Genomic DNA, 72,089 nt, shown 5'->3' on the forward strand with positions numbered 1-72,089 from the left:
GTTGTTCTTTATTAAAATAATAATAAGTTAGAATAAAACCTTGCAGAAGTGAAAAAATAATAAAAGTGAAAAAAAGTTACAATGTCGTTTAAGGCTGTGTGAAGTGATTATTGACATAAAATTACAGTGTTCTTTGGTAGCCTGTGACCTTGTGTCTCCAAAAGGCTTTAATTTACTATAATGCTTAAATTTAAAAAATGTGTTTATCTTAACAGTGATTATGAAATGTATGTTAATTAATGACCTCTTAAAATAATTTATTGAAAATAGTCATATTTCATACATAGTAAAATTTAACATTCTAATAACTGGCATAATGTGACTTGTAGGGACATAAATATATGAGCAGTACAAATTTTTAAATGAAATTCTTTTTAGGCCTAATTAAAAAATATTGTCTCTGTAATCAATATTAGCTCCTATTATCACACACAAACAAACCTATAGTTTTTGCGGCATGATCAGAATTAAAACCCATTACACATGAATGATTTAGAATGATATCAATGAAAGGTTGTTTTGGTAGGTGTTACGAAGTCATAAATTCCAGGGAGACAAGGAACCTAAATTACAAAGGCTCAAAATGTTCATGCTTTTCAGAAATGTCTTTCTTCTTCCTTATTTCAGGCTTTTATTTATAAAAGATGGTTGAACATGACAGTATTATCTTCAAATTGACAGGCAGAAATGTACAATACTTTGAAAATGCAGAAATAAAAGACTGAATAGCCTTTAAAAATAAAATAATATTGATTGATGCAATGGAAGGATAACATTAATGGAAAAAATGAATTTTTTTAAGGCGTCCAAGACAGTTTAGGGGTCTGTTGTGTTTTTTTTTTTAAATATACAATAAGATTTATAGCAATTGAAAATCATTCTTTTTTTAAATTACCATTTATATTCGATATTATATTGATTTCAGGTATACTTTATAGTGGTTAGATAATCATATATTTTACTAAGTAATTCCCCAATACTTTCAGTAGGAATGCTCTTCTACTCTGGTCAAAGCTAGAGAATCTATGGATTGCATCTTTATTTACTACTGCAGTTGGTGTACATCCTTGAACCAGAGGATAATCCTATACCGTATGTTCAATTATGACCAGGAATACAACTCTGCTCAGTAGTAATTCACAACTTAAGATAGCTTTCCATAGGTTCCAAAAGGGGAAACTCTTTCAAAACAATTCTTAAGACAAAAAAAAAAAAATCTCTGGGGTTCTTCTTAATAAAAATTATATGCTGGTTTCCACAAAATAGTTTTCTCTGTTGAGGTAAGCCAATCAGTTGAAAAATTAAATTAGCCATAATAGTTTTGGGGCTTAAGATTTTCTTGCAATGGCTCCTGTCATATGTATCTCTCTGCAATGAGAATTCTTGCACTCAAAAGCAAAATAACAACAAACACACAAACAGATATTTTTGTGGCTTGCGCAGTTATATTTTTAAATAATCTGGCTCAGAGGTGGAGTTGAAGTGGAATATTCCTTCAGCCAGTGGCACAGACGGACAATTCTGGATGAGATTCTGCCCCCTTGTAGTGGAATGTGATGTACATTTGATTCCCTGGCATGCCTACACTAATACCCATCTGCTAAGATGGCATTGTTCCTTTAAAAGCATTTTTTTTAAGTGGTCAGATTCCAGAAGTCCTAGGTGTCTGGCAGGTGTATACATTTATAAAGGTATTTTCCAGAGTTAAAAAAAAAAATCAAGGGAGCTTAGCTTACAGTGTTTTCTCCTGGAGAATAGTTTCACTTGTGGGGCTGTGACAGGCAGTTCTGTCACTAATATATAATTTTAGGCATAAATATCCTTTTTTTTATGTTTGACATTGAGAAATTTGTGTGTGGAAACAACTCCTTAAGGTTTAGAACTAATATTAACTCACCTGATATGTAAATAATCTCTCTTCAGTGCATCTGTTCTCTTTCATGGGTAATTATTTTTGTTATTCATATTATTTGTATGAGTTTTAACGAGTATTCCACAGGACAGTTTGTTAAAGTAGGACATCCAATAGGACTGTTATGATCAATTCTGAGATGGACATCCCTATCTCATAAGTTTGACAGGCTAGCATTGATTGAGGTGGAAAAGCCCAGAAATGGCTTAAGTTAGAGTGAAATGATGGAAATCCTGCAGAGCTCTGGAGCCAACGGGGTGATTGGATAATGTGGTTACTGAAAAGAAGACATCCAGTTGCTTAGCTACATGATTCTGGGTGGCAGCTCTGTTCCCTCTCACATTTCCTGGTGGTTTGTTTTTGTAAATGCAGTTTCTTGCAAATGGGAGTGTCTGCATGCAGATGTCCACATTGCATTGTTTTGATTTGTAAAATGAAACAACATTAGAGGAAAGAAGAGAAAACCTGGGAGATGTAAAATTTGGATAGGAAACTTTTTTTTAAATTTTTTAATTTTTTATTTTGCTGCTTATGTAGATTAAATAAAGTAATATAAAACATTGTAGACACTTATGGTTTGGGTGCACCTTTTGTAATAAGCAGCGTTTTCAGTTATAGCACTACAATAATATTTTTTATCTCTAATACAATAATAATAGCTACATATTGAAAACACAAACACCTGTTGTGTATACATGTATAGAAACACATTGGTATCCCATCTACTTGATAGAAGGTTTAAAATAATCAATTTCAAAATTACATATATGTAATTATGTACATATTTATATATTTAATCTTTGACTATGTTTGAGTTAAATTCTTCATTAAAAAAAGTATGCTAGTTCCTAGATTAAATTCTTTAGAACTAAAGTGAAAGAGTTTCAAATAATATTCTATAATGAATATATCATATTTTGTAAATATCATTATGTCATTAAATGTTATTTATTTTGTAGAAGTAAAAAGTTATTGAGTTGGGGTTAAAATAAGAGATATTTATGGAAAGGTATTTAGTTATTCTTAGAAACTCATTGTTAAGAAAGTTGTGAAGTCAATTCAAAAGTTTGAGACTTATAATAACACTAGAAACCCAATGGATGAAATTCATATTTGTGGATGTTGTCCCTCAGCCTGGCCTGTGCTCTTTCACAGTCCAGGAGCCCTTGGGGGATGTCTGACTGATGGCTTAGGCCTGCTCCCTGGAGGTAGTGGGCCTAAGCCATCAGTCGAACATCCTTAGCACTGCCAAGAAGGTGGGAGAGGTTCCCACCACTACTGCTGTGCTTGCAAGCTATGAGCCTGACTCAGAGCTTCTGGCTGAATGGCGCTCCCCCTGTGGGAGCTCAGTGACTACCCGGGCAGCGCATGCATTGAGCATCTGCCCCCTAGTGGTTAGTGTGCATCATAGCGACTGGTCGTTCTACCATTCGGTCATTTTGCATATTAGCCTTTTATTATATAGGAAAAGGTTAGTAAGGAAGGATCAAAAAATTGATTATTGTATCTTTTAGAATTTTATTTTGGGACATTATAACGCCCTAATGTCTTTGAAAATTTGGGTTTGGTTTTTTTGTTGTTGTTGTTGTTTTTTTAAACTATTGAGTATGTATAGCACTGAATAAAGAGCCATAAGGTAGTAGGGAAAGAAAGTCAAGGAGGCTTTGCATAATAGATCTAAGCTATGAAATGAAATGTAGTTATTTCTCTGTAAAACCACATAATGTGAACTTCATAATTGCTTGGCTATAAAAACAACAAAATTTTAAATTTTGTAAACAAACCAAAATACATAACACAAACTTAAATTATGAGTAGTAGTCATTCCATGGGCAAATAGACCTTAGTGTGAAAATGATAAAGGATGAAATGAATTGGGGAATAATAAAGAAAGCTGAAATTGGTATCTTGACATCACCAATGCCCCTACTTGATACAAAATGCTAGTTTTACTTACCTTTGTCACAAGCATCTTTTCAACCAAAGAAAGTAAGACAACTTTGCAAATAAAGAAAAGTAATTTTGAGTGAAATTAATCGTGGAAAAACAGGACAATAGACAATAAATTAATTTGACATTTCTGGCCAGTAGCCTAAGTCTCATATGCTAAAACCCCCCTGTGAAAATAAAATAATAAGTAAATTTGTTAATGAAATACACACACACACACACACACACACACACACACACTGAGTAGCCAGATTATTGTGATCTCTGAACGCATAATAATCTGGCTACTCAGTGTGTGTGTGTCTGTGTGTGTGTGTGTGTATGTGTATTAGAGGCCTGGTACATGAACTTGTACATGGGTGGGGTCCAACCAGCCTGGCCAGGGGGAGGGGACATGGGCAGTTGGCTGGCTGCCCTGCTGGTCGAACATCTGGTTGACAATTTGCATATTAGCCTTTTATTATATAGGATATACACTGAGTGGCCAGATTATTATGCATTCAAAGATCATAATAATCTGGCCACTCAGTGTGTGTGTGTGTATGTATATGTATATGTATATGTATATACACACATATACACATATATGTATATATAATATATACATATATGTGCATATATATTGTATATATATATACATTCAGGGTGGGGCAAAAATAGGCTTACAGTTTTTCATATAGAAAATAATACAAGAAGAAACTGTTTTGTGTACACACAGCTGTAAAACTACTTTTGCACCACCCTGTATGTGTGTTTGTAGGTATGTATGTATATTATAGGTATATAAATAAATACATGTGTAAATATGTAGTAGGCAATTTGGGCAATATATAAAACTAAAAAGGATAATACATTTAATGTTGACTCTTCATTAATAAATAAACACTACTAAGATTTTAGTCTATATTCTTTTCCATAGTGGCTACATCAATCTGCATTCCCACCATGACTGCACAAGGATTTCCCTGTCTCCTCATCCTCTCCAACACTTGTTGTTTGTGGATTTATTGATGATAGCCATTCTGCCAGGTTTGAGGTGAAATCTCAGTGTGCTCTTAACTTGCATTTCTCTGATGATTAGTGGCATTAAGGTGTGGGCTTTTTTGGTGTTTTTTGTTTGTTTGTTTTTTGCTTTTTTTGTATGTACATTGTCTACCTCTATGTCCTCTTTAGAGAAGTGTCTATTCAAGTTCTCTGCCCATTTTTAAATTGGATTTTTTTGGGGGGCGGGGGGTGTTGAATTGTAGGAGTTCTTTATACATTTTGCATATTAGCCCCTAAACAGATGTATCATTGGTGAATATATCTCCCATTTAGTAGATTGTATCTTCATTTTATTGCTAGTTTCCTTTGATGTGCATTTTTTTTTAGTTTGATATAGTCCCATTTGTTTATTGTTTACTTTGTTTCCCTTACCCAAGGAGATATACCAGAAAAAAATACTGCTAAGGAAAATGTCAGAGATTTAACTACCTATTTTCTTCTAGGACTTTTATAGTTTCAAGTCTTATATTTAATTATTTAATATTTTTTAGTTTATTCTTGTGTATGCTGTAAGAAGGTGGTCTGGTTTCATTTTTTTTTTTTTTGCATGTGTCTTTCCAATGTTCCCAACACCATTTACTGAATAGACTGTTTTTACCCCACTGAATATCCTTGCTTCCTTTGTGATTGATTATTGTCCAAATAAATGTGGAGCTCTCTAATCTGTTCTATTGATCTATATAAATGCTTTTATGCCAGGGCCATGCTGTTTTGATTACTATGGCCTTTTAGTATAGTTTGATATCAGGTAGCATGAAACCTCTTTTTCGCCGAAACTGGTTTGACTCAAGTGAATAGAGTGTCAGCCTGTAGACTGAAAAAGGTCCTAGGATCTATTCCAGTCAAGGGCATGTACCTTGATTGCAGGCACATCCCCAATAGGGGTTGTGCAGGAGGCAGCTGATCAATGTTTCTCTCTCATCAATGTTTCTGGCTCTCTATCCCTCTTCCTTCCTCTCTGTAAAAACAAACAAACAAAACAAAACAAAAAACACAATAAAATATATTTTAAAAAAAGAATTAAAATTTGTCCTGAAAAACAAAAACAAAAAAGCTCTTTTTCTTTCTCAAGATTGCTGTGGCTATTGAGGACCCTTTGTGGTTCCATTTAAATTTTGGATTATGTCTTCTAGTTCTGTGAAATACAACATTGCTATTTTAAAAGGAACTGTGCTCAATCTACTAGTATAGATTGCTTTGGGAAGTATGGACATTTTAATGATGTTATTTCTTCGTATCTATGAGCATGGTACATGCTTCCATTTATTTGTATCTTCTTCAGTGTCTTAACCATTTTCTAAGTACAAATCTTTTACCTCCTTGGTTAAATTTATTCCTAGGTTATTTATATATTTATTTATTTATTTACTTATTTATTTATATTTTTATTGACTTTTTACAGAGAGAAAGGGAGAAGAATAGAGAGCTAGAAACATCAATGAGAGAGAATCATGGACCAGCTGCCTCCTGCACACCCCTCACAGGGATGTTCCTGCAACCAATGTACATGCCCTTGACCGGAATCAAACCCAGAACCTTTTAGTCTACAGGCCGACGCTCTATCCACTGAGCCAAACTGGTTTCGGCTCATTTATTTTTTGATGCAATTGTGAATAGTATTATTTTCTTAGTTTGCCTTCTGGAGTTTATTAGTGTTTAAATATGCAACCAATTTTTGAATATTTACTTTGTATTCTGCTTTAAAATCAGGTCTTTCTTTTATTGTATATTCTTTTAAAAATTACAGTATAGTATTTTTGCTTTTCGCTTAATACACTTTAAGTACCGTATTTTTCGGACCATAAGACGCACTTTTCTTCCCCCAGAAGTGGGGGGAAAAAGTCCCTGCGTCTTATGGTCCAAATATAGCCTACACATATACTTTTAAAAAAAACGTTTTTTTACTTGCCCAGCTCTGTGTGGTCTCTGTGTGCTTGCCCGGCTCTAAAATGGTTCTAAATGCTGCTGTTTACTTTACAGGGTTGATTACATGTGTTTATGACTGTGATGTTGGGTTTTAATGCACATAAAATATTTTAGGACACTATTTGTTTCAGAATCTTTTTTTCTTCATTTCCCTTCTCTAAAAACTGGTGCGTCTTATGGTCCGGAGCGTCTTATGGTCCGAAAAATACGGTATATCCCTTGCAATTTAACATTTTAATATATTAATAAGTCTAAATCCTCTTAACAATGACAATTATTTCTATTTAATTAAATCAAATGGTAATAGTAATCTAAATGTTGTCAGTGTCTTATACCTTTTTTAACTTTTTGCCTTTAATGTTATGTGTATTTGGTATCTGAAGGCAGCAACATCAGCATCTATAATTTTATTACAAAATAGCTGTGTTGCAATTTGTTACATGTGGTTAAGAAATAAAGAAGCCTAAAAACATACTATATCAAAGCTTCGGTTTTATTTTTAAATGGTATAAATATTTCTACTTAATGTAGGCTTTTTTTATATATATATATAACTTGACTTGATAAATTTGCATTACTAATGAAAGACAAACAGCCTACAACACAACTCCCAATACTCTAGGTAATTCTACAAATATCTTTGGGTCTATTTATGTTGAATATTACTTACAAATTATGAATGCTATATTCTTTTTTTCTCTTTCTAGCCCACAATTACACTGTAGGCACTGTTGCAATTGCCTGTATACCCAATAAATGGCATTTGTACATCTTACTGGAAAAGAACCCACCCTGGTGGGTTGTTGACAGATTTTTTTTTTTCCCCAGTGACTTCCACCAAACAGGAATATTAGGTGCAATATTTCTTCTGGGATGTCTCTGTGAAAAAAAAAATCAAAGTTTTTATTTTATCATTGAGTCATATTAATACCATCAAAAAAGTTGCAAAACTAAAAATTGACAATAATCACTACAGTGTGAATTATAATATTGTTTTCATCAAAAGGTTAAATAATTCTACTTTTTTATGTTTTAAAAATGTATGAAACAAGTATTTGAAAAATCACATGTATCATGAGTAATAATTTCATAGGAATTTGGTGTCAGAAGAGGTCATTGCTTACACAAGAGATTTTATTTAGAGATCATCCATTATATGAATATTTTTTAAGAAACCATACAAAAGGTCAACTTATGGTATCACATATATAAATTAGAATCTCTTAATCTAATTATCCTATTTGTAGGCTATAATTAATATGAATGAAAACATTGTAAAAATGTAAAAAAAAAAAAATCAAGATGAGATTTAAAAAGAGTAAGGGCCAAGTAGCCTTTCCATGGAGAGGAGAATACTTTTTAAAATTTACTGATTCCCATCATAGAAGGCCTTTCACAGGTTATGGAGAGGAACAATGAACAAACACTGTCCCGCCTCTGTCTCAGTCTTTGTTTCTTTCTGTTTTCTCATGGGATTTAAAAGTTATTATAGGTCTACATATTGTGGTCCCTGGGACTTTCCCACCCTTTTAAAACATCAAACACAAACTTTCGTAACACCCTGGATCTCTTTAAAGTAAAAATGTTCATCCTTATGAAGAGCTGTTTTTCTCACATTTTAAAGATATATATTGAGTTGACCATATCTATTCAGGGTGGACCAGATAATATCAGTAGACAATAGCACTCTGGTCCCAGCTTATTTATACCCAGCTCTTTCACAGAGGCACACAAAAACTAAGCTGTTTTAACCAACATGGGAAAGTCCTTTCCAAATCCAGACAGCTGTTCAGAATAATTATTCACTTTTTTACTTAAGCAACCTGTTCTCATTTTTTCTTTATGTGTTACTTCTATACTAAAAACTACAATGCCCCATTTCCAGGTTATGAAATACGAATCTGAATTCCCTAGCAGAGGGAAGTGTAACATGAAATAAATGTGTTTATATGCTTCAAATGGGAGGGAGTGACATGTTATTAAACTAAAGAGTAAAGTTAGCCGAAACCGGTTTGGCTCAGTGGATAGAGCGTCGGTCTGCAGACTGAAGGGTCCCAGGTTTGATTCCAGTCAAGGGCATGTACATTGGTTGTGAGCACATCCTCAGTGGGGGGTGTGCAGGAGGCAGCTGGTGGATGATTCTTTCTCATCGACGTTTCTAACTATCCCTTTCCCTTCCTCTCTGTAAAAAATCAATAAAATATATTACAAAAAGAAGAGTAAAGTTAAATGGTATAGAGAGTCCCAGCCCCACCTTACTACTCAGTACTCACACACAGTGAATGGACTCCTGATTCAGCTCAAGGCTGGATATTTTTACTTTTATTTTTTATTTTGTAAGAGGAAAGGTGACAAGCACCAAGAAAAAGATGCAGTGATATGACGGTATATGGTTTGTTGCGAGTTTGTTCAGAGCATGGCTATATCCGGGACAAGCTGGGAAGGGCCTTGAGTAACATGTTGAGTATAGTTCCCCTGAGCGTCTGTTGGTTGTAAGTCCCTGTTTGAGTGGAGAAAGTCTAGTGTCATCACAGACTACCTACTCAAGCGAATGGTTCTGCCTCCCTCACTATTACTTCAAGTGGATAATTCATTCTTCACTTTCCGTCTGAAAACATCGATGTAGAGTTGGACAGGCAAAGGATAGCATCGAGGCTGCTTTGTAATGAACTCAGGGATCCTTCTATGTCTTCTAGCACAATGTGGGCAAGGCACAGTGAGATCTGTTCCTTTAAGGTTATAACTCACCTGAGAGTCACTTACTTGCCTTTCCAGAGTATCATCCTTGCAGGAAAAAGTGTTTAGTCATCCACAGTGAGGATTTTGAAGATTGTCTCTCATGTGGATGAGGATTTTCTGATAGGCACTTTTTTTCTACCCCACCCTCACCCCCCAGCACTGACTGCCCCAACATTTATCTTCTCACACCTGAAACACATCAGGGTATGCAGTCTTAACTAAGAGATAATGTAGGATGGTGGTGGGAGAGAGCACAGATTTTAATCAAACCACCTGGATTTGAATCTTTGAACTAGCACTTAATAGCTGTGGGGTCTTAGGTAAGTTAATTAGCCTCTCTGAGCCTTAATTTTGTCTTCAATAAAATGGGATAATAGTGCTCAACACACCGAATCAAATGGAACCAAACCTATGCATTTCTTGACCTTGTACCTGGCATAGAGTAAGCACTTAAATTTTATTTTACTAAGTTATTTTCTGGAGAAATGAAACCTCAACTCCCATATATAACTCTATAAGTAGCTTTCCCCCAGTTTAAAATTAAAATTTAGATTGCTCTAGATGGCATATTCTCTTTTTCTTTTTGTCTGTCTCTCTGTATTTATATGCTTACATGTATATATATATATATATATATATATATATATATATATATACAAATAACTATAGCCTATGTATTGATTTACTTATCCTTAATATATCTACTTTTTTTCTTGTGCTTGCTGGAGAAAATTACATGACTTCACAAAACTTGGATTTATAAGATTGTTAAAAGAACACCACAATAATAATATTGGGATAAGAGGAGAAAAAAGGAGATTGGTAGAAAATCAACATATTGTATAAGCCCAACAATGGAGTGTAGTAATGAAATTTGTATATGAAGCATTAATCTGTCTTCTTCCTGGAAAGCTTTACCTTTTTTGCAAGAACTTAATATCATCCCGGAAAATATTCTTGCTCACTCTCCCTTGTTAACATTAACGTGGTCCCTTGTTGCACATATAATAGAGGTACCATAGCTGAATAAAACAAAGAGCGACTTGACGTTGCCAGCGCTTGCTCAGTTGTTTGTGTTCACCTGTGACATTTACAAGTGAAGACACACAGAGCCTCCTTTTGTTTCCTGGATAATCGTTCAGGTGTTAGAGGAGAAGTGGGTTCAGTTTTAAATGGCATGGTTTTCTCAAGCCTTGGAAAAGTAATGATGGATTTTCTTCTTTTTTTCCAGAGCTCAAATGTACACACTGCAAAGTCGTGTCTAACTGTTTAATTTCACAAGCCTGGAAACATTGGATTTAAAGCTTAGGCTTTCGTGTAGGTTTATTCTTGCTATTCAAGCCTGTCTAAACTTTCACAGGCAAATCGGAAATGAAACACAATTGAAACTGAACGAAGTTCTTTTTTTTTTCTGCCTGCAAGGGGGACCTGAATATTTCATTTAGTGTTTTCAGACGGAACCTAATGAAATGGGATTTTATACAGGTTCCTGGTGTCGGTTACTCCCTGTATTCCCTCTAAACGGATCAGTGCATTCACCACGAAGCCTCATTAAGGATCAAGCCAGTAGTCTTTAAAAAGTACAGGGTTTTGGTGATAGACAGATGGTGGCTTTCATGATGTCAGGAAGTGTCAGATATTATGGTTGGCTGTGGAGTGGTGGCTACTATCCAAACAGATTGGGAAACAGACAGAAAGAGCAAGAACACCATTTGTTTTATTTAGATACATTGTGAACAGAAGGAAGCAAGACAGAGCATACTTTTACACATCTTTTTTCCACTCCTTGTGAAAACAGTTTAGGATTTGTTATGTTATATTAGCCCTTTCATTATGCAAAAACATGTGAAAGCCATCTCGGCGAGGCTGGTAAGAGAATTTGTCTCATTGTGATTTCCTATGAAGCTTATTTTATTTTAGGGAATGAGATTTAAAAAAAAAAAAAAAGCACCCAACTTTCTCTCATTGGAAACACTGAATACTCAAAACAGGGATAACTAATGAGGCCTTCAGCAGTGCTATACTGTTAAGAGAGTTTGAGGGAGTCCTTCATGCCTCAAATGAAGGACTGACTCTCAGAATTTCATCAAAGAGAATTTTAGTTCCTAAGTGCTTCACCAACAGTAGACCTGCTTCTGTAAGGATTAAATTCAAATTGGCAGCCAGAGATCAGTCATAGCTCCAGGCAAATGCACTGTCCTTCCAGGTACAGGATTAGAGCTAAGTCTTCATCTAGCGAGGTAGCAGGCCCTATGACAGATACATCAGTGGTGGTGTGTGTGTCTTCATCTTATTCTAAAAGAACGTGGAAGTTGGCTAGTATATTCAACAGGTAAATGCCTTTAAATGTCCTTTCCTGCAATTTACCTATATTTATCTATTACCATAATCTTTTATTACCCCATCCCTAGGGAGGTAAAATCGTTTTGGCATTTTTGATGGATGAGCAATCTAGTATCATCCTAATGTAACACCTCATATAATTGAATATGAGGGACCATGCTAAAATCCCAAATAACTGAGGAAGGGCATGTGTTACCCAGTGGAACCACCAATCTTGGGTTATTCAGAATGCAAGGGTTTAGGACATAGAAGAACTCCGGAAGCCCATTCTGGACCCCTAGTTTTCACACTGTGCTTCACAAAGTCCTGAAGTCTCACAGAGGTGCTCTAGGGTCTGCTGTGTGCGTGCGCGCACGCGTGTGTGTGTGTGTGTGTGTGTGTGTGTGTGTGTGTGTGAGAGAGAGAGAGAGAGAGAGAGAGAGAGAGAGAGAGAGAGAGAGAGAGAGAGAGAGAGAGAATATGCGCAGGATGGAAGGTGGGTAGAGGTCAGGACTCCATTCTGTTATCTCTGCTTCATCCAAACAATTGGGTAAATGAAGAGCCTGTCCAGCCTAGGGACAAACAGTAGCTGGAACGTGGCTTAAGAGACAAACATTGCTGTCATAGACAATATAAAGCGTTGTGCTTGGGCTGAGAGTTGGAGCAGGATTGCAACTTAATTGCTCTAAGTTCAAATAGGAGTCAAATTCCATAGAAAAGTATGAGATAACTATGATAAAATAGGTGGAGCTCACTCATACCCACCCACCCCCAATCTCCCACTATAATTTGAGTCCTGATGTGACCAAAATATTCAGAGGCTTTAAAGAGGTAGGAAGTTCTGAAAATAAGAAATATCAGTTACCTTCCCAGTATTACTCCTAAAAACACCAGTTAACCAACTAACCAACTAACCAACAATACTGTACAGGGAATACTTTAGCAAATGATATCAAAAAAGTAGAGGCACCTCTTTAAAAACGAGCTAACCAACAGCAGCAAAAGACATACATAAATTCTTTTTCCAAAAAATTAAATGTATTGGGGTGACATTGGTGAATAAGATCATATGGATTTGAAGTGTACATTTATATAATGCATCATCTGTATATTGCATTGTCTGCCCACCCCTCAAAGTCCAATCTTCTTCCGTCACCCTATAATTGACCCTCTTCACCCTTGCCTCCCATCCACCCCCCTTCCCTCTGGTAACCACCATACTCATGTCAGTGTCTATGAGTTCTTGTTTGTTCATTTGTTCCTTTCAGTTTTGTATCCCACATATGAGTGAAATCATATGATTCTTTATTGGGTAGTATTGAAATCACAACATACTTGCTGACTAATGGTTCATATTTTTTATCTGTTCACTAAAATAAAAAACAAACTCTCAAATGCTTTCCTTTGTTTGTTGAGACAAGCACCATAGGAGTGGAAAAACTGAGGCACCTACTAAATGGGAAGGCCATCCAGGGATTGTGGGTAGGGATTGGAGCAGACAGAACAGAAAAGGATAATGCAGACCCTTTAGGCTGAAGGCATCCTGACTCAAGACTTACAGTGAATATCATATAATTTCTGCAAAGTTTTGGTTTTTGCAGTAAATTTTATTGCCTTAAATAAAATTCTTGTTTTATCTTAAGAATCTGAACCACTGGACAGTTTAAAATTATGTTTCTCCAGAGCATGATTTTAATATCAGCTCTGGTTAGGATAAATCAACTGTTGAAAAATGCCTATAAAAAATGTAACATAGAATATATGCTAAAGCCATTAATTTATATCATGGCATTAAAGTATCTGGGAGTCACCTTAAATCTCACTTGGACTTTCGAAGGTAGTATAAGGTTTGTGGCATCCAAGAGAGGCATTTGATATATTATTTATTGCTCAAATGTTATTTTATTAAGTTCCAAACCAAACGGAGTGTATTATGTCAAGAAAGATACCACTGATTAGCAGGTCAAGTTATTATTCAGAAAAAAAAGTTGGGGCTTTTAAAATATATAATTTACTATGAAGTTTTTGAAAAATAGAATGTGATTTGTAAAAAATTAAATTCGGAGACACTAAATGCTTGAGACAGAAGAGTTAGTTAATTTTAAGCTTTGAAAAAATAGTGGGTTTTTGGTGTTTTTTTTTTTTTGTGTGTGTGTGTGTGTGTGTGTGTGTGTGTGTGTGCTTTTTCCTGATTTTGATGACAGGAAAAAAAATTCCTTGGTTTTAAAAAAGTGGACAAAATTACTTAAGTTGTTTGGTATTAGATTTATGAATTTAAACTCAGTGCTGAAAATTCCTGACCCAGATAATTTTGTCAAGATCACATGGGTAATTATGTTACCATCCCAACTTCAATAAATTTATACAGACTCATTGGTTTAAAACAACATTTAAAATCTATGTAACTTATTTTTTCACACACCTAATAGTGGTATGAAACTGTTTAGTTGATTATATATATATATTGAAATTCATGCACTGGAGGGAGGATCTCTACACCTTCTCGGGGAGTGGGCCTAAGCCATCAGGCAGACATCCCCCTTGCAGACTAGGACCCCTTCTTACCACCTGCCTGCTCGCTACTCCTTACTTCTTGGCTTGCTGCTCCTTAGCACTTCCAAGGTGGTGAGAGAGGCTTCCACCATTGCCACTATGCTCGCTAGCCATGATCCCAGCTTCTGGATGAGAGGCACTCTCTCTGTGGAGTGCACTGACCATCAGGTGGCAGCTCCTGATCCCTGGTGATCTGTGTGCCTCATAGCAACCAGTCATTTAACTGTTTGGTCAATTTGCATATTAGCCTTTTATTATATAGGATAATATACTTGTTTTATTTTGATGACACCAGAGTCTTCTTGAAGTCCTATGACTTCAACCACAGAATTTGTTCCTTCTCTGGGAGAAAGGGAGACATATATGCTGACTGTCTCATTTTTTTGAGAACTGAATCATGGTAAATTGGTTAGAAAAAAACCCTGAAATTTCTTCACGTTAAGGTAATATGCAGAGATGACATGTGTATACTACCAAAGAGAAAACAAACAAACAAACTACATTCTTGCCTAAATTGACATATTTACTTAATTTCCTTATAGTCTAGTTCTGTTTGACAGAAGAATTTTGTTTAATTTAGTTATGTCATATATAATGTACAATGCCATTTTATATTGGAATTTTAACAGTATATTTGAGTAGAGACATTAATGCTGATCTTTATGCTCTTCACTGTAACTTCTCCAATATTCACATTTTTGTTATAGTTATTACACTCAGTTTTGACAACTCTATGCTTTGTTAAAGTAATGCAACCACATAAATAACAACTGGGATACAGCACCTTGAGGAGAAAAAAATCAGCATGAAAATTAACAAGTTTAAAATAGATTAAAAAAAGGAAATATGTAACATGAAGAAAACGCCATAATATTCTAGGACAGTGCTTCTCAAACAGTCTGTGGTTGAGGACTAATTTCTTCTTTCCCCGCAATCTGTCATAGACTGACACTTTCATGAATTGCAATACAGATGAATTACTTAGAAAATAAACTTAAAAAAAAATATATATATATATTGATATATATATATGCAACATGAGCCTCAATATTTGTATTATTAGATTCAAAAGACATAAAATTACATTTCCATAAATATAATCAGAGCAAGCATAATGTAGGGAGAGAGGAAAGAGTCACAGAAGCCTGTGCACATTGCTCATTGCAAAGGTGGTGTGGGTGATGGAAATTTCTGTACTTATCTCTTTGCAGACCAATAATAAAAATGTAGGTTACGAACAGATTTTGAGAGAGTTTTGCATTGAGTTTAAGTTTACATACTAATAATGGTATAAAAATATGTTCTTTACATTTATTTAGGGTACAAAACATGGAACAAAATTAAGTTCAGCAAGAGGCATTGAGATAACATGTAGAGAGGCATGAAACTAAAAAAAAATTCTAAATGTTTTCCTTGTATAGCTTTATTTTTATCAAGGAACATTAAATTTTTATTTTTATGTCTGGATTCAAAATGACTTCAGTGTAATTTTTCCTGTCACACAATGTACCCAAACCCAGAATATTACTTTAACATATTTTTGAAGGCAGTTACAGCCAATGAGTTTTACTTATATTATTTTCTAGAACATTGTGTTAGAGTGGCCATGTTGAAAGTAGTATTACTTAGAAATACAGCATGGGAAATTGGTGGTTGTACTGTTCAGTTAATACTTGCTATTATATGTTAGAACATAGCAGGAAAGTGGTTTTCAAATGAGCAGCTAACTGGATATATGGATGCCAATGGAAGTTAAAACAATTAAATATAGACCAATAAAATTTATCATTTTGAAAACGTTTATTTTTTCCTTGGGCAATCATTAATTTACTTGTTGATTCATACTAGTATTTTTATTGATCATCAATTATAAGTCTGTAACTGTGCTGAGAACTAGGATTATGGAATATATAACCCTGAGTGTGAAATTGCTCATTATCTAGGGAAATGGACAAAAACTAAAGTCTGCTGAATAGGAACCATTGAAGAAGTAGTATTTATAATGAAAGTTCTGTTTTAGGAAGTCAAAATGTTTCACATCCTCTCCAAAGATTAAGCATATATATTGAAAGCCTCTGACTTCCCACAATTTATACACACACACCCACACACATACACACACACATATTTTAGGATTTAATCTAACTTCCCAAACTTCTATACTTCTATTCTTAAACTGGCCACTCTTCACCAGTCAGTATTCCTTAAAAAATATTAAATATATATATATATATATATATATATATATATATATGTATGTATATATATATATATGTATGTATATATATGTATACACACACACACACACACACACACACACACACATACATATATATATATATATATATAATTGATTTCAGAGAAGTAGGGAGATGAAGAGAGATAGAAACATCAACAGTGAAAGAGAATCATTGATTGCACTAGCCTTCTCAATTTTGCCTTATTTTTCTATTGAGATTATTCCTGATCATTCGAGTCTAATAAGAATCAACTTGTGAAGAACTAGTAATAATTATAATGTTAATAAAATAACTGATTTCTTGACTGCCTATTATTGGCTACTCACTACAATTTTTATGTATTCCATTCAATGACTGAGAGAGATGCCCATTTTACAGATGAAATTAAGGTAATTTGTCTAAGATTATACAGCAGTTACATGGCAGCATGAGAACAAACAGAGACAATTTTGCAACAGTATTAGTCCATCACTGTGATTTTTCTATAGACTGCCTCTTTGGTGTCCAAATCTTTGGATTGGTGCCTAAATGCTTCCCATCCTGTTTCCTTGGAAGAGAAATACCCATGATTTCTTCAGGTCTTTATCTCTGTGTTGGCTGCTTTTCCACAAAGAATTGATGTGTCACATTATTGTAGGACTGATGGACTAGGCTTCTCTAAAGATATTTATTTTTAACATTATAACCCATTTCAAGTAGCCAAGTATTAAAGATCAAGATTTTTAAAAGCTGTGTAAAGCCCTACTTTTCTTGGTATCATAAATTTGGATGGATACTTGCATTCTCTACCTTGTGTTTGGCAAGCCTTGGGCATTTTAAGTTAATGAATTTCTCAACCACTTGACAGGAGATTTAAAACTAAGTTTACTCTCAAGGTGTAACTTGAGATTGAGTTATACCACTGTTTTTTTATTCCTAATGGCACTGAGTCAATCCACAGATATTTCATTCTGCACTTTTCTGTTATGAAAATGCATAATGTTAATCATTGTAATACTTTATAATCTGACCATAAACCAATGTTTATAGTCTGTTAATCATTGTATTAGTTTGCTTTAGGTAATTTAGTATATTACCATAATGTAGCAATCTACTTAATATAAATTTTAAAGTGAGCACAATAAAAGTTGTATAGCATTAATGTATTATTCATTCTAACCCGAAATTTTGAAATACAACTGAAGTTTGGACAGAGTTCAGATGCCCTATGCCTTTGGTTTCCTCTATCTTTGCTGGGAAAGAGTGAGACATAATGAGGGCAAAGAAGTAAACTATTATTCTACCTCCGATTATTTGTGTATCTCTTTTACAACTTCCTGTGGGCAAGTGGAGCTTTGGGTACCTTCATAACTCGTTTTGTTTGTTTGTTTGTTTGTTTGTTTTTTTAAAGCTTGAACTCCAATTAAGGGAAATCTACCTCAAGACAAAAAACAAACACCCCTCCCCCAGAAAACAATATCACTAAGTTTGGGAGTAGTTGGTACTTATTTCAATGAAGTAAGATAATGCTTTTCTAATAAAAGACTTCAAGGAATTTTTCATGAACACTTTAAAATCAACACAGTCATTTCAAGACATTGAAATTGGACATTTGTTTTTAAACATTTTTTGAGTGGCTATCATGTCCTAGGCCCGTGGTCGGCAAACTGCACCTCGCGAGCCACATGTGGCTCTTTGGCCCCTTGAGTGTGGCTATTCCACAAAATACACAGCCTAGGTGGTATTTTGAGTGAGTCTATTTTGAAGAAGTGGCATTAGAAGAAATTTAAGTTTAAAAAAATTTGGCTTTCAAAAGAAATTTCAATTGTTATACTGTTGTTATTTGGCTCTGTTGACTAAAGAGTTTGCCGACCACTGTTCTAGGCAATACTTATCATCACTACTTTTCATCCTCATCATAGGCCCACGATAAAGATTGTATTCTCAGAACATAACACTTGGAAATCTTCAAATATTGTGTTAGTTGGGATTTTTAGAAAGCAGTAAAGAGATCTGCACAAATCTGGACCTTTCCCTTCATTCTTCGACTGATGATGAAGAATATGGATACTATAGACATATTAATGCCTCCAGGACACCAACGTTTAAGCATAAGTATAGGGTGGGGCAAAAGTAGATTTACAGTTGTTCATATGGGAAATAATAGTAACTAATAACAACACAAGAATAAACTGTGTTTCAGTCACTCACCGCTGTGAACCTACTTTTGTTCCACCCTGTATTTGATGTGTCCACACAGATGGGAGTAGCTGGCAGATTCAAGAAGTAGTGTATTGTTATGAATCAGAAAAGCTGCATCTATGTCACTGACTGATCACCTCCAATGTGGATGGATATCAGTTAAGGAGTTTCCAGCTGTCAATCTCAATATTATATCACTTTAGTAACATTTGCCAAATAAAATTTTGGTGTGTATGGGAAAATTTATGTGGGAATTTCTCTGTGACAGTTGCCGTTATGCGGCCTATTTGCATTTAAAAAATATTTAAAAAAAACTTAAGACAGAATCTGTGTCTAATCCTTTTTTGTTCTTTTTTAGTCCCTTCCAGAGTGTGTTGAATATTGGAGACAAAGACATTAATTTGATTCATGACTGAAAAAAAGTTTTTTGGTCTGTTTTCAATGTCTCTAACCAAAGAAAAGTTTCTCTAATGAATATTTGGACTTGGAGATAAAGAAATAGCCAGAAACTGCATGCATAAGTTAGTCCGCTGTTTCCTAAACGTGCTGATGCTTGAATAACTAGGTGGTCTTTGAAAAGTTTCAAAGCCAAGGCCACACCCAAGACAATTCAATGATAAAGTAGCAGATGGATGGGGAGTGATACACAGGTATCAGTACTTTTTCTAGTTTCCTAGTGATTGCAGTGAGCATAATGTTTGGAAACAACTGAGCTATTTTATCACATACTAGAGGCCCAGTGCACAAAATTCATGCACTTGGGGAGAGGGTCCCTCAACAGTCTAGGAGCCTTCAGGGGATGTCTGACTGCTGCTGAGGCTGGAGAGGCTCCTGTCACCACCACTGTGCTCACCAGCCATGAGCCTGGCTTCTGGCTGAGTGGCACTCCCCCTGTGGAAGAACACTGACCACCAGGGGGCAGCTCCTGCATTGAGCATCTGCCCCCTGGTGGTCAGTGCACATGATAGCTACCAGAAATTTCACCATTCAGTCAATTTGCATATTAGCCTTTTATTATATAGGATAATGGGTGTCACTTTTTAAAAAAATATATATTTTATTGATTTTTTACAGAGAGGAAGAGAGAGGGATAGAGAATTAGAAACATCAATGAGAGAGAACATTGATCAGCTCCCTCCTGCACACCTCCTACTGGGGATGTGCCCACAACCAAGGTACATGCCCTTGACAGTAATCAAACCTGGGACCTTTCAGTCTGCAGGGCGATGCTCTATCCACTGAGCCAAACCAGTGTTGGCTACTTTCAAACTTGACTTCACTCTGTTTAAAATGAATCCTTCTCCAATTAAATATTTTCATCTAATATTATGCCCAAATATATACTTAACAAAGGTTGAATAGAGATTATATGATATAGACTCGTATGGATGAATGTTGTGGAACTGGAATATAAGACTATAAATTTTCTCACCCTATTTTACAAAACAGATTACAAATAGGATTATTTAGAGAAACATGATAAGTTAAATTATGAGATTCACTGAAAAAATTGTCACAATAAAACATAGAATATTTGGTGTTTGTAATAATGACAATACTATGCGATTCTTCACTGTGTTTTTAATCTATTAATTTTTATTGCTAATGTCTTTAGAAGAAACTTTTTGTGACTAGACAGAAAAATCAAAATTAACACTTGAAGTCAAACTCTTTACTTTTGCCATGTGTCTCTCCCCGAGGGGCCCCCCCCCCCCGGCCAATTAGTGAAATATATGCAGACTTAATACTGATATTGATAATATCTATAACCTTCTATTTATTGAGCATGTATTTTAGGTTCTTTTCATAGGTTGTTTCCATTATTGAAATTGACTTCGATATTTCTCTCTTGTATTGAAAAGAAAATGGACATTTAGAAACACTAATCAACTGATATAACTGATGAGTGGCGAAACTGGGATACTAAGCTAAAGTTGAAAGCATATGATTTTTAGCTTATTTCATCCTTATTTTGTCTAGTCACAATAACTTTGTTTCCACTTTATCCAACTTTACTATTCTTTCCAGTATGTCTGCCACTTTTAGTAGACTATGAATCTAGAATTCAAAGAATGACTTTGAATTTGGTCATGTAAAAATCCAGAAGGGGTGTGTACATGTATGTGTGTGGTTTTAAGTGAGCAAACTTTGAGTCTCTCATGTAAGGGTGAGATAAAAACAAAAATGAGATGCTTGTAGGGCTTAAAACTGTTGAGTGTTTGGAAATTGGCTCTTTCCTGTGTTTGCTACAGCCAGTCTGCTGCTTTGTGTCACACTTCCCTGCCATATGCAGGCCCACTGGCTCTTTTCCTGGGGAAATTGTTTATTTTAAATCACACTCAGAAGACACTATTGGCTAAACAGTGGTTTTCCCTGTTTTCTGCCATCCAGAATCTAATATTGTATTATTATTGTACAACTAGAGGCCCGGTGCATGAAATTCATGCACGGGGGCATCCCTCAGCCTGGCATGCACCCTCTCCATTCTGAGACCCTTTGGAGGATGTCCGACCACTGGGTTATGGTTTAGGATTGAGGTTAGGGTTAGGAGTTAGGGGTTAGGGTTAGGGTTAAATGTAGGGTAAGGGTTAGGGTTTAAGGTTAGGGTTTAGAGTTAGGGTTAAAGTTAGGTTTAGGGTTTGGGGGTTAGGGTCGGGTTAAAATTAAGGTTAGGGTTAAGGTTTAGGGTTAGAGTTAAGGGTAGGGGTTAGGTTAAGGGTTTAGGGTTCGGGTAAGGATTTAGGATTAAGGTTAAGGTTAAGTTTAGGGTTTGGGGTTTGGATTAGGGTTGGGTTTAGGGTTAGGATTGGGGTTAGTGTTAGGTTTAGCATTTGGGGGTTAAAGTTGGGATAAGGTTTTAGGGATAGGTTTAGATTTAGGGCTAGGGTTAGGGGGTTAATGTTACGGTTAATGTTTAGGGCTAGGCTTAGTGTTAGGGTTTAGGATTCGGGTTAGGTTTAGGGTTTAAGAGTTAGGTTTAAGGTTAGGGTTAAGTGTTAGGGTTTGGGTTAATGTTTAGGGTTAGCATAAAGGTTTAGGGTTATGGTTAGTTTTAGTGTAGCGTTTAGGGTTAGGGTTATGGTTTTGTAGGAAGTGGCCTCCCTGACCAAAGCTTATGTTTATATACTTAAGAAGACTGATAGCAGAAATATAATTAATGTCATTTACTATCCACACCCTAGGACAAAAAGAATTAGAAAATAAAACTTATTTCAGACTGATTGAAATTAGCAAATTAGAATAAGTGTATGTGGCAGGAGAACTAACTAATAGAATGTTACCAGAGGCTTAATATTGTGGCAGAGGCTTGTCTCTCACCTGGAGATGGAAGCATCTTTGTGCTGATATTGGACCAGCCTACGTTCAGGGAGTGGTATTAGCTGCCGCATTCAAGGAGATGCTACTCCTTGAATGCAGTCAGTAGAATAGGAAAGGAGGCTGACTTAGTTGTGGCAATTGAGGGCATTTTGCTAAAGAAGCAATGTTAGAAATGGAAGTCAAAAGGCTTCAGGGAATGGAAACAAACAGCCTGGACTATGCCTAAGATTCAGGAGAGGAAAGCATTGGGTAAATGAATGCCTCTTCAGAACTGATGTTGATAATTTAATGGCTTGTAGGCAGGGAAATTTCAAGTGGGGCCAGCCCTGACCCCACCAAACAATAGGGGCCTTACCCTGGACCCCACTGCAGCCTTTCCTGCCTGCTCAGTCTCAAAGCCAATTGTTTAAAATCTTTACCGTGCCACTCCAGGAAGTGCAGGGTTGGACCTCAGTCCCACCTCCCAATGTACTAACCCCAGAGATGGGGCCTCAGGCCTGGTCCCCCTCAACTTCTCTCCCCTTCAGGCCTGGGTGACCCCCAACTGCCCTCCCCTTCAGGCCTAGTCCCCCCCAACTGCCCTCCCTTGCAGGCCCGGTTGTTTCCAACTGCCCTCCCCTGCTGGCCATCTTGTGATGGCCATCTTGTGTCCACATAGGGGCAGACCTCTTGTGTTTTGGAGTGATGCTCAATTTGCATATTATCCTTTTATTATATAGGATTCTCATGGCTTCTTGTGTTTAAGTGACAAAAATCCAACTCACACTAGCTCAAACCAAAACAATAAAATAAAACTGAACCAACCAGCACAGGTTTACTGGGAGGGTTCTGGGGTGGCTCAAACACTAAGAATGACATTGCTTTGCGAGTCTTAGGAACACACAAACAGGCTATGTCTCCTGTAGGCTTTTTGCTTTTCTCCTCTTGTGTTCCCCTCATTCTCTTCTATTCCTCCAAGCATTGAGGAATGTGTGTGCATGGAGGGGACTGGCAAGGGGCCCAGGCTGAGTACAGTTTCATGCCTATGATATATTATCTCAATTTTGGGGTCTGACAGGAAAGAGCACTCATCACCCTTACACCCAGACCAAAAGTAGAATTTTCCAGGTAATGGCTCTGTTTAATAAAGGCTTGAACCCCCAACTCTCTCCTGTATGTGTCACTGTGTCCAGGCCTGGGTTACATGCCTCACCCCCTGAGTACTAGGGTTGACACTCTCCCCACAAATCTAGAGATGGGGAGCGTTGAGCCTGGAAGGAATTGGATGAGTTGGTTCCGCGGTAGGAGGAAGAGTGCCTGATGAACTAAAACAGCAGGTGAGAGTTCACAGCCATCCTTTGACTTTTCATACTAATTTACTTCCCACATCACTTGGTAGATAACAGAATTGGCTTATGAGGTTGGTACCTTACCTGCTGATTCAAGGGTGATTGGAGACATAGTTATGTAGTTGAAAACATAGGAAAATGACAAGTAATTAGGTGTCTAGCTGTCGTGTTGATGTTGAATGATAAAAGTATAGAGTTTGCAGTTAGAATTGAAGTTAAGCCAAGGACACTCACTTTTACTGAAATTTCATTACTTTTGTGGGCCCCATAAGACTCATTAGTTAATAGGAGAATAACAGTGCCCATGAGGTAGGAATTTACGTGGACTCAATGAGATCATATATAAAAGCTTTTAATCAAAAACTGCCATATAGTAAATACTCGGTGCATTTTAATAGTAAAAACAACCAACAATGCTAACAAAAAGACAACAATGCTAACAAAAAGACCTCTATATTTTAAATGTAAGGTAGAAATCAGAGGAAAATTGTCATATATTAATATATGACCTCATTTTATAATATATGTGCACATGTATACATGTGTGTGCATATATACAGCATTAGAAGGTTGAACAGCTTATTTCAAACCTGTGTGAACAAGGCTTGTAGAATTTTAACAACTGCTGTTAATGTCAGCACTGTTGTGACGTTTTCCATATCACTGGCCAGACTTTGAACCTTTATAGATTTTACATTGCAACTTTTCCTTTTTAAAATTGTTCATATCTGTATATATTTATGGAATCCTGAACCTGGTTCTCAAAGCTTCCCTTTTATAAGGAATATTCTATAAAATGCAACTCTTTAAAAAGAATGAAAGTCCACATATTATAAAGCTTTTTAAAGAATACATTTTATTTATCTAGATCTACAAAATTTAAAGCACTTATCTGTAAATACATGAATAGACCAGTAGATCTTATAAAAATTGGGTAGTTTATGTAGTGAAAACAGTATTTTAAAAGTTAGTTTCCATTTAACTAGATGTATTGGGAGTGGAAATTGATGCCTGTATTAAGATGCTTCTGTGTTTTTTTTTTAAAAAGAAAAATACCAAATTTTAATATAGAACATTTTATTTTGCAATAGACAAAAAATTGTTTTTTTATTTTTAAGAAAAAATGTAATTGTTGACCACCAGATGGCTCCCATATTTTTAAAAAATCAGCAAGAAGAGTAGAAATTCTATTAAAAATATAGATTTAAAAGGGATAAAGTTAAATAAACAGGGTGACATAGCACAGGAAAAATTTCCCTCCTAAAAAAAATGTGTGAAGTATAAATGAACAGCATGATCCAATGTACTTTTCAGTTTTTTACTCCAGTCTTTGAAAATACCATGCTACTGATATTTCAAGATGGAAGAATAAGTATTTTGAAGAAAAAAAAAACTGCTCAAAATATGATAGAACAATTTGAGGTTTTCATACTATGATTTAAGCAATATACATATTGTATTTCATTAATTTAAGGACAAATCCATATGCTTTTGTGCTTATAAAATTTTCCCTGAGGCTAACTATATATTATTAACACAGCATTTTTAATATACCACCTCTTTATAAAAGTACTAGAGGCCCAGTGTGGGATTGAATTGGGCCAAAACCAGCTCTCTGACATTCTCCAAGGGGTTCTGGATTGTGAGAGGGCTCAGGCCAAGAGACCCCACTGGTGCATGATCGGAGCCCGGGAGGGACACGGGAGGTTGGCCAGCCGGGGAGGGATCACAGAAGGGCTCCAGGGCGTGTCATGGCTCATTTCACTCAGTCTTAATCAGTCGGACCTCAGCAGCAAGCTCACCAACTGGTTGGAGCGTCTGATCCCTGGTGGTGAGTGCACATCATAGCAAGCAGTTGAGTGGCCTTAGCCTATCATTAGCAAATTATTCTTTGATTAGTTGGATCTATGACCGGACACTTAGCATATTAGGCTTTTATTACATAGGATCATCCCACAGGACATTTACAAATAATATCCCATTACAAATCAAGGTTCTCATACAAGCAAGGTTATTTTGCCCTGTGTCCACAAGGGAGTCAGTTTTTGATGTGGGATGCTGATGCATCACGACATGGCTTGGATTACAGAAAATGTACTGAAGGATATTTTATACCAGCTTTCATACGTAAGCCATTGAGGTACAACACTTGTCACTCTGACCATTTTTTTAAAAAATGTTAAGCTGCCCAATTTGTCTTTCAGTAAAAACTCTAGTGCAGTTTTGTGATTTGTAGTTGCTGAACTGTTGAACTTTCAGAGCACACAATTCTATTTTGAGGATTTTTTTTTCTTTCAATCAAAAAGCATATGCGTGAATGAGTCACCTGACCAGAGTAGACTGGCAAGAAGGAGTTGACCTGTCCTTCCACCCGCCACTGAATTTCCCCTACCTTTTCTTTGCACAAAGCTTGCCCCTGGGCCCCCGGCCACAGGGAAAACCAAAAATGTGGAGACAAGGTCTCCTTAGCCCATATGGTTTTATTTGTGTTCTGCTGGCACAGTTATAGTCATACAGTAACCAACATAAATTTTTAGTTTTATTATCACCTCTAAAAAGAGACAGAAATGTGAAAATTGAAGCCAGAAGGTTTGTATCACAGGATTAATTAGGCAGGGCCAACTGGAGTCTCACTCCGCCTGGCAGCCAGTGCCTCAAGAAGGTGCCTGTCTTCAATTACGAAGCGCATAAAGCAATTAAAAACCCTGTTTCTTTTTCCTGAGGTGTTACTTGTTACTTGATAAATCTCTTTTTAAAAATTCTCTGGGGATCTGAACTGGCTAGAGGTGCAATCTACCGGGGGCAGATATTCATGAAAAATTGATTTAGCTCTAGCCTAAGTGCAATAGGTTTAAAATAAACCTGAAAGGAATGAACAGTGTGCTTCTTGGCTGACATTTTATTGGCCATTTTTTTAATGCACAAAAGACTAGATAATTAAGAATTGAGACATTATGGATCCCCACCAGGACATATGAATCGAATTGGTCAGCCGTCCCAAGCATTTTATCCGAAGTCACGCTACACATTTGATTAACCTTTTTCACGGGGTGATTTGTACAATTCCATGGACAAAAATGTGGTGTGCATAAGTCAGAATTAAGTGCTTGCTTCCCAGAGCCCACATCCCCTTTCTAATAGAGAATTGGCTTTATGTGAAATTATATCTTTCTCCCTGATTTATGTCCTAGTCCAATAGGATTTGAAACTTGGATTTCTCTTTTTTTTTAAAATTTATTTCTCCAAAAGAAACTTTGTTTTTCACTGTGATTCTTCAGAATTACATTAGCACCCTAATTCTAGAACCATCTATAATATCCACAAGTAAGCTTCAATTGTCTTGTGTACAGCTGGTTTTGCAGACTGGAATTTATAACTAGTACGTAAATCAGCTAGCTAACCCTTTCCTCTGAAATATAAATAATTAAAAATATGCAATAAGTACAGAGTATAACCGGTACAAAGAATAGTGCTCTATCAAGACATATGGGCTGAAGCTTTATCAGTGATCTCATATTTCCTGTTGAAAAGAGAAGCACAATATTTTTTAAATCAATAGGCTAAAAACCGCGATTGTAAGTACAGGAATGAGACTTTATTAAATCATGCGTAATATACTTTTTAAATGAAAATAAAGAAACAAAGGCAGTAATAGACTTAGGTCTATGTTATTTTCTATGGTTTGTGTTTCTGAATTTTAAATTGTAAATTTATTTAAGGAAGTTAATTATAAAAATTATTTTACCTCCTTTTTCTACTGATCTTTCTTCCTCTTAAGTTGGAATATAATGTAAAGGTTAATTTTAAAATAATTATTTCATAGGTGCCAAGATAGTAAAATATTCTAATTGGTGTTTATAATCAGAAAAACCTTATGGCCATTAATGAAAGTAAATTTGATAAAATGTGACTTTTAAAATCTAGATACCAGTCACTAGAATTTCTAAAAAGTTCTATTGAGCTTTTTAGTTATGAACTATCTATTTATCTAATTTCCACTTAAGAATGATAGTTTCATTACAAAATAGGCTTGCTACAATATATTTTTCCTTCTTTGTGTGGAATAAAATATTTTTCTCTCACCTTCTCAAGTTTTCCAAGATGCTATTTTCTTCTATTCAGGCCTGACTTAAAAGTCTTAGCAAATGGTTACATGAGAACATACACAGCCTGTTTTCCATTGGTCTTAACTGCTTTGCATATTTCAAACTGCTTCCCTTAAAAGACAGTCTTTGACATCATTATTATTTCTATTGAGACATAACTAACTGTGAGTCTAAGACCATTTTATAATCTCTCCTCCTCTTTTAAGCTTCCTGCTATGTTTGTTGCTTTCCTTAAAGTTCCCCCCTGTGGTAGATTGAATCACCACATGGTCCAGTGGTTCCCACCTCTTCTCCCCTTGAGTGTGGGTGGGACCTGTTGATGTAAGGGACCTCACTCCAGGGAATTAGGAGATTATGTGTGATGGCAAAGGTGAAGGGATTTTGCAGATACAATTAAGCTTCCTAATCAGTGGATTTAAACTAATCAAAAATGGGATGATTCTTGTTAGGCCTGATCTAATGAGGTAATCCTTTTAGGAGGGACGCAGATATCCTTTGTCTCCTGTGAGCCTTACAGCTATAAGGAAATGGGTTATTAAAAACAAAAATAAAAACAAAGAAACAAAAAAACATAATCTTGAAAGATTATCCCGAGTTTCAGACATGACCCAAGCCTGAGTACAACTTTATGAGACCCTGGATAGTAAGCCTACCTCAGTTGTCATTGACCTCTTACCTGTGGAAATCAGGATATAATTGTTTGTTCCATAGCAATGGATACTGATATATCCAACACTATTATCCATGTCATAGACAGCTATTTCTTAAATTTTACTTGGTATATGAATGCTGAGGTACATGAACTGATAAAGTTCATTTGAACCTAATAAAATTCCCACAGTCAATTTGCTTTTTTATCTCCTCTCCTTAAATAGCTTGCTCCCACTAGGCTTTTTGAGATTATTGCCACAGAATCAGTGTGAAGAATTTCTATGTCTTTTCTCCTTCTTTGTTGCCTCTGAAAACCAGCATATAAGTCTGAATGGTGGGAAAAATAAAATTAATGGAAGTGGGTACTATTAATAATGTCTAGTCTTCCTTATTAATTCTTTAGTCTAGAAGACCTTTAACCAACTGTTGTAATATTGGACTCCTATATAGAAATCTGGAGTCATTTTGTTTCAAAGTACCTTAATGTCTTGTTTTTCATTTGCATGAGCAAGGTACATGCTTATAATATTCTAGGAAGCTCATTGTAAACTGAAAATACTAGAGATTTTATCAGTATTTCAAAGCATGCCTAAACTTCAGATGTATCTAAAAGATCCAGTTGTACAAAGAGGTCAATGTCTTGGGCGCTGTCTTTTCCCTTAAATCCTTAATGACCTGGTGTTGTCATATATGACAATAGTAATTATCTTCTCCATTCCCTGAAAACCATAATGGACCGGAAGATAAATTTCTATTAACTTTATGAAAATTCTAACTTACAGGTCTATGCTATTAACTTTATGATAATTCTAACTAACGCAAGATTCCTAAATCCGGCATTGATGTTTGAGCCAATAATTTTTCTTGTAGGGGGCGGGCCTGTTTATTGGAAGGTATTTAGCATAATCCCTGGTCTCTGCCATTCTGGTTGTTAGTGTCTTCAGACACTGCCCAGTGTTCCATGGGGAGCAAAAACCCTCCCAGTTGAGAACAACTACGTAACTATACATCTTCTACAATTTAGAATTTTTTTTGGCTCATTTTAATTTGAGGGCATTTGGTTAATATATTTTGAAATTTGTCTCTCATTATTGGTGCATTTTTGTTTATTGTGTTTGATTCATGTTAATAATTAGGAGACAAATAAAATATCAGCCCAGTGAAAAGTGTTCAAGTATAGCTATGTTGTATATATTTTTGATGCACACATTTTAACTTTGCAAACACTTAATTAGGTCAAAATACTGAGAATACTTAGGGAGTGTGATCCTTGCCAGCAGTGAGCCATCACAAAAGCAAATTTTGGAGATTCATTGAGCTTATGAAAATGTGCTGATTTGTTCTACCTGGGCTATAAATTAATGAATGGACTTTTGATTTTATTGTCCATGTTACCTTTGCTTACTTTTCTTCAGCTGCAGCAAGTGGAATCAAACCGGTATTGCTTATGCATTAAGAACAATGTTGCTCTGGTTTGTGCTTTTGCCTCATAAGATTATTTTAGAAACAAATTATTGTGCTGGCCTGGTGGCTCAGTTGGTTTAAGTTATCTGAAACACCAAAAGGTCGCAGTTTTGATTCCTAGTCAGAGCACATACCTAGGTTGTGGGTTCCATCCTGATCAAGGCACATATGGGAGTCAACTGGTAGATGTTCCTCTCTTTAAAAAAAAAAAAAAATCAATGAAAACATATTCTTGAGTGAGGGTTAAGAAAAAAAACAAGCAGCATGGGGAGGTTGGGAGTCTGTCCTTCAACCTGGCCTGCACCCTCTCCCAATAGGTTACCCCCGCAGGGGATCCCTCTCACAATCTGGGACCACTAACTCCTAACTGCTTGCCTGTGGTGGCCCCTAACCACCTCTATCTCAGTCCCTGCTGCTGTGGCTTCATCCAGAAGGTCATTCAGCTATCCAGTCTAATTAGCATATTATGCTTTTATTATTATAGATGCTCTTGTTAACTGGTCAGAGAATTTTACTTATCTAATTCTCTGTGGGCTGACGAAAATCCTGTTTTGCTATTTTTTTTTTTCTTAAGAATAATTTAAAGCAGAAAATAGGTTGGCAAAAAAAAAAAAAAAAAAAAAGAAAAAAAAAATCTGACCAAGGGAAGTGGAACTTAAGCAGGCAGAACAGGGAAGGGATAAACAAATAAAAGTTGAGTGGTGGTCTGACTCACCCAAGTTCAGGCATCATGACTTCTAAGGCTGGAAGGAATTTTAAGGAGCATGAGAGAATGAATCTTTTTTTCTTTCAGGATTTTTCTAGGAAAACTGCCTTCATCCCAAAGAATGATTAATATAACATATCCTTGAAGTATCTTCCCTGACCTCCATCCCTACAGTACCGGGGTATGAGTATGGTTCAGGAGTCTTATTGCATCAAGCCATGTGCTGTGCTTAGAAAGTTCTCTTGGCGCCCTAATTTAGCTCCTCCAGTGCCATTTTTTTCTTTGCAACTTTATCTTAGTTGAATATAGCACAGCAGCTATCAGACATGCTTCCACTGTTTGAAATACCCAGAGAAAGAATCATAGTACTGTCATCGGCTACCTCCCAGGAGAATCTTCTTGTATGTATATAAATTCACAGACCAACAGACATACATTTGGGAAGAACAATATCTAACTCTACCCACAATGTACTTCAGAAACCTGTCAAGCAAAACTTTTATATACTCCTTCATACTTGTAAGTACTATTTTTTAGCTTCTGAATATTACTACAGTGGTTCTTCCCAAAATAAGGAATGACAAGGGATAAAATGTTACTGTTGACATTAAAAGGAAGATTTTGCCTAGAATTTATATAGTTTTTTGAGATATAACATCTTAAGATTAAATTTCCACCCTAGATTCTACTCCAGGCATTTTAGCAAGGTCATTCTGATATGTCAATGAATAATTTCCTTTGGATTCATGATACAGCTAAATTATTACAAAGGCTGCTCTGTAGCAAATGTTACTTTGAGGTTACTGTGTGTATAGACAATGGACATAGATAGTGCCTAAATGGATGTTCTGTGGTTTGAAGATTCTTTCTGGAAAGAGTAAAATATTACTCACATTTTTTTCTTCCCCTAAATTTGATACTTTTTTTTCCTTTTCACCAGCATTAAAAATAATTTAGATCTTTCAGACCTCTCTCTCTCTGTGTCACATACACCAGCTTCTTCCTGTCATCTTTTCTGACTCTTCAATTGAATCTATGCTCTGTTTCTCCCCTCTCTGTTACTGTTCATTCTTCAGCTACCTCTACCAATCTGGCTTCTTTTGGTCAGTATGCAAATCTGTTTTTGCTAAGGTGATCTTTGATTTCCCTGTCATTAAATATAGCGAAAAATCATCAGCTATATCTTATTTGATCTCTCATTAGCACTCCCCTTCCTGACCCGTCTCTCTCTCTCTTGCATTGGCTTAAAGGTCACTGATTTCCTTCTACCTTTATGGACATATTTCACAGACTTTGTTACTGGCTTCTGTTCTCTCTGTCTAGCAATTTTGGAGTTCTCGTGATTCTTTTCTAAGCCTCTATTCTTTTATGTCACAAACTTGCCTATTAAGTCTCATTCATTCTTGTATGGTTTCATTACCACCCAACGCTGGTAAGACTCCTACTTCAGTCATTTATTGTTGCATAACAATCCCAAAATTTAGTGGCTTACAACAACAACTATTTTGTTATTTCTCAGTCTTGATGTTGACGGGACTAGGATGCCTGGCTTTCTTACTTTATATGACATCATCGTTGGCTACAGCATCTGTGGCTTAGATGTGGTGGACAGCCAAGATAGCCTGTTCACATGGCTGGCAGTTGATCCTGGCTGGTGGCTGGGAGTTCATCTGAGACTGTCAATTGAGACATCAACATGTGTCCTGTGCATGTGGTTTGGGCTTTGTATAGCATAGTGGCTGAGTTCCAGGAAGAGTTCCAAGAATGAGAAATCCTAGAGGGAGGAAATAGATGCTGTAAATTCTCTTCAAGAGTACGTCTGTGATTGGGGCACTGTCACTGCATTCTGTTTAAGCTGTCACAGGACCAAGGCAGAGATTCAAGAGGGAAGGGGAATGATCTCCACATGTTGATGGGAATCAGCCATGAAAAGTGTTTAGCCATCTTAAGTCTAGCTATAAATTATTTAAATTTATTCTACATGCAAAATGCACTCACCATTTCTCAGGGCAGCCACATGTGAGTAGCTTTTTCAGGCTATGTTCTGCTTGCTGGCAGTTGGGGGTCTCAAAATCCTCTTTTAATTCTGAATTATTATTGTTCCTTTCCGTACAAGCTGGTATAACCTTGTGGAAGCTTTGTGGGCTTCCATAGTATCAAAATACAGTCCATTCTGTTAGACAAAAGAGACAGAAATTTATTTGAAAAAAGGTCCTTCAGAAGCCTGTTGTCTAGAAGAAAGTTTCAAAGAGGCACATCTTTGAAATTCTCAGTTCTTAATTAAAATTTCCATAGGCACACAATTGAGATTGTGATTCATAGAGTGCATTTTTACTGGCAGTGCCTTGGACTGTCTTGTGGAACAAACCAATTTAGATCATTTTAATAATATTAACTGTCAAATTATTTACAATTTATTTATTTTTGAAAGGAAATGTGGAAAGAGGCAACCAATCTTAATCTGCAATAACCTAGGGACAACAAATTTCTTGCTTAGAGTTTTTACTTTAAACCTACCTATCCATCTAGTAACAGATCAATTGATGAAGTTTAAAGTACCTTATTATTTCCTGAAGTATGAAGCAGCATTTTTTAATTTCTTCACATTAGCTCTTTGGAAAGGATATAATTAGGTAAAATGATTTGCTGTTTCTTCAGTTGCTAGATCAATTATTAATTTAAACTAGAGCTATATTTTTAAGACAATTATCATACAGATTTGCAAACAAGATAATGTTATCTATTACTTGATCAAAATTCAATGTGCAAAGTGTTGACAAAATAAGCTAAGAAATATGACATTACTAATCAGATTTCGTAGCATTGAGATTCTAAATGCTTTTAATCAAAGCAAGAGTAAACAGGTTAAATGGAAACTAGAATATATTTCATGTAAAGAACTTTTGAAGTTATAAATAACTTGAGCCTACAAGAAAGGAAAGGGAAGAAATATGTATATTGAAAGATACTATGATACTTGGTTTTAGAAAATATAAATTGCCTTTTAGAGTAACCTATATTTTCATTATGTTAAGACTTGAATTTTATGAAAAGCATTATACAATTATTCTGTCAAATATTTTAATGTAAACAAAAGTTGATTTTTTCTTCTTTAATAACTTAAGCTTTTTAAAGTTTTTTTTTTTGTGTGTGTGTGTGTGTGTGTGTGTGTGCATGTGACTCACCAGTAGTTTGATGAATAGCAGAGCTGACTTTTATTGGATCTGATTGTGAGCATTTCTTGCCAATATTTTGTAAAATACATAGGCCATAATGGAAGTATTGTTATGATGGAAATGAGCAAGACTGCAACTAAGGGTTCCCCGCCTTTCCAGAGAGCTGATTATAATATATTTACCAGCTTTATATCTGGTTAGTTGGTAAAGACATACTTCATAATTGAAAGTCAAATAGAATACCTTGTTATATTTAGAGTCCTCCAGTCAAACTAAATTCACCTTGATTAAAATTTATCACAAAATGTTGGTTTAGTCTGGCCACTGTGGCTCAGTGGTTGACCTATGAACTAGGAGATCACAGTTTGATTCCTGGTCAGGTCACATGCCTTGGCTGCAGGCTTGATCCCCAATGGGGGGCATGTAGGAGGTAGTCAATCAATAATTCTCTCTAATTATTGATGTTTCTATCTCTCCCTCACCTTTTCTCTCTGAAATAAATACAAATATACATATTTTTTAAAGTTGGTTCAACTTATTCATTCAATGATAGGTAGGAAAAATGAGCAAAACAAAGCCCCTATCCAAATGGTGGAAAGATTTATTCTATAAACTTAAAAAAAATATTTTCTTTTTTTCTACCTATATTTCTTTCTCCATTAATAATTATATATTTAAAAGTTTCTAAATGAGAAATTATGAGTTCATTAACTGTCCATATTATAGGAATAGAACTTAAGGCTGATATTCAATCATCTTACCTAGCTTAATATAGAAGTAATTTCCAATCAAAACTTTGAATATATAATAGAAATAAAGGCTCAATATAGAAGATCTATAGAAACTGTCCAGTATTAAAGAAATTCTTAAATACAATAGCTATTAATAAAAAAAAAAATAGTTGATAGTTTATTTGTTCAACTAAGGGCCCTGTGCACAAAATTTGTGCACTATGTGTGTGGGGGTGTCCCTCAACCAAGCCTGCCCTCTCTCACATACTGGAAGCCCTCAGGGGATGTCCTAAGACACAGTCTGGCCTCTCTCTGCTGGAGGTGACTGGGCTGATCAGGGTAAGGGACCAGGTCATCACCCCGTTGCTGCAGCCACTTAGCAGGTGTGAAGTTTGCAATACAGTATTGCCCATGATCACTATGTTGTGCATTAGTTTTCCCAAACTAGTGTTTCACTGGTTGCAAACTTCCCCTAGAGCAACATATCCCCAATTCCCCCATATCCCTTGTAAACATTATTCTGTTTTTGTAAACTTGGCTTTTTTAGATTCCACATGTAAGTAATATTATATAGTATAATATGTCTTAGAGTACATTGTGTTAAGTGAAATTGAAATAAGTCAGAAAAAGTCTATCCATGCTGCAAACAGCAGGAATTCCATTCTCATGGCCTATGTATGAGCTAACTTCCTGTTTATCAGAGCTTGCTGGCTCTTACAGTAGCATTTGGTAGCACACACAAAGAATTGGCCATAGAGTGGAGAGACATGTGTAGGTTTAGCACTAGTGGTGTTAACACTGGTAGGGAGATCATGATGCACTGGCTGCTTAATTCTGCTAGTGTCCCTTTAATGCCTCTTGATATCCTTATCTATCTTTTGCCAGGACTTTTGTTTCTTGAGAGGTTTTTGATTACTGCTTTATTTTATTTATTTATTGCTAGTGATTGGTCTGAGGTTTTCTGTTTCTTACATGTTTAGACTTGAAAGATTGTATGTTTTTCAGAATTTATCCATTTTATCCAGGTTGTCCAATATTTTGGCAAATAATATATTAAAAATAAGTACAAAAAACTATCATTGAGCTATCCAGCAAGTGAATATATTGCTCACTTAAAAAAAGATACTCCATTCATTTGTCCTGAAATAGTCTTATAGTGATTACATATAACTATAAACTTATTTTGAAAACTAGAAAGTATATTATATGTATAAGTATAGCTATACTTAATATTGTGAGTATAAGTATATTTTCCTCATTTGGAAATATCTTTCTCATTGCTATTTTAAATTTTTTCACATTTTCTTTAAGTAATGTAACTCATTCACCCTATTTAATTTTTAGATAATAAAGATAATATTATTATTTCCAATATATTTTCTAACCACTTGCTCCTAATGTCTTACAACTGTAAACTGGTCAACTCTTTATCAATTATGACATTGAAATATAAATGCTCTTTTAATGACTATGAATACATTATCTTATTTTTAGTCCATAGTTTTTCCTCAGATAAAACAAAAAAGTACGTACATACATATCTATTAGAACCCAACCATGCCCTAGGCTTCTAGTGCACTGGAACAGCAGAGTAGTTGAGACCCAGATTCTATGTCCTGCAAAACCTAAATAATTTGTTTCCTGGTTCTTTTTAAAAAAAACATATTTTATTGATTTTTTACAGAGAGGAAAGGGAGAGAGATAGAAAGCTAGAAACACTGAGAGAGAAACATAGACCAGGTGCCTCCTGCAAACCCCCTACCAGGATGTGCCTGCAACCAAGGTACATGCCCTTGACCGGCATCATACCTGGGACCCTTCAACCACAGACCGATGCTCTATCCACTGACCCAAACTGGTTTCGGCTCCTGGCTCTTTGTAGAAAAATATTATTGATCCTTGGCTAACATGGCACATATTTATGGTAATATATTTTATTACTTAATATGTGTGTGTGCACCTATAATATCAAAGTGATTGCAATTTCTTATTGTTTGGATAAGGGTAAATTTAAGAATAAAATGTGAGCCGAAACCGGTTTGGCTCAGTGGTAGATCGTCGGTCTGTGGACTGAAAGGTCCCAGGTTTGATTCCTGTCAAGGGCATGTACATTGGTTGCGGGCACATTCCCGGTAGGGGGTGTGCAACAAGCAGCTGGTCGATGTTTCTCTCTCATCGATGTTTCTAGCTCTCTATCCCTCTCTCCTCCTCTCTGAAAAAATCAATAAAATATATTAAAAAATAATAATAAAATGTGAGTTGAAAATGTAAATAATGGTATAAATGATACTTAGATTTAAAATTATGAATAAAATTAAATTGAGAAACCCATTTTCAGAATAAATATTCACAGTATAAGCCCTTTTTATTTTATATTAGTTTAAAAGGTTGACAACAGTTTTAAAAGGTTGACAACAGTAGAAACACAGCATAATGATTTAAAGAGAGATTTTTCTCTGGCCATGGGAAATCTAGGGATTAAACTATATTGGAATCATACATAAACACGTGAGAGAAAAGACACAAGAATACACACATAAAGGCTGAAGGATACACATAGCCATAGCAATTAGTCAGTGTACTTGCTCATTACATAGAAAAATTTTCTGTAAGAAAATGTTTTCCCTTACCACACAATTTCAGTATTAGCTTTTAAAAATAAATATTCTATGCATATTCTATATGCGATGTAACATTTTAAAACTTGCTTGATGAATAAAGAGTTCCCAAGGAAGATATTTTATATCAATAAAATGTGGAAAATAAAATATATCCAAATTTAAGATCATGAACAACCTCCGATGTAAAATTCCAGGGAGAATCAGAAGTTAAAACTGTTTAAAACTCATGAGAATGCTGTGTGTCAATGGAAGGACATCTGTGGAATAGTCTCATACCTGTTTTTACTCAATCATTTGTGGTTTCTTGAAAAAAACAACACAAAAAAAAACACCCACCCACATTATTATTAATGATTTACAACAGAAGTTTGAAATCTATAGATGGTATATTTTCATGACATGCTTTTGTTTGTCACCAGAATGGTCTCAAGGAAGGGATCACTAACATGAAAGGAACTACTTCATTAAGTGGGGCATATTCAGATCTCTATAACCTGAGAAAACGAGTGCACTAATTTTATGATCTAATATGGTATAACTGAGAGCAGAGGGCATGGCAGAGTCTGGATGTAACAATGTTACCTAAAATTATCAAGATTTTTGTGGTCATGGCTCCTTCTCTAGATTTGCTGGTATGACTGAGGGCCTCTGTTGATGACTAAGAAAGGATAACGTTAGCGCTAGCTGGTTTGGCTCAGTGAATAGAGCATCAACCTGCAGACTGAAAGGTCCCTGGTTTGATTCTGGTCAAGGGTACATGCCCGTGTTTCATGCTCGATCCTCAGTAGGGGGCTGTGCAAGAGGCAGCTAATCAATGATTCTATCATCATTGATGTTTCTATCTCCCCCTTCCTCTCTTAAATCAATAAAAATATATTAAAAATAACAAAAGTAACTTTAGCAGATGCTCATGAAACAGTGCAGGCTAGGACACAGAAAAGGAGAATTTCATGTGAGTAGAATCATTGGTGGGTTACTAAGGATGGCATATGAGGTAGTAAAATGGAGGGTGAATGGTGGTCTCTTTTTTGAAATGTAACAGCTTATCATAAATTAATGGAAATTAGGCTTACTTTTGGAAACTAAAGTGACAGAGAGGAAAAGTTTGATGAAAAGGACTAGAGTAGCATGTGATTGTGAAGGATTCAAAAGTGGCCACTGAAAATGCATTTTGATACCATGTTATTTAGAATATATCATACCATTTATGTCTACTAGTAAATAAGTAATATATAATGTTTGCTGTGTAGAGAAAGAAGCTGGAATCAGACTTAAATCTGGATTTTACCCCATGAAGATAATAAACATCATCAGGAGAGAGAGAGAGAACATCATCAAGAGAGAGAGAGAGAGAGAGAGAGAGAGAGAGAGAGAGAGAGAGAGAGAGAGAGAGAGGGGGGGGGAGAGAGATGTAGGCACCCAGAGTTCAGTTCCCTCGGCCTTTGAATGCTGTACGTTTGTTGTAGAAGCCAAAGTCTTTATTAGTAAAGGGATCTGATTGCTTCAGTATTCCAAGAATCTAATGCAGCCTGGGAAAAGGTAGCATTCAGAACAGTTTTTGAATGGATGTGTTAGGACACAGATTTTTTTTTTTCCCCAACAATTTTCTTTCTTTGGGGTTATTTAAATAGGAACAGTTCTTTTCTAGATCTCAAAGTTTAATATGAGCAAGTTAGTTAATGCCTTTTTAAAGATTCTTTAGCTATATAGGGTGATAGTTCATGGGATATTAATGTTGAAGCTCTTTGGAAATAAGAATTATAGACAGGAATATTAAAAAGACAAAGTCAAAAAAGTTTGACCTACAAGGCTGTCTAATGTGAGGTTTGGCTGGTTCAGTAACATTACTGTTACTTCCCAAATGGTTCAGCCCTCTCTGCTCTTCCAGGTTGCCAGAGCAAATACATCCTTGCCCAAAAACAAAGTGTTTCATCTACGGTACTAGGGCAAAGTCTGTTTAAAAATAACGACTTTGCTTTTAGCAGTCAGTGCTCTCCTCTGAAATACTCTGCTGATTAACAAAGCTGTCTGAGAAATTCATGACGTTGCCGCAATATCAGCCTGAATGAGGATGAAGTACCCATTTGGTGATCAGAAAATTTACTTTATTGGCTCGAGGGCTACTCCCCTTCGATATAAAAGAGAGGCATTAGAACATCTATTAAGGTTGAATTATATGCTGCAGCCACCATCTTTTCTTGTTACAATTAGTATTTCATTTTAATTGTGCTGCTGGATAATTTCTTATGAAAAGATACTCGGTGTGAACTTTGAACAAGACTTTTTTTTTTTAATATATGACAACAGACTTTGTCCAAGAAATACTTTACCCTCTTCCCTGGGTTTTAAAGAGAGGTATAGAGGCTTTTTTACTTTATTTGGTCAACGAAGGTAGGTGATATTTTAAGTGTTTTGCCCTCATGTCTACTTCTTTTGTGGTTCTTCTGGTTGTACAAGGAAAATGGATCTATGCATCCTCTTTCAGGTAGGCTGTATTTTGTAATGCCTAGTGAATTACAGTGTGGTTGTCTTTCATTTAAGGGGTGATTTTTTTATAGATGGTCATAGGAAACATGTTAATAGCTCCTTAGCTTTTTTTTCCCCTGCCCCCCAAAATGAAGAGGAAATGACAACTCATGCACTTAAGAATCTTTTCTATTTTTTTTCACCTTTCTCTACTTATTAGACATGTGTAATAAATATTCTGTACAGCCTCCCCAATTCCTCACCATCTCTTCATTTATTGAGCAATTACTCACTTTTTATATGATAGGTATGTAAGATTTTTTTTAAAAAACGATGCTGGTTAAAATACTAATAAAACATTCTCTGTTCTAACAAGCCCAGAGTATTTTGGGAAAAAGACATATAGCAGCTAACTTATACTGGAAGAGTTTTGGGATTGATTTCTTCTCAGAGAGATCAGAGAAGGCTTTGCTGAAGTTCTAGGTTCGAGAATTTAGAAATGAGCCTGGGGGAGAGAGGGCGTTTTTGGCTGAGTTAGCATGGCATAGTGTCCTTAAAAAGCAAGAACAGTTCAAGGAGCAATGGATAATCCTGTGTCTAAATAATAGAGACATTGGTGAGACTGAAAATACATGTTGAATCTGCTTTAGAGAGCTGAATAAATAAAAGATTTTATTCATTAAGTAGTGGGAGTCACTAAAGGTTTTTCAAGAGAGGTGTTAAAAGGTCTGATGTAAAGTTTAGAAAGGTAAGTGATAGCTATGTAGAGAACAGGTGGGAAAGTCAAAGAAACCATGGTAGAAATGCTAGGTAGACCTCTTAGTTTGAATTGTTTTCTTTACATAGTTGTATTTTTACTGCTGATTCAGTGCTATTTGGTAACCACCATCCTAGATATTGGATGAGAACAACTTTCACCAATCATTGGTTACCAATCATTAGACCTTTGTAATCTCAATTCTTGTTATGGAATGAACTGTGTTCCCAAAAAAATTCATATGCTGAAGCCCCAACCTTCAATGGGACTGTATTTGAAAATGGGTCCTTTGGGGTATGTGTGTATAATTAAGGTTAAATGAGGACCTAAAGGTGAGGCCCTAATCCAGTAGGATTATTGTTCATGCAAGGACACCAGAGACCTTTATTTCTGTGAGCACACAAAGGCCAGATGAGGATACAGACAGATAGCCTTCTACAATTCAGGAAGAGTGGTCTCATCAGAAACCAAACCTGAGGACACCTTGACGTTGGCCTTCTAGCCTCCAGAACTGTGAGCAAATATGTTTGTTGTTTAAGATACGCAGCCTGTGGTATTTTATTATGGCAGCCAGAACAGACTAATATAAGCCTAGAGTAAATGTCTGCTTGTCTTTAAGTTTCTTATTGCTTCTTTTCCTCTCTCTATGGACATGGTTCTCTAACTCTGAGGCATAAGAAACAAGAAGCATCCATTAGATCTTCCCCCTTTCAAATTCTCATGGTAATTATGAGGGATAGAGGGCTCCATTAGAGATAAAGGCAAAACAACTCTTATTTTTTAATCTTCATGATTGTTCTGCTGAACATAACCTCTCCAATATAAGAGAACACCTTTATACCTGTCCTGGTGCTTGTTTTTCCTCATCAGTACTATTCTATTTTATATTTAGGATGCTGACTCTCAAAGAGATTATGCGAATATTCTTTGCTAATTTGACTTGAAAACTTAGTTATTTAAACATGTCCAAAACTGGTCAAAATACTTCTAAAATGGAACTTTTTGAATGTTACTTGCAATTGACCTCTCTCAAATTTCTTATTTTACAGCACTAGCCACTGCAAGTTGATATAGTATTTAAAGATAATTTGTTTTCAAAATTACATAGTAAAACTACTTGTTTTTTAGTTCTATACTGTTTCCTATTTTCAAACCACACAAAATATGAATCATACTGATAATATATTATTATTGGTCTTTGTACCAATTAAACGTAGGCTTAAAAGAACAATGGCACAAAATACTGTAAGTTAATACACTGCAGTATGTAGTCTTAAAATGTAGGAAGTAATATTGGTGACAATAACATAAGGAAGACTAAACATGTCTTAATGAAAATAAATGTTTATTCTGGTCTGGAAACTATTCCTTATTTGATCATCCTTGGAAAACATAAAATGTCAGGGCCATTATTTTTTATTAACTGGATCTGGCATGGGCATAAATAGTAAATTGAACTATGGTTTTTTGTGGATATTTTTTTGGTGGTGGTGGACATTAAGAGGAAATTGGGCTGAAAAAATATTCAGACTTCATCACATGTAAGTACTTATGGATAAGTGAAATCAATTTTTGGTAAAACATATTTTAGACAATTTTGGTAAGCTACAAATAACCTGTCTTGTCACACTAGGAATAGTTTGCATGTCTGGCTCATCACAATTTTAATTGTAAATCTCAGGAAATGCAGAATATGACAATTAAGTTAGGAAGTGCTCAATGGATTGCAGAGTAGTAAATTTTATTAAATTTCTTCATAAAATAACATTGACAAATAATCTAATACAGAGCTGTTTGTGCATTACTAGGTATTACTGAAGGAACAAATGGGCAGCTCCAGATTCCCTCAGAAGATGAATTCTACTTTGTTTTGAGTAATTTACATGTTCTGTAGTGTAATCTTAAAAGTTACTTGGTTCTCTCTACAAGGAAGTAGAGCTTTAAAGAAACATCTCTTAGTTGAAAATTACTATTTTAGTACACTTTAAGAAACAAAATATATAAGTCCATGTATAGACACCATTGGGTACTGAACATGAGTTATAAAATAAATTTGAATAAAGAGGTAATGATAAACACGAGGATAATATTTGATATTAGCTGGAAGGTTTTGGGAAAAAAACTAACCTATTGGGAATTTATCTCCTTTTTCTTTAACTAGCCTGATAGTTGCTGTTGTCAGAGGCTTCAAGACCATTTGCATTGGGTAACATGCTAGATGACAGCTATGGCTCTTGTTCTTGTCTTTTCATGCAAATCCAGAGTGTCTAAGGATAGCAATGTCCAACCCATCCTCACTAGTAAGTGATATAATATGGTGTGTTTGATTTAATATTATAGTTCAGGTTCAGTTATAAGTATCTTAGGCCATCACATTTGTAGACATTTACTACTGTCTGAAGAAGTAAACTAAGAGTAACTATGTCAAGAGGTGATTTTTGGCTAAGACAGCAATGCAGTTATTATTATTTTTTTATAAGACTCATCTGTGTAATGCTCTGGGATATTTATCACAGCTTTTAGAATGCTATGACACTTATTTGCTACGCAAGCCTAAAACTAGAAAGAATCCATGCAAATCCAAAACATGGTTGTATATCTGTCATTCATTTCTCTTATTTAAAGATAAATTTAAATGGGCACAGATATGATTACACACGTATATTTTCCCACAGAAAGTATATGAACTTGATTCTAACATTTGGATCACTGCCTTAAGTAGCCCAAACTAAAAATACATGAAATAATTTTTCTTGAATTTATCATAAAAGTGTAAACATGTAAGTGTCATGAACATGCTTCTTCAGGATTTCAATAATAGTCCAAGACTAATAGTTACTGGAGCACTTCTTGACTAGACTCACTCTATCCTTTTATGTTTTGGTGTGCTGCTATCGGGAGATAAGAAGCACTCTTATGGGCTGAATTCAGGGCATCTAGAAAGGTCTTCAGTAAAGTGTCTAGCATTTTAGTGGATTAGAAATTTTGTTGATGAAGGATGGGATTTGTTAACTGGAGATCCATTTTTATTGACAATTACTAGCTCCTTTCTAGTGTAAAAACTAAGGGAGATTTTGGTTTTGTCTTTTGTTAACTATAGACTCATCAGCAAATTACTCAAAACTCTGTTTTATCAATAAATTTGTGTGAATAACAAAATGTCAACCTATGCACAATAGGATGATCCCATTTGGTTATGTTTATATTATTCTTTCTTATAAAACATCTTTTTTAAAAAATAGGCACACATTTTCATGTGCTTTCACTAAAATGTAGTTCACTCATCCCTCTAATTAAATAGCTTTAACATTTTTTTTAAAAAAATCACTAAACTTAGTATTTTAAAAATAATTCCACTTACCTTTCTAATGGGGGTGTAGGGAGAGTTGTCCAGATTTCAGAGTATGTCCTTCAGGACCAAAATATTAATTTTAGTGCCAGGGGGTGGGAAGCCTTAAATTCCAGAGTCTTGGTTTATCATCTTATTTTTTTCAATTTATTGTTGACACATATTACTCATCTTTCCCCTCCTTTTACCCTCAGATTATTTTCTTGATGGCCAGTTCCTAACTATTCCCAACTCAGTTTCCCTAACTCTAAAAGGGTATTTACCATCCTTTTAGGCAGGATATAAAGATTAATTAGTTAAGATTGCAAAGTGCTTTAACCATAAAATGTTGTATGAGATAATAGGATAAATATTAATAATATCCTGTTAGAAGGACACAGACAGCTATAGTAAGGTAACTAAGAAAAATAAATTGCAGGGCTCTGGATAACATTGAAAATCACTAATGGAATGGAAGTTTGTTCATACTGGGAGCAGTGTTGCATCATGTATAATGTAACACAAGGTCATTCTCAATTGTTTTAATTGCCACGAGCAACTGATCTTGAGAGCTGCTCCGGACAAGCTCTTGCGCGGCCCTAATGTTCAGAAAACGGTGCCAAAGACTAGCATTATCCCCTCTTGAACATTAAACGGTATCGACCCCCTTCCCTGAGCCCATCACTCAACAGGCCCCTTAAAATAATTCATGACCCAATTAACATTAATTAACTTTTCAAAACCTCCTCCAAACTCTCTGCCATTTTCAGTCTTCAGGCACCGAGGAAAGTAGAGAGCAACTTGCAAAAAAGTTACGAAGCCTCTTCTGAGACCCATCAATTAGGGTAAGTAAAAGATTCCTAATTTTTAATAACTCTCGTTTATTACTTGCCACTCGGATAAGTTTATACTGTACAAAGATATCTTTAGAACCACTCAGTACTGAAAGAACCATTCATCTCTGTACTTCACATCTATACTTCACATCTACTTTAAGACTGAGAGTGGCCGCTTCCAAATTCATGTCAGAGTAAACCAGAGTCACAAGTGATTACTGGGCCCTACAGAGACGCAACCCAAACGCCTCTCAAGGTGTGCAGACCTCTTAGCTCTGTTTCTGGAGAACTCTCCTGCAGGAATTGTATTTTTGCTGAAGTGCCAAGTTAGTAACACATGCCTTCTTATCAACCATACCAAGAATCTAACTTTTTTTCTTGCGTTTTCATTTAACCATTATGGTTAAATCAAGATTTTTAGTTCAACTTGCTAACAATATAGTAGCTTTTATTGCAAGCTGCTTTAAAGTAATCCGGTTCAGATTTTAAAAATTCTGAACCCAAATTCTTTTTGCTATAAAAATAGCAAAGTTGAGCATTCACTGTTCTTTAAAGCATGGATGTAACTGCACCTGCAGGGAGGTTGGCTGAAATATAGCATAGAGCCCTAACCCTCAAAGAGAAAATAACGACCCCCCCCCCCTTTTTCTCCTAGATCATAGCCTGAGGGAAAGGGCTGCAGAGAACTGGTCTGTGTATCTAATAAGTATAAATTTACTGTCATGGTCTATCAGGTAGCTCAGAAATGGCCTAAGAGGAGCAACGCCTCTTTCAGATGTTTGAAAGAAAGCTGCCTATTATTCTGTATATCCCAGTGGTAAGCCACCAAGAACAATGAAATCTCATTTTCACAGACTGAAAGAAGTTAGGTAAATAGGGGTGGGGCCACAGGAAAGGAAGTAACCCAACTAACCCTAGTTACCAAGACACCCCAACTGGGCAGGGGAGGAAGAATGCGAGCAAGAGGCATGCACTTTAAAATGTATGGCTGTTGCTAAGACAGACAGCTTGCAGATAACCAATCAGGAGCTAGCAAAGCTGTTTCCACCCCCTTAATTAAAAACATTTGGGCTTCCTCTTTGCTTCCTTCTTCCCAGGAGCCCTGCACAGTGGATACCTGACATTCCTGTTGCAGGGGAGCACACCCCCCACTGCCCCGAAGCTTGTGGGCAACCACACATGGACTCAGACTTTAATTAGCTTGGATGCTCAACTGCTCCTGACAGTGACATGGAGAGGAGGCTCTGGCCACCAGCCTGAGAACTCTAGCTGCACCTCTCCTGTGACTAGCTTCCCCAATAAACTTTGATTCCGTGACTCATTTTTGTCCACGCTCCATTCTTCGATTTTCCCGAGACAAAAACTTGGACTCAAAACAACCACATTTTTTATATCAATTGCACATCACACACTATTTCTGTGGTGGTACACTCATCTCTTTGGATTCTAGAGCCCTACCTTTTTAGTATCCTTTGAAGGTCCTCAGGATGTTGATTTAATTTGTGACTATAGCTTTAGAAGCCATCTTTTTTTCCCTCCTCTCTCTACATTCATAGCCCTAGACTCTTCCCTGGATAGTCAATAACATCAGAGGCAGCAAAACACACTAGCCCAGACCTGACGAATGGTCGCAAGTCTGGACCTTGGGCAGGCTAAAAACATCTTGACCTAAATTATGTTTCATCTCCTAAGGTGGAATGACCTCTTGGCTACTTTTTCCTGAAATCAATTAGAGGGACACAAGAGAAAAAAAAAAAAAAAAAAAAAAACCTCAGAGCTGTCCTAAAGACCTAAATAAATGATTTATCACCCTTAGCTTACCTCTAACCAATCAGCTCCTTATAGGATCCAGAACCCCTAACCAAAGCTCTATATCATCTGTAACCTACACACCATCAGGAGTCTGGTCTTGCTGAGCATTAAACTCACCCATTCTCTGGATTGCTGCCAATCCTATAATAAATTGTTTCCTTCCGCCCCTGCCAACTCCTGCTCATGCATTTATTTGGGCCAGTGTACACAGGCAGAAAGGACTCAAGTATTGGGATTTGATAATGCTTTCAAAATGTTTATATAAGAATTCCCTTCATTTTATTGAGTCTGTCTAGAAAAATAGTGGTATCAAATCTAGTCACTTTCAAAGAAATTGAAATTATAAAAAGATATATTTCTAGTCTCATTCATAGAAACTGCTTATCTATTATAAGATTCTTTTTTCTCCAATATAATTTCAGCCTCTTTGTCATAACAAAGGTTTTCTATAGTGTCAAACTATGGTATCTGAACAACTCCAATGATTATTGTCGTTGTCAAAGAACACAGTATAAAGCAAAAACACAAAACTGAAAACTTAGTAATTATAAACCAACCGTGCACCAGATATTCAAAACTGCAGCGTATTGTGAAAATGTTTCTGGGTTGTTGACTTTTGTCAACTTTTGAAGAGAGTTACTTGTTTTCCTCTATGCATTTGATACATTGTCATTTTGAATATTTTCTTTCATAACAGAATATCTTACCCTCTTTAAGCACTCTAGCCAATGCATGGGGGCCATAAGTAATATGCCTGTATAAGTTAAAGATAGAAATTTTAACTCTTACATTTAGGAATTCTATTTCTTTAAATCCTGAACATTGGAACAGTATACAGCACACTTTTCATGAAGTTTTAAATAATTCAGATTTTATAATATCAATTCCTTGAAGCTGTGTTAGAAAGTAGGAATAAATGATGACTAGACATAAGCGCATTTGAGAATGTCACAACATACAAACAATAGTTATGTAATACAAAGTAGTAAGTACAGTGATAGCTAATACAAAGTAGTAAGTACAGTGATAGCTATGTGAATGAAATATCATAATTACATGGTAACTCAAGATCACTTAACTCAGTCCAGGGTGGACAGAGAAGGTTTTCCATCAGAGTTGTCTTACAGTTTTGACGGCAAATAGGTAAAGACAGATGGCCTATTGGAGTGTCTCGTGCTCTAAGAATACTCGAGAACTGTTATTCTTATAATTTATTTTCAAATAGTTTTGGTAATCATAGCTAGCTCCAATAATTCAGTAGGAAATTCTATTTCCAAAGAATATTTGCTTCCCTTAAAACCAAAGAATGCCTGGATATTTGGAAAGTCATAATCCAAGGCCAGTCATTATCCCTCCTCCTGTCATGACTTCCCAAATCAGGAACATGCAAGTGATCAGTGTTTCATAAGGCTTCTACTGGGCATATACTCAAGTAGCCTCTGCTCTTTCACTTCATGGTGTTGCTGGGATGAGAAACCCAAGTCATGTTTCCTCTGAAACTTCAAAGTCTAAATCGTGCATCATCTATTCAGTAAGCATGTTTGAGTAGTGATACAAAAGATGTGAAAACAAAAGGACTCACCTTAAAACACTCAAGCCCTAGTGGAACAGATAGAAACAGAAAGAGAGAATAATACACTAAAAATATCTCTTGGCACAGATACTTACAAAGGGATATAACAGTGGTCAGTAAACTGGCTCATGAGCCACATGCGGCTCTTTGGCCCCTTGAGTGTGGCCCTTCCACAAAATACCATGGCCTGGGTAAGTCTATTTTGAAGAAGTGTCATTAGAGGAAGTTTAAGTTGAAAAAATTTGGCTCTCAAAAGAAATTTCAATCATGGTACTGTTGATATTTGGCTCTGTTCACTGAGTTTGCCGACCACTAATTTCTATGAGATTATAGGAAATTGATCTGGAGAGAGAATATTCCACCGGGGTCTTTAAAGCTGGGAAGATGTTAACAATGAAAAATGGGACGAAATTTTTAGGCATATAAAACAGCCGGAGATATTAAAATTCACAGTTCTCTCAGAGAACTTGGATTATAATGTGCATAGAAAAGAGTTTTATGGTGGGAGACTATATCACCTGCAATTAAGTTTTGAAGGCCATTTTATGCCATCATTAATGTGTTGGCCGTCAGTTGAGGGCAATGAAGATATTTTAAACTAGGAAGAACTGTTGTCAGGTGTCTTTTAAACAGTTTTCTGAAAGATTATGGTGGTGTGATGGCACACCAGTGTGAAGTCTATTGCACTGAAGCTGTGAGAGTTGTAAAAATTCTAAACAAGCATCAGGATTTTCAGTTTTTGGTTCCACATGTAAGGGAAGTGGGACTCAATCATCCTAGTAAATAAAAAGGCAAATAGTCTGAAAAATCAACAACTTCTTGGGTCCATAAGAGGGGGGGGGGACGACGACACAGGACAATTTGCTGTCTCCAAGATTAGAGAGAGACACATTTTAGGAGTTGTGGCTTACAGAACAGAGACTCACCAGTGGAAACTTTTCATGGAGCCAGTGCCAGTGTAAGAAAACCTGAGCTGCAGTTGAGGAATTGTAAGATGCTGGGTGCAGACAAGTTTGAGAGTTAAAAACTCCAGGAGGATGCAATCATGGGTGCAAGGTGGGAGGGGGAATTGAGGGGAGGATGAGCTTCATATTATTGTGAGATTTATCTCCAGGAACTCAACCTGATTCTCGCAGTAAATATAAAAGATAAATCCTCTCATGCTTCCAGCAGGGGAAAGGGACAAAGAACCATTTTTCAAATACAACAGAGTACCCCTTTTTAACAAGGAGAAACCAGTACATCAGAACCTAACTTGGTGGGGTATTTTCAGTCCCTAATAGACCTGGAAGAGGGGAGATACCCAACTGCAACCCATTTGAGCTATCCTATCTCACCTAAGCTGGTAGAAAATAAGTGAGAAACTCTTGTGAAGTTCACATCCAGGGGCATAGGATCACTAATACACTAATCACTAATCTTAGAAACTAGAGAATGCTGCCCTTCCCTCTAATACCTTACCAAAACATACCAAAGGCCTGTTTATAGCAACCCCTGTTACTCATTACATCACTTCTGGCTATCTTCTGAAAATTACAAGGTGTACCAAAAGGCACAAAACAAAATTGGAAGAGACAAAGCAAGTGTGAGAACCAGACATGGAAGGGATGTTGGAATTACAAGACCAATAATTTAAAACAACTATGATAGCTGAGCTTCGGTCTCTAATGGATGAAGTAGGTAGCATGCAAGAACAGATGGGCCATGTAAGCAGAGATGAAAATCCTAAGAAAGAACCATAAAGAAATACTGGAGATCAAAAGCACCGTAACAGACACAAAGAATGCCTTTGATGGGCTTAGCAAAAGAGGACATGGCTAACAGTTTTCTGAATTTGAAGATAAATCAATAAAAGACTCCAGAATTGAAAAGCAAAGAGGACAGAATATCCAAAGACTGTAAGATAACTACAAAAAGGCAGAATACAGATGGAGAAGAGAAATCATACAATAAAAACTGAAAATTTCTCAGAATTAATGTTAAGACACCAATCCACAGCACAGAGAATACAAAGGAGAATAAGTCAAACACACACACTTCCCCATCCTCACTAACCTAGGTATTTGAAAACCAAAGATACTTCCTGAAAAAGCCAGAGTTTCCTCAAAACATTCAAAGAAGAGTTAATACAAATCCTTCTCAAACTCTTCCAAAAATAGAATGGATCTTCTACACTCATTTTATGAGGCTAGCATTACCTTGTTGCCAAAATTAGACAAAATGCTACAAGAAAAGAAAATTATAGGCCAATACTCCTGATGAACAGGCAAAAACCCTCTACAAAATGGTAGCAAACTGAATTAAACAATATCACTAAAAGGATAATACACAATGGTCAAATGGAATTTTTTTTAATGTATGCAATGATGTTTTAATATCAGCAAATCAATCAGTGTGATATACTATATTAACAAAATGAAAGATAAAACTATATAATCTTCTCCCCAGGTAGACTTCTATATATTTGTGTACTTTTAAACATCTACAACAAATTATTGTCAAAAACTGCCAGAAACTTTATTTTCAAGAAGTTTCTTTTAAGGTATCTTGCCAACTTAATTGGTGCATCAATTGGCAGGTGCAAGTTAATTATATGGGTACTTAATTGCTAATTTCCTATGCAAAGCAATATTTGAACTTTTAATTCTCAATTGAGCATGCATCCAAATGGGATTTTAACGGCTCAAAGTCACGGCAAAATTTCTAAGTGTATTTTTGTGCCTTTCCATAAGCTTGCTTTGATACTGTGAATATAATCTCTGGTTTGGAAGCATAATATGGGTAACACCATTTGATAAATAATTTGTTTAAAAAAGATGCTCTTATTTGTGTAAAAATAAATTTCTAGACATGCTCAAAAATATTTCTTTTTTAGTATTATGATAAGTGAAATACTTGAGAAAGACTCTCATATGTGGAATCTAATGAACAAAATAGATCCAGAGATATAGAAGCATGGAACAGATTGTAAAATCTCAGAGAGAAGAAGATTTAACCAAAGAACTTGTATGCATATATGCATAACCCATGGACACAAGACAATAGGGTGGTGAAGGCCTGGGTGGGAGATGGTTGTGGGGAGAGTCACTGGGGGGAAAAGAGGGATATACTGTATGTAATATTTTTTAACAATAAAGATTAAAAAAATATGCTTCATTTTAAAGGATATTTTATAAAAACTTCCAAGCTGATAATTAGAAGGTGAATGTTGAAATCACATCTAAAATCATCTCATATACTCATACCATATGTAAACGATGTTAAGTCTGTCTTTACAGAAAGTATGTATGTGGAATTTCTTCATTTATACATAAATGTGGGTCCAAAACATGCTGTTGGGGATCTGGTAGGCAGAATTCTAGGGTAGTTACCAAAATTTCTGCCCTTCGTACACATACATCTTAGTTCAAATGAAATCCCAATTCATCTATTGCTGTGAGGGGATTTGCAGATGTAATTAAGATCCTATATCAGTTGATCTTAAATAAGTTTACCATCATCTTCTCAGCCCTTTCAATCTGAATCTAGAGGTCAGAGATGGAAAGCCTGAGGAGGCTCTGACATGCATTGTGGGCTGGAGTTTGGAGGCGGTGCCTTATAGGAGCCGAGAATGTCCCCCACTCCCCAGCTCATAGACAACAGGCCACAGAGGGCTCTGCTGCTGTCACATGGAACTGAACTTGGCTATGAATAAAAATATGTTTGGAAGGAGATATTTCCCCAGAACCTCCAGCAAACACATTGACATCGGAATTCTGATAACCTTAAGCCGAGAACCCAGTCATGCCATGCCAGACTTCAGGCCTACAGAACTGAGCTAAAACTGGATGCTGTTTTAAGCTGCTAAAATTGTGGTATTTGTTAGCAATTGAAAATGAAAATGTCTTATTTTTTTTTAATGTGATAATAAGCATTTGTAGTTTTTCCACCTTAATACATAAAATTCTGCTAAGGAACCATCATTGTTTCAAATCATTATAAGTTTAAACAAGATTTGCTTTTTACTGGATATTATTATACTAATATGCATTAAAATTTTAAGGTTTTTCTTTGCAAACTTCCAGCATGCGTCAAAAAATGTCCTCACAGTTTATATCTCTATCAGAAGCATTTGAACAAAGCATTTGAACATGTTAATTTCTGTTTTCTACTTGTCAACTGTGTGAAAATTTTTGCAATCTGCTTGCTGAAAAAGGGTGTTTCTTTTCCTTGTCTTATATTCCTTTGATTATGAAAAATATTTCATATGTGTGTATATATATATATATATATATATATATATATATATATATATATTTGCTATTTAATTTCTCGTGTTGTGTCTTACTGATTTATTTCAGCTGTTCATTTTTCTAATGTGATTAATTTAAATGTATTTGTAAAGTTATTTATCCCTTAGGAGTAATATTTACCTCTCCTCTGTTACATATGCTGGAAATACTCCAGTGGGTAATTTGCCTTTGACATTAGTTCTGGTGTTTCTTTTTAAGTCACACGAACATTTTAAACAATTTTAGTGAAAAATTGTATATCAATCTTCTCTATAAAGTTTTCACTTTCGAAGCTCTTCTTCTTTATAATTAGTTTTTAAAAATGTTGTATATCAAACATTTTGCAAGATGACCATACAAAATTCTATCTGCTATTATACCTCAATATTTTAATGCACTTAATTAAACCAACAGCAGAGGAAAAGTAAAAGTGTGTTTAAGATCTAAATAACTATTATATTATTGCCCTAGTAACAAGAGTGTTTCCATTTTTACAACCTTGTTATGCCTGCAGGAGTAAATAGGGGGTTGCTAAAAGACCTTTTTGTTCCTTTAAGAGAGCATTTTTATCACAGAAGCAAATCAGTTGACTGACAGGCTTCTTATAGAAACCAAGAAATGTTTTAGAAATATGCACTTAATATTAAATTAGCTTGTGATGGGAAATGCAGTGCTTTGCCCATTTCTCTCATGGAGCCCTCCTCCAAAATAACTATCTGAGTCCAGTAATAGATTAAAAGGGTAGTACAGCACTCTTATATTCAGAAATGTAAGGTTGGTTTAACATCTGAAAAAAAATCCATCTAACTTATTACATTTGAAGAACAAAGGGGGAAAAGCATATAGTTAATATAAACAAAATCATTTGATAAAGTTCCCATTTATGATGAAAATTCAAGGAAACGAAGGGAATCATTTTAATCTGAAAAAAACGAATCTACAAAAATTCTACAGAAAAGACCGTACTTAATAGTGACATTTTAAAAAACAACAATCAAACAAAACTCCCCTCAAACTGGGGACAAGAAGAAGATGCCCTCTCTGGCCACTGGTATTCAGCATTGCACTGGTGATCATAGCTAATCCTTTGCAAGAAAAGCCATGGAAAGGGATGGGGAGGAACAAGTACAATCACCATTCTTCACAGATGAATGTGACTTTGTAAGTAAAAGGTTCAAAAGAACCTGTGTACAAGTTATGAAAACTAAAAGCTAATTTAGCTGATACCTATAAAACACTTTATACTCCAGTTCACAAATAGAAGAATGTAAAATTTTAAAATGACATTTATATTAATTACAAAGATACTAAATACCCCCAATAAAATTTAGTAGAATAGTTACAAGAGCTCTAAAAATCATGTTGAGGGAAATTAAAGATGATACGAATAAATACCACAAAATGTCATTTTCATGGATTGCCAGTTCAATATTGCCAACTTGTACTTTATATATAAACAAATTGCAAGCTTCAGTACAATCCAGACAAAATTTTTATCCAGTTTTTTTCTTCTTCCTGTGATCATGGTGATTAAGGTTTTTGTTTTCAAGAGGTAAAGGTGATTTTAAACTTTAGAAATGAGACCTGGAAGTGTGGGTCAGTTTGGTAGAAGGTAGTTCTGTAAATAAAAAGCACTAATAAACTCAGGAAGACAAAGCAGAGAGTATGTGCTGTCAGCTATCAAAGTGTATATGAAACTGCAATAATGAAGAAAATGCGGAATAGCATAAAATTAGAGAACTAAATCAATGAAACAGAAATAGATTTAAACTTCAAATATATCTTAGTTGAGATGCAAAAAAAGAGAAAAAAGATGGTCTGTTTAAGAAATGCTGCTGGGTGAATTGGATAAGCACATACAACAACAACAACAAAAAGGAATCCTGTTTTACCCCATACCATAAACAACAATTAATTTTAGATGCAAATATAAAGTAAAAAGGTCAAACAATAAGGATTTTAGGGAAAAAGTGATATCTGACATTTGAATATGGACAGATGTTTGAGACCAGAAACAGCATGAACCATAAAGAAAAACAATAAAGTGGACTACAACAAAAGTGCAACCTTTGTTTACCAAAAATCTATTAGAAGAGTGAAACAACATACTACCGGGTGGGGGGGAATATTTGTGGTGCGTATAGTTGATAACTCCTACAGATAAAACATAAAGAACCCCTTTCAATCAATGAAAAAGTGTAGGTAAATGCATTAGATTTTGTCTGTTCAAATTTAAAAGACTTGAACTAACATTCCATAAAATAATATCCAAATGACCAATCAACATAAAAAGATGCTGAATTTTATCTGTCATCAGGGAAATGCACATTAAAATAAAAATTGAAGTACATTTATTTGAAAAATACAAATAAATTAGTTTTTAAAACATCTCTATTGTTATTGATTCAAGAAGCAGCACTGCCACTTCTAGAATTAACTACTATGTTCTCAAAAGAAATTTTATTAATCTTCAAGGTTGATTTACATAGTAACATTTCCCAAATTCATGTCAATAACTTTGTTGTAAGGTGTTCTAAGAAAAAATCTAGTTTGAGAACATAGGTGATAAATGTCAAGGACTATCTTAGTTTATGGTCTACTGTCACTATTTGATAAGTTATATCATCACACTATTTAGAACACTTTTTCCATAATTAGTATGTAATTTTAGATTTTTGGTTTTTATAGGACATACAAATGTTTGCCTTGATATACTGTATTGTTGTTTTCAATGGGGAAAAAAGTAGTTCTCCAATAAAACAAAAAACCAAACCAAATTCAGCACAATTATACACAGCTCTAAATGTATCAGAATAGATAAAATTTAAAAGCTATCAATAATTCGTGGTGAGAGTATATTGCTAAATGGAGTTTAAACTGGTAGAGCCACTTGGAAAACCAAGAGTACACAACTTTATGACACAACCCACAGTCTTTATAAAATCAAGCATACGCAACCCTAACTGTAACCAACTGTATACAAAAGCTGAGAATAATTCACAAGTTCATCAACAGTACAATGGATACATTGTGGCATATGCATATGGTGGAATATTACACAGTAAATAACACAAAGCTAATCTTTAGTAATAAAAGCCAAAAACGAAGGAGTGGCCATCATGTAAATTTATTTGTGTAGTGTCAAAAATAGTAAAAATAAATAGGCAAACCAAAAAGCGGTGTTAAATGTCAAGATAGTGATCACCAACTTGGGGTGGGGAGGAGGGTGGGAGTGAGGGAAATTACTTAGAACAGACATGAGGCATCTTCCTGAGTGCTGGTGATATTATATTTCTTGATAAAAGTTCTAGGTTTTCAGCCATATTCCCTTGGTGAAAATTCACTGAGATAAATACTTATACTTGTAGCCCTGCACATGAATCTCTGCACCAGCAGCTCTCTGTGGTGCTTGGACTGCTGCCCAGAGGCTCTCCTTGGCCCAGATGCCCATCCGCAGCTGGGCACAGAACACTTGCCTCATTGCTGTGGCAACGAAGCAAGCATTCTGCCAGGCTGCTTACACTGCCCACTCTCAGCAGCCACCCCACTGAGACTGGGGGACTCCAGCAGGGCTGCAAGGACTAGGCACCTCCATCTTGTGGTTTAGGCTCCACCATCTTTGTGATGGAGTGACAGTTAATTTGCACATTAACCTTTCATTAGATAGGATGTAACTTTCTGTATTCTTCAATTGAAACTTTTTTAAAAATTTGGTTCTCAAGTAAATTAGCCCAAGAAGATAGTGAAAGCTTTTACTTTTTTTTAAAGAAATATTATATGACCACATATTTTATGTGACTTAGTTTTTAAACTTAGAAAAATATTAAGTCTAGTAATAATTAACGTCGTTTTCTAATACTTTTTAAAATCGAATTTATTTAAACAATACAACAAAATTTATTCAACAATATAGTTGCTGTTGTTTTCTACTACTTGTGCCCAACGCTCAGGAAGCATTTTAATCCCTCTGTTGTAAAATTCTTGTGATTTTGATGCAAAAAATTCGGTCAATGCATTTTTGAGGCATTCTTCATTATTAAATTTTTTTCCAAGACGAAAGTTTTGCAAAGAACAAAACAAATGGTAATTGGAAGGGGCAACATCAGGAGAATATGCAGGTTGAGGGAGATCTTCCCATTCCAACTGGCGCAGTTTTTCAGCAGTGATTCTTGCAGTATGCGGTCGTGCGTTATCGTGGTGAAGAATTACGCCCTTCCGATTAATCAGCACGGGTTCTTTTTCTCTTAAAGCTTGGGCTAACCTTTCCAATTGGGCACTATACACTGCACTTGTAATGGTTTGGTTAGATGGTAAAAGTTCATAATGAAGAATTCCTTTAAAATTCCACTAAACACACAACATCACTTTTTTCGCATGCAAGTCAGGTTTTGGCGTGGGCTGCAGAGCCTCATTTTTGTCCAACCATTGAGGCCGCCTTTTCAAATTAACATACAGTACCCATTGTTCATCTCCGGTAACAATTTGCTCTAAAAACAACAAACGGTTTTGACGAGAGAGGAGCGAACTGCAAATTGTGACTCTTTGATTACGGTTGTTGTCGGTCAACTCATGAGGAACCCATTTTCCAAACTTTTGGACTTTGCCAAGTGCACGCAATTGATTGGAAATTGTTTTTTGTGAACAATTTAAAGTTGTCGCAAGCTCTTGTTGGGTAATTTGAGGATTTTGCACCAAAAGAGCTTGAAGAGCTTCTGTCCATCAAAATTGGACACACGGCCTCGACCACTCTTGTCATCTAACAAAAAATTTCCCTCACTAAATTTCTCAAACCAACGCTGGCATTTTCTGGCGCTAACTGCATCTTGACCAAGAGCACTACAGATGTTTTTTGCAGCCTCACTTGCTTTTCTTCCTAATTGGAACTCGTAAAGCATGCAGTGCCAAATATGCTCTTCATCCGCCATCTTCTTAGCCCTAGTTTTGCAACAAAAACCAAACCAAACACAAACTTTTTCAAACAAAACTTGTTAATTGCACTTCACACGTTCTGTAGATACCACGTGTTTGAAGGTTATGTCAATACAAGTCAACACCAAGCAAGATTTTAAACGAATGTTTAAAAACGACATTAATTATTACTAGACCGCTATAATTTTAAAAACAAATGTTTTTTAAAAATATATTTTATTGACTTTTTACAGAAAGGAAGGAAGAGGAATAGAGAGTTAGAAACATGGATGAGATAGAAACATCAATCAGCTGCCTCCTGCACACCCCCTACTGAGTATGTGCCCGCAACCAAGGTACATGCCCTTGACCAGAAGTGAACCTGGGACCCTTGAGTCCGCAGGCCGATGCTCTCTATCCACTGAGCCAAACTGGTTAGGGTAAAATAAATGTGGGTTTCTTTTGTTTTTGTTTTTTGTTTTTAACACAGTGACTTAGAAGTACAATTATTTTTATACACTTAACTTGTATTTTGTGAACTGGCTTATCCCTTTTATTAGTTCTAATAGTAATACTAAATGCATTTGAATTTTCTGTGTACATGATAACATTGTAAATAAAGGCAATTTTACTTCTTAAAAAAAAAAAGAATTAAGAATTCACTGTGGGAGATATTGCCAAAATAATTAATACTCATTTGAATGATTATAATATGATAATTATAGAGGAAAAACTATTTAGTTGACAGATATTACTTTAAGATAGGCAAATTGATTTATAATTCTAATTTGAATGATAGTTTCAAAGCTAAAATAAAGATAAGATAATAGAGCTATTCTTATAGAAATAATCTGCTCCTGGTTATGTAGCCTTAAAATAGAACACCATAAGGTGAAATCCCAAATATGCATACAAAATCTTAGAAAAATAGAGAATTATACAAGAAAATGAAGTATTATGCATGCTATTTGTTTAATCTTGCTTTATTTTAAAAATAGTTTGTTTCTTATTAGGAAAATGTAAATATAGTAAATGAATTTCATATGAATTGGGAAAGTTTATTTCCTTTATCATTTGTATTTTTTTAGTAAGAATTTAACGTATTTCAAAATTAGAGGTTTTTTTTTAATGAAGACTCAATTAACAAATTATCAAAAGGCTTAGAAGTTGATGGCAATACCTTTTAGTCAGCATATTTAAAAGCATATATTTATACTTTGGAAAGTAAACAAACTTATCTTTATACTTAGAATATTGAGCTGGATAGAATTTTTCTTTTTCTTTTTTTTCTGTATAATTGCTAGTTCTAGGTACTTCTACAATTTCTTTTGCATAATGCCTTTATAGACACAAAAAATGAGATGACACTATGGGTTAAATATAAGATTTCAGGGTAGGGGATATTGAGGCTGATTGAGGCTTCCCTATTTCCACACCTATCTAGTATTTCTGCTCAATTTCTAAAATAATTGGTAGTTTAACTAGAAAGACCTTTCCTGTATTGTTAGGTTCTAATCATGATTTTATTTAAAACATTTGAAATACACAGTCTCTTATGCACCACTCTTAATAATAATGCATTTCTGGTGATGCTGCTCTGTCCCTGGCATTGGAGGCATGTGGCCACGGCCTCTGCCAGCAGACCCACTACACTGTTCTGGCCCCAAGGGAGTGGACTGAGCTCAATCACAGCTAATACTAGGGCTTTGGAGCATTATGAAAAAATGTTGGATCTTGGGAGCTGTGAGGGGCTACTGTTACCATCTCAGGACCATGAAAAACAGAGAAGAGGGGAGATGAAAACATTCATGAAAAACAGAGCCCTGTGGCAGCTTTTCAAGTTCTTCTCAAGCTGTACTTGAAATTAGACCTAATTTGGATTTTTCAGTCCTGTAAGCAAATGAGTCCCCATTTTACATAAGCCTTCTATGTAGGATTTTCTTCAAATTTCAGCAGAAAATATCTGACTTTAATGAAGACTCAGTTAACATATCAAAATTACTAACGTTTTTTCTCCCCAATAATTTATTCATTAGTAAATATTGTACTTATTGAATGTCTTATGTTAAAGGGACTATTCTAATTTCTTATATTTTTTCAGTGAACAAAACAGACAAAATACTACGCCCTTGTGGACTTTCTAGTAGAGTGGGGCAGACAGGCAATAAACCATAAACATTATGCTAATATTATCTTACAGTGCTCGGCAAACTCCTTAGTCAACAGAGCCAAATATCAACAGTACAACCATTGAAATTTCTTTTGAGAGCCACATTTCTTAAACATAAACTTAAAGCCACTTCAAAATAGACTTGCCTAGGCTGTGGTATTTTGTAGAAAAGACACACTCAAGGGGCCAAAGAGCCACATGTGGCTTGTGAGCCACAGTTTGCTGACCACTGTTATTGTACAATAAAAAGTAGTAAGTGTCATGGAAAAAGAAAAGCTAAGAAAAGAGGATTAGGAATGCCAGATGACAGTGGAAGGTAGCAAGCCAAAAGGTAATTTTGTAGGATGGTCAAAGGAATTTTTTTCTTAAGTCTTTCCCCAAACACCCTATAGATTACTATTTTATTCCCATCCTACTGAATAAAAGAGTAATGTGCAAATTAACCATCACTCTGCTATACCCACATACCATGCCTACCAGCCAATCAGAACAAGCATGCAAATTAACCCCAACCAAGATGGCTACAGCCACAGAGAGCAGGAGAGAGGCTTGGGTTTGCCTGGCAATAGAGGAAGCCACACTTTTCACACACCTTTGCTGGCCTAGGCCTCCACTCAAGGCTGCAAAGTTTCAATTATAGAAGATAAATCCCAAGAAAAATGGCTGCAGCCAAGGAGCTGGAGAGAGCAGACTAGGGTGCCCCTGGCAATGGAGGAAGCCAAGCTTTCCACCTACCCTGGCTGGCCTAGGCCTCCACTCCAGGCTACAAAGTTTCAATTATAGAAGGTAAACAAATCCAAACAGAAATGGCTGCAGCCATAGAGTGAGCAGGGAGCTTGGCTCTGCTCCAGGCTACAAAGTTTCAATTGTGGAAGATAAATAAATCCCAGATACCAGGGCCTCAGCTTGGGTCACCGCATGGCCGGCCTGCAAACCACCACAGGCCCCTTGCTCAGGCTGCCCCATGTCTCAAGGGAAGCCCCACTCTGATCCAGGACACCATTCTGGGCAAACCAGCTGGCCTCAACCCGTGCACCAGGCCTCTATCCTATCTAATTAAAGAGTAATATGCAGATTGACCATCACTCCAACACACAATATGGCTGCCCCCATGCAGTTAAAGATCTTGCCCCATGTGGACACAAGATGGCCACCACAAAATGGCCAGCAGGGGAGGGCTGTTGGGAGCCACCAGGCCTGAAAGGGAGGGCAATTGAGAGGGACCAGGCCTGCAAGGAAAAGCAGTTGGAGGCGATCAACCTTGGAGGGGAGGGCAGTTAGGGGTGGCCAGGCCAGCAAAGGAGGGAAGTTAGAGGCAAACAGGCTGGCAGGGGAGCAGTTAGACATCAATCAGGCTGGCATAGGAGTGGTTAGGGGGTGACAGGCTGACAGGCTGAAGCGCTTAGGGGCAATCAGAAGGCAGGCAGGCAAGCAGTGGGAGCCAGCAGTCCTGGATTATGAGAGGGATGTCTGACAGCTCATTTAGACCCGATCCCACCAAGATCAGTCTAAAAGGACAGTCGAACAACCCTCAAGGGGTCCCAGATTGAAGAGGGTGCAGGCTGGGCTGAGGAACACCTCCCTACCCCATCATGAATTTTGTGCACCTGGCCTCTAGTGTTTAATAATTCTCTTATGGCCTTCTAGGAAGGTCATCAGGGATGTCAATTTTTGCCACTCCTTAGAGAGAAGGTATTTATTGATCTTCGTTAAGAAGTTCACTGCAGCATCCCTATCTCCATGGGGGTGATATATTGCAGTCTTCTGCCTGCTCTGCCTGCAGGGCCTCACACAGCAGCTGCTGCAGGTTCCTAGGTCATGACCTCAGAGTGCCTTGCCTATGGCCTTGATGCTTTTTTATTGCATCAAACCTCAGGCTTCAGGTAGGCTCGTAGTGGTACTGCCTCATGGCCATTTGCTGGCTCACCCTGCAACTTTCTGACTCACAGCAAAGACAACGGCACGGATGTTGCCAGAGGATGTTGATTTCCTGGCACAAAGAGGCTAGGTAATGTAGTGCTGTGTGCGCATGCTCGTACGTGTGTTGGGGGCAGATAACAGCCTTATGATGACTTTGACCAAAGAGAGACTAGTAAAGGGAATGTGTCCTGAATACTTCTCTGTGCTTTCCTTAACGGATTATTCTGAGAAACAGCTTTTCCACTCTACCTCACCAGACTGTACTTTATGTGGTGGAGCAACCAACTGTTCTTTTTGTGGGAACTGTGGTCAGTTCCATGAGGCTGTATTTTGTTGTTGCTTTACCTCATTGCCCTTTCCCCCATCCTTATGTCTCCGAGATTGCAGCTTCCTAATAAAACATTAGCATGTGAATTTTGCCTCAGGCTCAGTATTTTAGGGAGCCTCAGCTAGCACAAGATTATCAATATTATAGAGAATAGAACAGTCACATCCCAAATGAATCTTAAGTTTCTACAGCTGCTATTTTTTCAGTTTTAAGCACTTCCACATCTATGAACAAGAACTTCGGAAGGAATAATTTTTCCAAAGTACAAAATATCCTTCTGAAGTACCGCTCGTCACAAAGAATGTAAAGAAATGAACCTAATTTCAATAACATCATTATTTGCCCCATACTTTGGACATTCACTTCAATATTCCAGAAACTGGAGGTAGCTTTTGAAGTAGGGTAAGTCTAGAGTTATTGATACTGACACAGAAAAGTCAGGGCATTTTGGAAATCATATTACTTCACCACGTACAATGGGGTGGCCCAGGTGGTTCTGCAGCGTGGATCCTTGGGGTGAAGAAATGCAGAACTAAGAAAACATTTAGTGATGAGGGTTCAGATGACTCAAGTTAGCAAGTTGTAGAAGATGAGTTGTAAAAACAAGAAGGGCCCAAAAGTAAGAGGAAACGGAAACAAACACACACACACACACACACACACACACACACACACACACACACCCCAAAACAAAACAACAACAACAAAAAAACTTCAATGTTGATTTACTAGTAAAAGCCTTAAAGATGTAAGTGAAATCACCATTGAGCAAGAAAACAGGAATGGTATGAGCAAGTACAGACACTGAGTTTGCTGCTTTTATGAGCTATTATAGATGAGATCCTTCAGAGATGGCAATTATATCTACAACCAACAATCATCTTCCCTTACTATTTATGAGTAAGTTATCAATTCTCAAATTTTCTTCAGTGTGTAATATATCTGCACCTCTTAGTTCTAGATTATTTTTATATCTACTGTTGTTGAAGTCTTTTAAAATCTCAAACTTATTTTCAGTACTCCCTCATCTTTCCCCTTCCTACTGTGCCTTCCATTTCCTGTATTTAAAAAAATTGCCATTCTTCTATAGTTTTATGCATCAAGCATAGGAGGATGCTGGTGATGGGGTTTCAAATAAGTCTACAATTGCCCCTAGGATTCAATCAAATGTTATCAATAAATGGGGTGTCATCTGAGAACTAATTTTCTTGTTGTATTTTGGGGGGGGGTAACTTTGCTAATGAATTGTTGAAGGCTACAAAAATGAGTTATTAGGCACTCTGTGGGACCTTGAGAAAAATTTTTGGCCTCTATACCTGACTAATCAAGCTGAGCCAATCAGTAGGTTATTATCTGGAGATTAAAAGTCAGTTTATAGTCAACACAAAATTTTTCTTATCATACAAAGTTGTTGGTTAGCATGGCCCCAAGTGCTTAGGGATGTTATAAAGAGGCAGAATGTTAGAATGGAAGCTCAAATTGGCTTTATTAAACGTAGGAATTATCGAGCATTTCAAGTTGAACTTGAGTTTGTGACTTTAGGCTCAGAATAATGACTTTCTTTTTTCAAGAACAATATTTTAATAGCTCATTAAAAAAACAATTTCCAAAGTCTATTTCAAAAGCTATTTGAATTAGCACCTCAAGTAGCTCTTTCAAAATAAACTGTGATGAATAAAATATGATTAATAATTAGTTACATGTGAACTAAATTTTCCTCATAATACATAAAGGATTAAAATTTCAGAGTAAAAATTAAAAAAAGCAAACTATGTTTATTTCATCTTCTTTAGAATGCATGTCAAGATTTAGACTATATCTAAATCATTCTTTATTTATGTCTTTAGAATTTGTACAGTGAAGAAATCGCTACATGGATAGGGTCATTGAAATGAGAAATCAGCAAGCAGTTGAGACTTGGTTAGGCTTTTTATCAAGTACTCAACAAAGTTCAATGACATTTTTTTTTTTCTCAAATGGCACATCAGCTATCCAACTGAGTTTAATTTTCTAAGAAAAATTATTTTGGCCTTAAAAAAAAATCCTGAAACCCAAGGGAGAGTTTCACATTTGAAAGGTACGCAGATAAATAGGAAGGCATGATCATATGGAAGTTTTAATGATTAGAAATTAAAGAAAAATAAACTTAATTTAGTTCCTTTCTTTACTTTCCTTCTCTCTTGTCCTTTAGACCACATTGCTATTTTGGGTACATTAGAGTCAAAGGTGCAATATTTATAGAAGGATGTTACTCTAGTGATAACATATTAAAAAAAAAAAAAAAAAAGCCTTGGCAACGATCTGAGACACAGCAGGGGAGCTGCAAGAGAGCTATTTTTGTAATGTTTAAAATTACACTAAATTAAAAAAAAAATCCCTGCTGGGCTTCAAGCTTTAAATAGCATGGTGTGGAGTAATAGTTCAGAATATTAGATTCTGATAATTTATTATGTAGAATGAAGCACATGTTGATAAATAATATTTACATATGGGAAGCATTTTAGGACATTTTGATGTTTTCAGAATCTAATGGCATTTTTTAATGTTTTCTAGTCTAAAAATAGAGGATTATAAGATGGGAATTATCTATTTAAATAACAATTTAAAATATTAGGCTTCTTGAAAACATTAATAATTACAGCAAAATTAAACATATTTGCGCACTCACACACACACACACACACACACAATCTCTAGTGCTGTTTAATTACTACAAATTAACACAAAAATTTGTGTTTCATTACTACAAATCAAACTTGGATCAGATTGTAATTATATAACTTTTTCTAATTATCTTATTTTGTCACAGCTTTATTGATATATTCTTTACATACTATGCAGCTCACCTATTTAAAATGTAGAATTAAATAATTTTTAGGATATTCAGATACTTGCAATTGTCATCATGACAGATTTTAGTGTCTTCTTACAACCTTAAAAGTAAACCCCATATCCTTTAGCTATCATCCCTTATCCTATACCCCCATCTTCCAGCCCACAGTAACCTTCTATATGTTTTTATAGATTTCCCTATTTTGAACATTCAAAATGAATAATATAATATGTAGTTATTAGTATCTGGCTTCTTTCACAGACTATAATGTTTTCAAAGTTCATGTTGTAGCATGTATCAGTACTTCACTTCTTTTTATTGCTGAATAATATTCCATTTTATGGACACACTGCATTTTGTTTATCCATTCATCAGTTGATGGACATTTGAATTTTTTCCTTAGAGTTGGCTATTATGAATAGTACAACTTTGAAATTAGTGTACATTTTTTGGACATATGTTTTCACTTCTCTAGGGTTTCATACATGTTTTAAAGTCATACGTTTTATGAGGAGAGGGTATCTCTTATTTTATCTGATACTTATAGAGATTCTATAACATAGAAATCCACACATGAAATGTATATGTTGATGTTGACTAATGTCACCCCAATAAAACGTAATAAAAAACAAAACAAAACAAAACAAAAAGCTATCTTGTTATATAAATATCCTATTAGGAGACTATTATTACTTTTTTAAACCTTATTTTCTAGAGTTTCAAGATATCTGTGTTATCAGGCACCCCTGCTTCCCCATAGTTTGCTAGGATTCCCAAGGACAAGGCCAAAGTCACTTGGCAAAAGCTCTCTAACCTTTCTATGGGACTCATCTCTCACACTTTAAAGAAATCTCAAGGCATGAGGATGAAGGCAAGTACTTTAAAAACTAAAGTTTTGACACATATTTAGGTATCTATAAGTAAATTCTATTAGCCTTTGAGTTTGAGTATTGAGAGACTCAATGTAAAATAGAAAGATGCTCGTGGTCTATTCTTTTTGTGACACCTGATGCCCCCAGTTCAAACCATACTTCACAAAAAATTTAAATTTCCTGGACAGCTATGTCATCATGCATGTGTATGAACCTTAATATCAAAGACTTTTGGTAATAAATGTATTAGGTATTCAGGTTTAATTAAAGTAAGTATAAATTGTTTAAATTCAAGACCAGAATTTGGGCCTTCATGTGTAATTTGTATTTATTTAATACTAGAGGCCTGGTGCACAAAATCCATGCATTAGGGGGTGAGGGGTCCCTCAGCCCGGCCTGCGCACTCTCGGGCTGCACTCAGCAGCTGTGCATCAGGCTCAGGGCTTCTGGCTGAGCGACACTCCCCCTGTGGGAGTGCACTGACCACCAGGGAGCAGAGCTTGCATTGAGCACCTGCCCCCTGGTGTTTAGCCTGCGTCACAGTCACTGGTCATCCTGCCATTCCAGTTGATTTGCATAGGAGGATGCTCAAAGTTATAATTAGAATTATTGTTAGAACAAAGTAATCTTAAATATAACTGGTGAGATACCACAGCAGCAGAAGAAATGTAAAGCAGAGCAAAGTAAGACTCAAAGAAAGCTTTAACCAGACAGTAAAACTGAACTCTAATGAGGTCTGCTGGGGGGGAGGGTGGGGAGAGGAGTGGTGTGCATTTTTCACTTGTTTCATTATTACATGTTGTATTTTTCAGGACTTACATTTTGTGTTATTTATTGGAAACAAGGCACTAAATGTCCTTTTTCTTCAATGTTCTTGTACCAATAAAGCAGTAATAGTATAGAAAAGCAATCATGTCTCATAAAAGAAAATTACTATTTTTAAAAAACTGAGCAAACAAGTCTATTTTAAAAATGTTTTTGTACATTTTGTGTCCTGAATACTTTTCCAACCTCATTTACTTCCCAAAGAATGATTTTATATTACATATAAAACAATGTATATAATATAAATATGTATAACAAACACTGACTACATATATCATAAGTGTCTGTTAAATTAACATTTTAAATCCCCTAATTTTTCATGCCCATTTCTCAAAATTATTTGTTTTTTGTTTTTAATAGTAAGGGCATAGTAGGGAACAGGATGGAATAACAACGTATTTTCAGACTCTTCTGCAATAGAAACAACACAAACTCTCCTGTGTAAAATGCATCAATTCTTTTTGGAAATAAATGCTGGTTGTTGTTACACAAACACACTTTTGGATATAGCTTAGTGACATCTACATAATTAGATGGATTATAGAAAATTAAATTCTTAATTAAGTAAACTGTTACATCACAAATTCAATTCTGATAATGGTATAGTAAGACTAAACTTAGCACCTGATTCTAAATTTCAGACTATATTTACATATGTTCTCTAACTATTGAGCTAATGATATATACACATTCATACACACTTCTCTATATTAAATCGCATTTAATATTGGCAACCATCCTATTTTTCCATTTCACAGGTTTTCAATGTGAATCAAAAACTTTCAGATAAAAACAAAGCTTTGATCTTTTTTCCTTTCTCAGAGCTGGTGCACACCAGCACTCTGATTTTTCCTTTATTGCTTCAAATTATATTATTAATTTTTGTATCTTAAGAGAAAGCAGAACCTCCTAGGCTGGTTTGATGAACGTTAGAAAAATACAAATCTGGGGTGGAACTACTGACATTTGTTAGCCTGGGAGATACAGATCCTCACTTGTGAAATTGGACTGCAAATAACTACCTGGCAGATGTGTTCCCAGGCTAAGTTAACAATGACAATCACTAAGAACAGTAGGATCATGCTGGGTGCTCCTTCATACTTAGTCATGATAACAATAGTTTTGAATATATTCGCACTCCCCATTTTGTGTCCATAGGAATGTATGTGTGCTTGTGCGTGCTTAAATGAGATTATTTGATTTTGAAACTTCAGGTAATCCTTTAAGACTTGGATATTAGTTTCTATCAGTTTTGTTTAATGGCGCTGATAGGTTTGGTTTTGATTTTTAAAAGTGATTCAGCTCTAAGGAAAATTTAATAAAATTTTGTTTTCCCATTTGAAATTCTGTATATGCTGTGAAAGCATATACTTGGCAATAAAAATAGAGATGTTAGATAAATGAGTGAACACATTCTCTAAGCTTAAACAGAAAAAAAATAAAGATACACTTTCTAGCAAGGGGACACAGACAGACATCAATCCATTGGAAGTGGCAGAGGCTATTTGCCCATTCTCCTTTTCTTTCCTAGAGTCGGTTCACCTGCCAGGTCCCATTTGCTCACTTAGTAAATAATATACTGTGTCTATAAAGGGGTTATCCACAAAAAGGTGGGACAAGGTGAAAGTCACTGGTATTCTTCTTGTTGTCTGATATAATGTGACCTGAAATTACATGAAAAGATGAAGTGGTGCAAGAAAGGAGGGCTCTGAGACAATGTCAACCTTCAGAAGGATGTGTACTCTTGTCCCATTTACAAAGAATGGGAAATGGTAGGAGTAACATGTTACTAAATGTATTTAACGGTCATGTGACCAACAGACTCTATAGTTATTTTATAGAACTTCCAGCGAGAAAAACTACTAACCATTTGGGGGAGGAAATAACATTATTTCATTGAACATTTAGTAGCTCTTACTATACAAGTGACACTATTTTAAGGGCTTTATGTGGATTAATTTACTAAACGGAATAAATGCTGTATTGTAAATAACAACATAACCTCTAGAGAGAAATTGAGTAACTAAGATGCTAAGAAATGGGTCCAAGTTTACCCAGCCAGTAAATGAAGGAACCATGCTTCTAACCAATGCCAGACTCTGAACCCACCCTCTCCGGGCACACTGCCCCCCTTGGGTTATTGTGCTGAAGGTATTGGGTTTTCTCAGCAGTACAACCAGGGGCAACCAAGGCTCAGGAAAAAATGAAGTCAGCTTGTATCACTCCTTTCACTAAATTTCACGGGCCTGTGTTTTGCCATATGAAAGAGGCGAGTTTCTGGTGTGACATATTATCATCATACTTTATTTGAAGCTTTTTTTGACAGTGACACTAAAAATTGCTTTGACAGGTTGACACCAAAGGTGCACTTTGCTGATAGTCTATTAAATATTTAAACTAAAAGATTACCTTGGCCTGGATTAGAATAGGAATGAAGAATTTAGAAAAAGGATTTTTAGGCTTTTTATAGGAGGGAAATGGATGACTTAGCAACAGGTGGAGTTACAAAAAGAACTAGTTTGCTTTTCCTGCGTTGCCAGCTGGGTAGTGCACCTGAGAAGTTTACCGACATCCTCAACCTATTTCATCACTAGAATTTTATTAGATCACTACGAGGCCATTACTAGAATCTCAGGTCCTTAAAATGCATTTACCTATTTTCTCAACTCTACTAACCTTAAAGGACTGCTACCTCTTTAAGAAACAAAGATTTGTGTGCTTGAGTAAGGTGGTTAATTTCTTGGTGATTCAGTGAAAGTGACTATATATTGAGTTTTCCATGGAAGTAGGTTAGTATCCTGTTATGCCTCACAAAACATTGGTTTATCACCTAAATTTTCATTATTAACATATTTAATTGACCCAAGTAATAAATCCATAGGTTAAATCTAACATCAGTCTGATAATGGCGGGGGGGGGGGGGGGGGGGTGGGGAGGAGAGAAAGAGGAGCTGGAACTAAACTGAATGTAAATCATTTGGAAATTGAGCAATTAAGGATTAGCAAGCTGGAGATAGGTTTATGGTTCTTACTCTATTACTTGCCTGGGAAATGTTTATTTTAAAAAAATAAGAGTTTTAACTTTATAGAAGCAAATCATACAAAATACAATAAAAGAAATATAGTACCATAAGTGACTAATGAAACAGCCCATTGTTTACCAGAGTACTTCACAAAGTTTGAATGTATCAACACAAACAAATGTAATAGTACCTATTTCATAATATATTAAAACTTCTAAAGATTTTGATAAAGTAAAATATGTATCATCATTTCAAAATATGGTATTTATAATCTAATTCCCCAGCTATAGGTATTACTTGTCCATGCATTTAAGAATATCTGAACACTCTGATCAATGCCTTTTCAGTTTCTTCAAAATATTTTTGTTTCCCCAATAGTAATTTCTGATCTGCAGAGCTATAATTTTATTAAGGAAGGGCAGGAAGTAAATAGGATAGCATTATTTTGGTCTAATATCTGCTTTTACTTTCCTGGTACGTTTATCCTAAAAAAGGAGATAAGTATGGAAGCAATGGGTAACTAAAGATAGTATTTCTCAAAATCAGTTGAAATTACTGATATTCATTGAGTGTATGCTCACAATTTATTAAAAATTCAGTGAGCATTTCTTGAACTCCCATTGAGCAGTTACTGTGCCAGACACTGGGATTAACAGGAAAAGAAGACCCAACTGTCCAGATATTCCCAGTCTACTGTGATAAAAAGGCCATGCCTTTCTTTGAATACTGATACTGATGTACAATTCATTATTGTAGGAAAATGTATACACTGTTCTGTATATGGAAAACCTAGATATGTTTAGTCCTAAGCAATGTCACACACTTCTATCCTCTCTAAGGCAGTGGTCAGCAAACTCATGTGTCAAAAGAGCCAGATATCAACAGTACAACGATTGAAATTTCTTTTGAGAGCCAAATTTTTTAAACTTAAACTTCTTCTAACGCCACTTCTTCAAAATAGACTCTCCCAGGCCGTGATATTTTGTGGAAGAGCCACACTCAAAGGGCCAAAGAGCCGCATGTGGCTCTCGAGCAGCAGTTTGCTAACCACGGCTCTAAGAATATGGCCCTGCCTTGGGACAGAGGTTTTAGACATCATTATCGGATACCTCTCCTCTGACAGGATAGATAGCACAAGCCATGGTAGAGCTGAGGTTATTTGCAAAGTAGCCTTATGCAGGAGTTTTTATTGCATGTGTATTCAAGGCTAATGATTATCGATTCAAAACCAAAGAAAACATTAAAGGATGTATAATGTTGTTAAATTTTTATTTTACTGGCTAAGAAATTGATTAATAAGTGGTCATACTACTCAGTCTTTAGCATATTTTATATGACATCCATAAACTAAGTCCCTCTTCACATATCTACAACTTTATGGCTTCAAATATCACAACGCTTCCATTTCATTATACAGATAACTACTTTTTCATGTGGTGCCTTTAAGTCAGAAAGGTATACTTGGGAAATCTTTCGACGGTTCTTCAAATACTATTGATAAAGGAAATGTTATGACCTTCCATTTCAATATTTTACTGAGGTTCTACACATTTTAAAATACTAGGCAATTATTGTGTAACAGTTTATTTTTAAAACTCTTTATAAAAATCTAACTAGGTAGATGTAACTGCTGATCATACTCATGTTTTCTCCTTAACATGAGTGCAGGCTTGTGTAAAGCAGAGACTCTGTTCATTCCCAGTGAGGAAAATAGAGGAACAAGAACGAAGCCTTTATTAACTGTCCTGAACAACAACCCAGTGGACTATCACTTTGGCTCTGAAAACTACCTGCTTCTTCTAAAGTGTTCAGGTTTTACCAGCCTTGTTTCTTTGATGTACAATTCCCTCTGGATACAATTTATGCAGATGAGGTGATAATTCCCAAACAGGGCTACTGAACATTAGTTGAGAAAAACAAAAGAAATGGTTGCAAAGTGAATCCAGGCAATTGTGATAACCATTTATAAAAGCCCAGTGACTTTATGTATTCATTAGTTGATTTTTAAAATTTATTTTGAGAATCATAAAAAAATGATGGAATGATTGAAAGATCAAAATGTTCTAAAGCTAGAGTTATTCTCTCCCTCATGAATTACTAATTTTAAAAATTATATTAAAAATAAAAATAGGTTTATATTTTTAATTTTAGCTACAATAGAAAAACATACTATTTTCTAATATAATATAAGTCATTATAAAAATCTAGCTAGCATAAAAGGCATATTATTAAAATTTGGAAAAAAAAATTCTGTAATCATATTGTATAGAAATAGCACGTATTTTTCTTACACACACACACATATTTTAACAAAAATGAAATTGTGTAGTATCCAGCTTTTGTGTAAGTTGATTCTTTTCCTTTATACTATTAAGAGAACATATTTTTAGGGCAGAAAATATAAATCTTCACCATTATTTTAATGCCTAAATTATACTTTGTTATGCAGATGATAGTATAATTAAATAGTTTAACATGTTTTAAAGATTTTATTTTTAGAGCATTTTTAGGTTCACAACAAAATTGAGAGGGAGGTATAGAGATTTCAAATATACCTCCTGTTCCCACAGATACAACGATTCTACATTACCAAGTAAGAACCTATAGTAATACATCATAATCAACTAAAATCCATAGTTAACCTGGTATTGTATATTTTATGGGGTTGGAAAAATTTATAATGACATATATCCATCATAAAAAAAATTATACTTTTTTTACTGCCCTAAAAATCATTTGTGCTCTGTCTACATATCTCCCTACTCCCTACCCCCAGGGCACTGATCTTATTTTCCAGAATGGCTTCACTTTGTAACATGCATTTAAGTTTCACATCTTTTCATGGCTTACTAGCTCATTTATTTATAGCATAGAATTATATTCCATTGTTTGAATGTATACCACTTTATCTATTCATTTAATTATAAATAAAGCTGCAAGAAACATTGTGTGCAGGCTTTGTGTTGGACATAATTTTCGGCTGCTTAGGATAGGATTTTCTTTTAAAATAAATAATGCTCAAAATAAAGTTCATAAATTCAACTTTTACATCAATTTCTACTCTCAACTTTGAGAGTAAAAACTGGAACAACTATTCAAAGACCATAATTGGCCCTGAGCATTGCATGGACAGCATCAGAGTAAGGAGATGTTCTGAAATTTGCTATATTTATTAATTTTATAAAAACTTACCTTAAGCC

Source organism: Pipistrellus kuhlii, unplaced genomic scaffold, assembly GCF_014108245.1.
Source record: "Pipistrellus kuhlii isolate mPipKuh1 unplaced genomic scaffold, mPipKuh1.p scaffold_m20_p_10, whole genome shotgun sequence".
In the NCBI taxonomy this organism is placed as follows: Eukaryota; Metazoa; Chordata; class Mammalia; order Chiroptera; family Vespertilionidae; genus Pipistrellus; species Pipistrellus kuhlii.